The sequence below is a fragment of the Polyodon spathula genome, chromosome 6 (assembly GCF_017654505.1).
Source record: "Polyodon spathula isolate WHYD16114869_AA chromosome 6, ASM1765450v1, whole genome shotgun sequence".
Classification (NCBI taxonomy): domain Eukaryota; kingdom Metazoa; phylum Chordata; class Actinopteri; order Acipenseriformes; family Polyodontidae; genus Polyodon; species Polyodon spathula.
In genome coordinates, this window is record NC_054539.1 from 61,839,119 (window position 1) to 61,911,207 (window position 72,089).

The 72,089-nt window shown below is 38.3% G+C and overlaps 4 protein-coding genes across 4 annotated transcripts; 1 reads left to right on the forward strand and 3 right to left on the reverse strand.

Moving 5' to 3' along the window:
• Positions 1-2,553: 2,553 nt before the first annotated feature.
• Positions 2,554-9,611, reverse strand: LOC121317435 (peptidyl-prolyl cis-trans isomerase FKBP1B-like). The gene is made up of 4 exons (XM_041253368.1): positions 9,432-9,611; positions 8,372-8,419; positions 4,278-4,390; positions 2,554-4,086 (listed from the first exon to the last, which is right to left on the reverse strand). The coding sequence occupies exons 1-4, from the start codon at positions 9,466-9,468 to the stop codon at positions 3,958-3,960; spliced, it is 327 nt and encodes a 108-aa protein (XP_041109302.1). The 5' UTR covers positions 9,469-9,611; the 3' UTR covers positions 2,554-3,957.
• Positions 9,612-16,121: 6,510 nt separating this feature from the next.
• On the forward strand, positions 16,122-22,368 carry LOC121317722 (WD repeat and coiled-coil-containing protein-like). Its single transcript, XM_041253870.1, has 4 exons — positions 16,122-18,893; positions 19,382-19,502; positions 20,864-21,060; positions 22,339-22,368. The coding sequence occupies exons 1-4, from the start codon at positions 17,004-17,006 to the stop codon at positions 22,366-22,368; spliced, it is 2,238 nt and encodes a 745-aa protein (XP_041109804.1). The 5' UTR covers positions 16,122-17,003.
• Positions 22,369-24,240: 1,872 nt separating this feature from the next.
• Positions 24,241-48,290, reverse strand: mfsd2b (major facilitator superfamily domain containing 2B). Its single transcript, XM_041251631.1, has 14 exons — positions 48,219-48,290; positions 44,716-44,841; positions 43,259-43,383; positions 38,987-39,110; positions 35,368-35,446; positions 34,576-34,769; positions 32,196-32,286; positions 29,851-29,972; positions 27,627-27,710; positions 26,958-27,041; positions 26,021-26,130; positions 25,456-25,599; positions 25,003-25,179; positions 24,241-24,379 (listed from the first exon to the last, which is right to left on the reverse strand). Exons 1-14 carry the CDS (start codon positions 48,258-48,260, stop codon positions 24,325-24,327), a joined length of 1,557 nt encoding a protein of 518 aa, XP_041107565.1. The 5' UTR covers positions 48,261-48,290; the 3' UTR covers positions 24,241-24,324.
• Positions 48,291-53,565: 5,275 nt separating this feature from the next.
• ubxn2a (UBX domain protein 2A) lies at positions 53,566-69,647 on the reverse strand. Its single transcript, XM_041253871.1, is given in 6 exon segments — positions 53,566-53,684; positions 53,687-53,717; positions 55,000-55,162; positions 56,639-56,882; positions 58,112-58,226; positions 69,534-69,647. Coding segments are annotated over 6 exon segments (786 nt in total).
• Positions 69,648-72,089: the final 2,442 nt, after the last annotated feature.

The window sequence follows — 72,089 nt, forward strand, 5'->3', positions numbered from 1 at the left end:
GGACGGGACATGGTTTTTAAGTTGCCCTTAAACTGAAAGCAATAAACACGTGAATTGAGCACTAAGCACTTGCTTAATTTATTGCTTCTTAATTATCCGAATCATTGTGATAATACAAATCTTACAAAATAAAAATAAATATCTTGAATAAACCTACACACTTTTATTCAAGATATTTATTTTTATTTTGTACAAAATTATATTTCAGTTCTCAATATTTAAAATATGTTATTTATATCCTATTAATTAGTAATATATAGCCCTAATTTACATCGACTCTCCCAATTAAATAACAACACTGATCCAGTGTTCAGGCTGTCTGGTGTCAGGAATAGTGAACAGCTGCTCAGTTAATGATTTCAGTGGGAGAAGGTGATATACTATTAGAAACTATAAAGAAACTTTAAAATATATATTTTCAAAACTATTAATAAAATAAATAAATATTGATGATGTACTTATTTATTTATTTCATTTGTTAAAAGCTATTATTGTATTGACTCAAGATAATTAATCACCAGAATCAATTTAGCAAAGGTTTAGGGCTCAATTCACATGTTGATTTCCTTCGGTTTAAAGGCAATTTCAAAATCCTGTTCTGTCTCAGTGTTCCAGAATTATGGGGCCAGGTGGCAACCCTAAGTACAATACATCTGAATATCGTTTGTATGAAGGAAGATACAGTTTTTGTTGCTAAAATCTATTAAAAACATATTGTTATTTTTATATATGCTTCTTAGTAAACAGCTTTACTATAAACTACATTAGTATACCTATAGACATAAATGCATTCACCAAATTTAAAGGTTTGTGTCATGTCTAAAAAGTGAAAGGTGGGCCATGCTGGAGATTTCTCAGTTATTACCAAATATTGATAATTATAATGTGGTTTATTTATTTATTTATTTACAATAACCCAAACACAGCACAGTTTAGAGCTGCTTTCAAGAAGATCCTGGCTAGGTGTGGTGGGCTTCCAAATTCAAATGGGAGTGGAGTACAGCTTGATGAAACCACAAATGTTACTCTTGATGAAGATACTCTTATGACAGAGAATGGTGACCTTGTGGGCACAACATGTAGAGTTTTTACACATCTTACCCCTGCAGCATCATGTGCAATATTTGAATCAAGAATCCTCAGTACCTGTAACCATTTGCTAACTTCCTCTTAGCTTCAACAGATTTTAAATATCAGAAGATTTTGCTACAGTGAAAATGTGCCTGCTTTTTGTCTGAAATGTAGAACTTATGATATTACACTGCTAGACATAAAAACATCATAAAGTTTAATTAAATATTGTTAAATGTATGTTATTCTTACTTGCCAAGTAGCTGGGTTCCCAAAAATATGGCGTCACACATGCCTGTGTTGCTATGACTGTTTAAATAACGTACCTGCATATTTTAAATTCATTGTTAACATACCAACAACATGAGCCTCTGTGGTCCAGTGGTTAAAGAAATGAGTTTGTAACAAGGAAGACCCCGGTTCAAATCCCTGTTCAGTCACTGCCTGATTGTGTGATTCTGAGCAAGTCACTTAATCTCTTTGTGCTCAGTCTTTCAGGTGAGACAGTGTTGTAAGTGACTCTCAGCTGATGCATAGTGACTCTCAGCTGATGCATAGTTCACACACCTCCTACCTTGTAAAGCACTTTGTGATGGTGATCCACTGTGAAAGGTGCTATATAAAAATAAAAGGTTACTTATAACTTTATCGCTCTTCCTGCAGTGTTTTAGAGGACAGATCTCAAACCCCAGTGCATGAGAGCGGACATTTTGGAAATACTTTGAAGTTATAAGTGTAAAAAGTTGTCAGAATGTGAACAATGAAAACACAATTTACAGGTACATTATTTAAACAGGTGTAGAAACACAAGGGGATGCATAACACTGTACTCTTTGGAACACCACTGCTTATTCTTTTAAGTACCGGTAATAAAAAATGGTATCTGAAGTGCACTACACTTCAGTTCTGTGATTCTTGGGAACTGCACTGCACAGCAAATCAATGAGGTCATTGCTGGGCTTCCTGAAAACACCATGAATTCGCCAGCTACTAGGAACTGTGGGAGTGGTCAGGAAACCACTTCTAGACAACGCTAGCTTGTAATACATTAATGACACAATGCTGCAGCCAAGGACTTTTTATTTTATTAAAATATGTAAAGCAAATGGAGAAGATCCAAGCGACTGGTGTATTTTTGTAAAATAAAAAGTGGTTTTAATAGAAATACTAAATATAACTTCAATAATAATTTGTCCCATTTTCAGTGACCTAATCTATACATTACTGTTTTAATTATTACTTTTCAGTGTCCTATTTAGTCTATGCTAAATTATACAGTACATTGCTAATGGTCTACATGGGAGTGTTCCACACAAAACCCTTTTTCAAATCTGGGAGTGCTGCTGTCACCATCTCCTGTATGTAAACTGACTCTTGAGGCTGAGAATCACTTGAGTTAGAGGTGCTCAAATTTGAAATTCTAGGGACCTATTCTCAAAGCTGTTTATTTCAAGTCGGTACTCTATTTTTCTTAACAGGGAAAAATCCATGTTAATGTTAAAACTAGAAATAAACTATTCGAGAATGGTCAATAGACCTTAAAATAAGTTAACAGGTTGTTTTATTTATAAAATTAATAGGTATTTTTTCTCTATTACTTTTGAGAATACGACCCCACAATGTGTTATTTAAAAGTTTTGCTATATTTAATCGTATTAAAAAGAAGCTTGCCAATGTTCAGTTGGGTCAGGGCACTCCCCTTTTGCAGTGTCTAACCCTACTTGTATTACCTGTTCTGTCGCTCTCATTTCTTGATCTCACCTACTAGGTATGGGATTTTCTTGCCACTCCCCAACTTAATTGTGAGTCGACGAGGCAGCGCAGGCAGATCTACCCTCTGTTATGTATTATGTTCTGTATATGCTTGCTCACTGTTCTGCAACCTGTTCATGTGTTTATCAATCCACTGTATTCGCTACTTGATTTGTCCTGCCTCTGAATTCAACCAGCAGGTAAAAAGGGTAGCTAGTAGGTGGGGATGTGTATACATAGTGTAACATAAGAATGTGAATGCAGTTATATTTAATGCAGTATTTCTTTATGACCTAAACCACACATTTCTAGAAAGCTTTATTGCTATTTAGTAAAACAAAAATGCTTTCAAAACTATGTAACAAAACAACCACAAATGCTTACGGAAAAGCCTGTATTAGTCCTAGCCACCTACTCGAGATCAAACCCATTACAGGGGGTGTTAAGATTGGATTGATGTCACTGTCCAAAAGAAATGATGAACATCAACAACACAGGAAGGCTGCTTTCAAAGGCAGGGGCTAGCTTCTCTGTTATTATTTATGAGTTGTATTGACCACGTCAGTTCACAAATAGCAATCTGAAATGTCACCATTCTATTTTAACATTTATCACTGTTTTAAAGTTGGCTGTTAAGGCCCAATGAGTACAGAATGCAATACAGTTTTATGCTTTGTTTATGTTTCTCTGAACAGTAAGGCAGTAGTTTGAAGATGCATCCTCCTGTCCCTGTAGTGATTTTAATGGATTTTGGGATTTTCATTTAGAAATTATACACAGCCGTTTTATTTTTTTGTGGTGCCAGAACCGCGCAATGAATGCTATCAAATTATTCATATTAAAACAGGGCCAGGGGAGGATATAATACACAGTATATATTTAATTTTGTTTTTCAGTTGCTTGCATCTTCAACAAAATGTACATCTTCAAAAATTTTTTTTCATTAAACAAAGCTAACAAATTAATACAAAAGAAAAGAATAAAACAGATTTTTTTTCTTTTTCTTTTTAAACAGATCGGCATCTAAAATGACAAGGTTGGCAATGAAGCTGAAGATCAGCTAATGACTGTGAAACATGATTCTCTGAGATGAGTGGCTATATCTGCCTCTTCTTTTGGTTCCTCCTGCCACCTTCACTCCAGTTTAAGAAGTTCCACGTCAAAGATAAGAGTGGCGTTGGGTGGGATGACACCAGGGTGCCCTGCAGCCCCATAAGCCATGTCTGGTGTGCAGGTTAGCTTGGCTCGCTGGCCTAAGCTCATCTGGGGGAAGCGAATAAGAAAAGAGTTCTATTACAGCCTACTGTAGGTGGTACCCATTTAAAGCACTAGGCCTCGCTAAATGAATTCTAAACTATTCTAATCACTAGTAAAAACATAGAACTTTTTTACAGTATAATACAGAATCCTTCATAGTATACTGCAGACAGGACACGGCTGACAGTTCACAGTACCTGTACTACTCCGTCTTCCCAGCCTTTGATTACTTCTTGTCTGCCGATCTTGAACTTGAAAGGCTTGTTTCTGTCTCTGGAGGAGTCAAACTTCTTCCCGTTCTGCAGCATGCCTGCGAAGACAACACAAGACTCCTCTTAATACAATGAGCTATAATTGCATTCATAGTTAACTACAGTACAAGTGCATTAAAGATTTTCTGCGTGCTACTGAGCAGTTTTCAAACTTGCACCTGTGCCACTCGTCTCATCTAACCTTGGTGCAGGTTTGTGTTGGCAGTGCCAGACCTATGATGCAGGCCATCTTTGTGTGTGTACCCACCTCACAAAGGCAGGTCGACTGGCTAGGGGGAACGCTATGAGGATCTGTTCACTCCTCCTTAAAATGACTGAAAATTATTGGTTTGAAGTGTCAAGTTTCCAAGTGAGTAGTCTCAGGTAGGTCTAAGTACGTCTGAGAATGTGTAGTTGATGGCAGCTGGATAATTTCCATCAACTGTCTGGGGAATATGAGGGAGGCTGGGACACCCAATCTGGGTGGTAGGTTGTAGCTTTTGGAGATTTCAGTATAGAGAAGATTAGTCAAGCATCCCGATAACCAAGCACTGAATGGCAGTAGGGTGTTGGAGTAAGCCGTGTCTGTGTACGGTAATAGTTGCAGTCTGCACATTGATTCAAGTGTGCTAAGACAGTATGTTTACCTGTAATACGAAGTACTGTAACTAAGTTTATGGCTGGAGCCTAGATAACCTTAAATTTAAATTTCTGCCACAATAGCAAAAGGTAATTAACGGGAAGCAGGTAAGTTGTTTTTGGTGTGTGATTAATAAAAGCCCAGAATCGCTTCAATGTATCTCTGCCTCGTGTGATTCCTGTTTAACTGACCATGGCTACACTGTCACACGTGATGGCACAATGGGATGAACAGCCTGTTGGGCAGACAGGAGGCAGAGGAGGTGAACAAAGAGGTGAGAGTCTTCTTCATCGAGCTGACTGTGTTATGCTGACTGCATAACAATTCCCCTCATTGATAAAAATCCATTTTTAAACCAGGGTAGGTAGTAAATGTGAAGCCCATTTTATCAGTATTTGGAGTCCATCTTCTTATCTGCTGATTTTGGTACAAGTTATATGATGAGAGATTGCCACTTTTGATGCGACATCTGTTAACCCAGAGTAGCACATTATTAAAAGATGAGAAGGATCGTTCCGGTCCATGCTGTTGACTGCTGCTAAGCATCGGAGAGCAACTATAGCTAGAGCTGGAAATCATCACTGTGACATAATAGTATCCTTAATCATCAGTAGTTCCATTAATAATAAGGTCACCAGGTCCAACATTCACAGTATGTGGAATGACTTATTATAACAAACATTCATGCAAAGTCTCACATTTGAGCAGTTGGTTTTAAACCTTAATTATTCTACGAAATAAAGGAATGCCCCAATTAAGTTGCATTGCTATTGCATGAGATGGTTCTTAATATAAATGGTATATACATCACTGATACCGGTATGCCAAATCTAGTATATCCCTGGCCCCAAGAATAATTTCCCAGCATTGCAGAGAAAAATAATAAACACTGAGCTTCTCCCTCTGTACACTAATGATAGCGAAGTAGTGTAGACACCATTGCTATTTTTACCACCCTGTACAGTAACGGAATTACATTCGTAATGGCACGACTGCATATCACTTTCACTGAGGATTGTATGACATGTGATAATGCACATACAGTATGTCTGCGGACTGTACCACTATAAATTACATTTCACTTTTCACACATCTTCATGTACAGTCTGTTATGTAATACCACAGAGAAACTTGTCCATGTATAAAATTAGGCAAAGCCCTGTCTCCCTTTGCTAAAATTAGTAGTAGAAAAATGCAACTGCAATAGAAACATTAGAAGCTTCAGGCGTGCCAGTTCGAAAGTGTCACGGCAGAACACACTGGAAAATAGTTAGCAAGGACACAGGGATGGACTATGATTAGTATCAGCAATTGCAACTAATTGACAGCCATTTCTAGCTAATTCTGAACCAAAATAAATTTGATCAGTTGATAAACTGTTGTGCACGCTAACCACCCTTCATATAAGTAACCTGTACACGCATGTCTGCCATAGTAATGCTTTGGGGGTTTAAAAAATGTGAATTCAAGCAAAGATTAGTCAGTTGGCAAGTAAAAAGGGAGCACAAGCCAACAGAACTGCTGTCATGGTGTAACTTGGCTTTATTTGGCAACAGACTTACAGTGCTAAATGCAGTTCAGTCTTTCCACACATTTTTAAAGATTATGTGGAATGTCTTCAAAACGTTGATTCTAGTATGAACAGGAATCCATTGGGTGTATGACATTTACAATATGCATCATTTGTTACACTGCATGCCAAAAGAGGAGGCTGTAGGTGGAATTAGGCACAGGCAACCTGCTAACATTTTGCAAATAGGGTAATTGCTACCAAAGTCTTGATATCATAAAAGTCTCAACTATTGCTCAAGACTAAATCAGTCCAGCCTGTGGAAATGATTAATCGATTCACGTTGACTTTTCCATTAAAAAAATTAAACCTACTACAAAAATAATAATAAATACATTTCCCAGTGCTGCTGGGCAATGTCCCGCCTTCCTGACTTGCAATTATCATAGATTCGTTCTGAATACTTTAAACCCGCCACAACTACTGAGTGACAGCACAATCCTACATTTCTATTGGAGACCCCGCTTGCAAGATTTAAAACAAGATTACAATCAGGAATGGAGGCTTGTTAGCGGGATTTAAAGCTGTATTACAGTTAAGATACAGAGGAATTAGAACAGAATTGTGGTGAAATGTACAGAAATGCCTACAAACAAAAACCCCAGAAGAATGTGCCCGTGACCATAGGGATTTCATTGTGGAAGACAGCAAGGGAAAGAAGGTACAACTTAAGTGTGCAAGTACTGTTGAGTTACTACTATACATATTTTGACAGAAAAAAAAAAAAAAAACTCAAGCATTTTGGAAAGTAACCAAAACACTAATTTCATACAGTATATCTAAAACAAAAGCCCTGAAAAAAAAGAACAATTTACATAAAACTGGAAAATAGCTAAAAAATACAATTAATAAAATCTGAAAAACAGATGTATTGTGTATTGCTGCAGGTTTTAGCCATCGCTACACAATTCATTCAATTAGATCTACAACACTTATGTTCGCTCGCTTTGGTGCCAGCGTGGTCCGTTAACAAGCAGAAGAGGGGAAAAAAAAAAAAAAACCTTACCAGGTTAGTAGGGGAAATTAAACCTCTGGGAATCCGTGGCTAGACGGACCGCTCTTCCTCCAGACAGTATTATGGTCACGGAGAGGGTTATACGAAATATCTCACGACAGCATCCAGTCTATTGCCTGGTAATGCCTCTGTGTCAGGTCTTATTGCTTACATAGAAGCTTAGTGATACTGTATATGCTGCCTTCTCTGATCATATTCAAGATAATGTGTGTTTTTACATTTTGCCTAATAAAAAGTATATATTTCAGGCTGGACAGGCCCACATGACCGCATTACAGTTATATCACAGGTTATGTCAAGTGGCATAAGCTCAATGACCAAATGACTTTGAAAACAGTCCTGTTTATTTACATGAGCAGCAGACTGATCAATCCAGTTAGAACTGGGACTATGTCAACCCAAGTTAATGTTACAGCATGGCACAAATTAGTCTCTCCAATTCTTTCCTGTTACACTACCTGAGTGTCCCAATATGAACTGTATTGTATAACGATTTGTGTATGGTGTATATTATATTTAAGGGGATGTTATGTTAGCCAATCTAAATAATCCAAAAAAATACAAAAAGGCTTTCCCAAGCAGAGCTTATGGCAACCAACCAGTATACTCATGTCCGAACCAGTCACCAAATTCCTGTTTACATAATTGTTGGCTTCCTGTTTTAGGTCATTTATTATTTAACTGGGACATTCTTTTCCTGTTATTTCATCACTTACTATAGCAGAAATCCAAAAAACAGCCAGGCAGTTTCATGGCAGGTGTTTTACAGACTCTGCTTATTGTTAAATAAGGAAACGCTTAACTGTGTACCGTACCTGTATAGTGCACAACACAAGTCTGCCCTTTCTTTGGAAATGTTCTTCCTGTAGGAAAAAATAAATGCAAAATGAACATAGTGAAATGACAAAAAGCATTGATGTGGTAAACATGTTTTTTGTTTTACTAAAATCTCAAAACAACAACAACAAAAACACACACACATTCTACATTATGTTTCACTGCATTAATTACAAAAACAAACTGGAAAAATCAGGTGCAATATGTTAATTGGCTCTTAAATGTTGAGTGTACTCCTACACTGCTACCAGCTCCTAGTTTAGATTCTACAATCTGAATATCCTAGAAAATGCCTACATACATGTCTACTTACTTTAAATAAATAAAACAAGATTTTAACAAAAAGATGTTTCGTTTAAAAGAATCTGCTTGATTACAGTTATGGTGGGTCAGGGTTTTTTTTTTTTTTTTTTTTTTTTTTTTTAATATTTTTATTTACAGGACTGATGGCACCCCAAAGCCTAGTTCTTTAAGGGTTACAACTATGCACAGTTACCGTCCTATTATAAGCCATAACATTATCATACAGTTGCTGCTTGCCAGTGGGAGAAACGCGAATACATCATTCAACTCCACTAAATCAAGCATCCGGGTAGCCTGACAAACACGTAGGCTACATGTCATGAGTGTATTTTTATAACAAGTACTGTTCTTTCAATTTGGAAAAGGAGGCTGAGTTAGTCCGGACGCATCGTTACTTAAAACTGTTTATCAATGACCAATTAGTTTCCAGCCTGTGTAAACGTCTATACCGAACAACCTTTCATTTATAAGGACTGACGTGTCCAGCTAATAATAATTCGTTTTCTCCGACGGTGGACATGGTCTTCATCATCAATACCACAGTCCAGAAAAACTTGAGAAGACTTTGTATTTTATTTTGACTTCTGAGATATATATGCGGCTGTCAGTAAGACTAAAATAAAAATCCACAATACTAATTTGCTGCCAACCCCTCTGGACTCTCTGTAACAAAGATCTCACATATTATGTGAAACACAAACAAGAACGGTTTATTAAAATAAAATTATGCCTTACCATCTCCTGGAGAGATTGTCTCAATTTCTACACCCATGGCTTGTTTTAGTTATAACAAATTAGCACTAGAAATATAATATACTATCGTCTCACGATAATATTCGACACTCTCTCTAGCACACAACTTTGTTTCTCCGACCTCCGTTATTTTGCCGAGGAAGGCTTTCTGATAAATATGATTGACGGCTTCTATTCTGCAATTACAGATGGCATTCTCTGCATAAGTGCCGTCGAAACTGTTTGTTGGCTCCAATCATAGTCCCCAAAAAAATACAGAGGCGGGACTTTTGGTTTTGTGGAGGTTGGACTTTGAAGGGCTGGCGCTGCAAGCAGGCTGATGTTGCAAAGGGGAAAAGAGATTTTGAAGCTATGTCTCCAACAGATATAATTTCCATTATAGGGTAAGGAAAGAGTTAAAAAAAAAGAGATCTAGAAATTACATATTGTAATATAATGTGAAATAAAAATTAATTGAAAGCCCTAAATAGAATAATCTCCAGGGGAAAAAAAGAAATGTAAGGAGCAGCTACAGTTTAAGAATAAATGTGTTATGCAGAACAGTTGGGTGTTTTTTTTCATAGCATTACCAATAATAAACAGAACATTTGGTTTATATTAATTAGGAAAAAAGCTTTGGCTCTCTAAAATCCACAGGCCTGGGACATGGCTCTATTATTAATGGGCAATTGAGAATTAGCCACCTAAATGAGACTCCCCAATGCCAGGGCACCTTGCCAGTCTAAAAACATTAACAACAAATACTCAACCTGCCAGAAAATCCTGGAAACATGTCAACAATTTAATTGAGCCTTAAATAATAAGGACCTTTTTAAGGACTTTTAATTTTAATTTAATGTTAATATTTTTACAATTTGACCACTCTTTAAAACTTTTAAATTGCATTCCCTGCCTCAAGATGGCTTCCCATGTACCCGCATGGACCTCTCAGAACCAGATTTGCACATCATCCTCCTGCTCACTTATGTAACTGAGATGGATTTACAAGTGTGAAACACTCTGATTCAACTGAGATGGCTTCTGTTAAGAGTAATTTTTTGCAAGTCTAAAACACATTTGTGTGGGTGTAATTGGAGAGTACAGATGTAGCATACGTATTTGTTCATGTTTTCTATACTTGGTATTAGAGGGGATTATCGTTAATGTTTATGCATGGAACAGATGGATAAAAACGCTAAATGTTAGAATTCATAATATCAGTTTAGCAGTAATCTAAAATTTCTGAAAAACGTTTATGTATCCTTTGTAAATGAGCATGAGCATATAATATATAGTTGTCTTATTATAGCCCTATCTCAATTATCTGTACCCTGGTCAAGTACCCAGGAGAGATTTGTTGATACTCAATTGCATAATTACTGTAGATTAAAGATAAAAACAATCTCAGTCACATTTTCTGAAATCTGTACCTTCTCCACTCAACAGCCACTTCACATCGCGGTCCGAGCCCTGTTGCTATGCGTCCTCTATGTTCTACTTGTTGCAAATTATTTTTAAACCCCGTAATAACCAATCATGTCCACTGAAGTGCTGCAAGAGCTCACGAAAGACAAAAGTGTGCTTCAGAAACCGGTTGAGTTTTCGGTAAAGGAGATTTTTTTCATTACCCGTTAAAATTCTTCATCTGACCAATGAATGTTCGCCCATGTTAAATTACCTGATTTTCCTCAGTGTAATTCTCAAATACACATCCACACAATCACCCAGCAACAAGGGGCTAAAGCATCAAAACATATTTCCAATATACATACAGACCACTGCTGTCTCAGCTCCCATATTGATCCATGTTACAGCCTTTCACAGTTTCACACTGGATGTACACGGCAGCTCTTCATCCTACTGACAGTGTTATAGCAGGTGTTTCCCCTTTTTTTCGCCCATATACCTGTGTATCCAACCAGTATGGATCTACCACAAGTTACATAATATAATTGCTGCTCCACAGTAGTCTGTTGTTTGTTTCTTTGAAAATGTTACAAAACATAAGTTAATTATTAAAAACAGACATTCAATAACTCATGTTAAAGATTGCTGAATAGCACACCACATTTCAGATATAGATTAGTGAAGTACCATTGTGATTATCATAAGAAAATCATTAAAGTGAATGCATTACGAGCAACCAAACTGAAGATCTATTAACAGACTGCAGGCTCACGACAACCACTCCCAAGCACTTCTCTAGATAAGCATTGTGGCTGCTTCCCTTTGAGGGTCCACAGGAAAACTACTTTGAAGAGCCTTATTACACAGGAAGTGAGACATATTCCAATGTACACTGTAAAAAAAACACATGAAATACAGTGCACCAATTTTGTGCGCCTACAAATACAGTGCGCCTCTTTCCATGTTGTCATAAAAGTTATTTTTCCATAGATTTTGTTCAGCCAGGAAATTACCATTATTAAACACTGGTAGGCTTGTGACAAAAACGTTGTTATTTTTTCCCCCGTTTGTGTCGGTGGGTGTTGTTGCAAAATAATTTTGCCCCCATCAGTGATTTTTGCCAAAAGTGGGATCTGGAGGGATTTGTAAGAATTTGGTGGCAAACGATGCATTTTCTATTAAATCTGCATCAAGACAAGCAGAGGTATTTAATAGCTGAAAGTCTGTGGTCTCCACCTCACCTCGATTGAAGGCCATAAAGAGGGGGTCATCCCAGGGGCACACGTCCAGGAGGCGCCCATGCTCCAGACATGCGAGGCACCACAGAGCCCCTTCAGCTTTCATCTGCCACTGGTGGTCATGCCATGTACTCCCCCACTTTTATTTCATAGAGTGTATAAAAGATTTTATTGAAACTGTGGAGGATGGCTAAAAGGATTCCATGGCAATTCTGCAGCGCACAGCTGCATGGAATACACTTGGAAGCAGATTTAATGCTGCCTTCCCTTTGGCAGAGGCTGAAAGTAGAGACACTGGAAAGTCATACTGGAATTATTTCTTGTTTATTTTTAATTTTTTAATTTATTTATTTTTTAAATAAAATAGGCCTAAGTTAAGTTGAATAAAGATTAAACTGGTTTTGTTGCAAATGTTTTCGTGCATTCCCCCCAGAAGATTTTAATCATTTTATATAATTTGTTGTTAGGAACAGTTCAGTTTCATAAAAGTTTTCAAAACATTTTGGGATTATCCATATTTTTTCCAGTTAGTACGATACCACAAGTGTCTGCCAAGTCATTTCAAAAGTTGATTTGTATAAGACTGTACAAGACATATTATATTGTAGCAAATTAGGTTAACGCAGGCAGGCGCTTCACACAGGGCGCAGCAATCCACACAGAGGTGGAGGGTGGGGGCGAACCCAGGCTCTCTTGCACTGAAGCACAGCGCCAATACCGCTGTACAAAAGAGCCGGCTCCTTTGTGATTACATTACCTACCAGCCCTGCTGCTGCCTACCCCCATGCACGCTACACTATATATATATATATATATATATATATATATATATGTGTGTGTGTGTGTGTGTGTGTGTATGTGTATATATATATATATATATATATGTGTGTGTGTGTGTGTGTGTGTGTGTGTGTGTGTGTGTGTATGTGTATATATATATATATATTTATAATATTTAAACACCTATATACAGGAGGCTGTGTGGTGTATTTAATGTAAAGGCCTGGTAACCAGAAGGTCCCTGGTTCAAATCCTGCCTCGCGCATTGTGTGACTCTGAGCAAGTCACTTTAAACCTCCTTGTGCTCCGTCTTTCAGGTGAGAAGTTGTTGTAAGTGACTCTGCAGTTGATGCATAGTTCACACTCTGTAAATCGCCTTGGATAAAAGTGTCTACAGAAATTGCTGGACTAAATTAGTATCCTCTAAGGGCAACAGCAGTTACATTGGCTTCGTTGCAATTGAGACACATTTTAATAAGCAACAGGAAACATCTCGAGGCTATAGTTCGTTGCGATTGGTATTAACTTGCGTACTAACCACGGAATCATCCCCCAGTAAGTATGCTCCTTTTAGTTCGTTGCAATTGATCCTCTGTGTTACATCACTTTTACTAAATAGTATATAACAGCAGGCATCTATATCTGTGGCTATGATGTACATTTCTTTATAGGTAGCGTATTACTTTGGGATACAAACTTTCTAAAAGGCATACTCGTAACAGGCGTTATTGCAAATTATAATTTGTTCTCAAGGGTTTTACTTGATTAAAGAAAATGAATGATTGACTGGTTCGTATTGCAGGTGAACATTTAGTTAAACACATACAACACAAAAAGTTACAATTGCAAATAGTGTAGTTGCTATTTGTTAAAATGGAGAACATCAGAAGTGATTGTGATGTCACAACAGCTTTGGATCTCTAAAATCCACAGGCCTGGGACATGGCTCTATTATTAATGGGCAATTGAGAATTAGCCACCTAAATGAGACTCCCCAATGCCAGGGCACCTAGCCAGTCTAAAAACATTGACAACAAATACTCAACCTGCCAGAAAATCCTGGAAACATGTCAACAATTTAATTGAGCCTTAAATAATAAGGACCTTTTTAAGGACTTTTAATTTTAATTTTATTATTTTTACATTTTGACCACTTTTTAAAACTTTTAAATTGCATTCCCTGCCTCAAGATGGCTTCCCATGTACCCATATGGACCTCTCAGAACTAGATTTGCACATCATCCTCCTGCTCACTTATGTAACTGAGATGGATTTACAAGTGTGAAACACTCTGATTCAACTGAGATGGCTTCTGTTAAGAGCAATCTTTTTAGTTTAGTTAAACACATACAACACAAAAAGTTACAATTGCAAATAGTGTAGTTGCTATTTGTTAAAATGGAGAACAACATCAGAAGTGACTGTGATGTCACAACTAAGTAAAAATAATTGGCAACCCTGGCGCCAGAAAGCACAGAGCCCGCGAAAATTACAGTAAATAAACACAAATGCGCTGATCGTTACATTAACTTTTTTTTTTTTTTAAAGCGAATTCATCTTAATTTTATATGTGCGCGTCAGTTCATGCATTTAACTAGAATATGCAGTTATAATAAAGTAAAACAGGTAAAATGTCTCAGTTTATTCATGTATCTGAGGAATAGAAGCTAAATAATGTAAACAGAAGGGGCGGAAGTTCGTGCATTTGAGGTAAATTCGGAAATAAATTAAAGTCAGGGACCTTAAATATATTTTTCATTACATTTTGACTGTGGAGTTGTTTTAATATCCGACCACAGCAAACTCGCTACATTTTATGTTTCCTGTACTGTCACATCATGCTCTGTGCACCCACAAGCGACCATACTCTGCAAACGCAACTTCAGAACTGAGCTAAAGAACTACACTTCCCAGAGCTCTTAGCCTAAACGGATGTTGATCCTCTTTTATACCCGTCTTGCGGATGAGGGTTTTTTGATAGGAACATTTGGTGTGTTAGTTATGTAAGGTAAGTGTACGTGATGCGTGTGCAGTGTCAATCTATGTGTATGCTGTCTTATATTTTTATGTATGTGCAATTCGCCAGTATCTCATAGCACTGTAGGTGGGAGGCCATAGTGAAGATTATTGTACTCGTGCTGACAAAATGCGTACCCGAGTAGTTGCTGCTGATGAATGACATTCAGCAAAGTTATATTTGTAAATTACAAATGTAAAAACGAAATAAATATACAGCAATACCTTCATCACCAAATCACGCACGCTTTTTTGTAATACAACGGTGTCGTCTTTGCTTGCACAAAACGTTTGTAGTACTGGTGGTTGCTAGGCAGTTATGTTAATCATAACAATACCACATCTTCACCGACACCGCGTAGCATGCGAAAGTGCCTCCCGTGAGAGAGTGCACCCCTTCAGCGCAGCAGTGTGCTTTAACATGTGCACGTCATGCGATGTAAAGAGGAAACGATGGGCAAAAAAACCCCGAGCTTAACATTTTAAAACTAGAAGAAACAAGCACATATTGTAAATGTTCCTCTTTGCAAGCTTTTCCCACATTTTTACTTTTGCTGTAGGTGTGTTTATTCACATAACTTTGTACTCGTATTACAAAATGGACGATAGGTGTATAAAAAACTAGGTGTTATATTCAGTGTTTTATTAAGTGTAGCGCTGTATATCACTAGTAAGTAGCAAAAATTACCGAACAAAAAGGAGCAATGTATTTATTATGTAAGGGGTGCACTGTCTCACCGGCGTGGTGTGGACATCGGATTTGAAGAAGAAAGTTACCCTGACGAGACTGAAGGAAAATCCTATCAGTATGTCATCACCAGGGATCCTAGTTTTCCGCAATAAAATATACGAATAATCTGCCCCATACTTATTGTAGTTTTTACAGGAAGTATTTACTGATACACTTTAAAATTCGAAGGAAGTTACAAGCTCACTCACGTATCGGGATGCTGTAGTTATAGTATAAAATGCACTTAAAATGTGAGCACAACATAACATACAGAAAACAAATATGAATAGATGGTAGATCTGAAAATATACATCAAAATTTAAAAACAGCGGACGTGTTTATTTGTTTATGTACAATTACAATTAATTCAATCAAATGCTTTTTGAAAAAGCAACTATACATATGATGATAATATATATATATATATATATATATATATATATATATATATATATATATATATATATATATATATAGATAGATAGATACATACATACATACATACATACATACACACACACCACACACAGAGTATTTGCTTTATTTATTTACTATGGTTATTATTTTACTGTGCATTTGTTTACTGTAGGCTCTGTTGATGATGTGCTTGGCTAAACAGGGGCAACTCATCTTCAATCTGTCTCCTTGTTATATTAATAAAGACATAAGCGTGCATGTCTGTGTGAACAAATTGTACTGAATTAAGACCTACAAGCTACACAATCTCAAAATATCAGATCCCATATCAGAAAAAACAAAAACAAATAACAGAAATATATGTCCACACCACCAGCTCTTTACAACAAACAACAAACTATTCTACAATCAGCACTCTTTTGGTTTGCAGTGGGACGCAAGGTACGCATTAATGTCATAAAAGGAATATTTCATTTACCATGTAAACACAATATGAAAGGAATAAAAGAATTCCGCCTGCACATATACATAACATTCAGAATATTCTAGTATTCCAAATACTTCATACTTGTGCTATGTAAACGTACTGAGTGATTCTTTTTTCCTTATTTTTTTTAAATACTCAGCTACTCTTAAGCATGTACAAGGCTAAAGGGATTAAATGAAACTGCCCTCTTTCATTTCTAAAATATCAGAAAGGCATGTTTTTAAGAGCCTGAGTTGGGTTATTTCAGCATAATCAGCTCAGACCTTGGTGTGGCACTGTACACATGGCTAGGATTAAACACTTCATTGGAAGAGACAGGTCTAAGAGGCATTTTGTAGTCTCATAAAACTGCATACAGTTTGCATCTTTGATAATGTGCTTCAAGTTTGAAAGTACTGGATGGGATTCTTCTTGAAAATGTGGTCCAGCTTTTGATTCTTTTCATCTGATGATAGTTTTATCTTTTTTCTCCTAGTTTTCTTTTTTCTTTTTAAGGAAGGATGGAACTTGGCGAGGCAAAGCTCTTAAGGAATGGTCTTAATGCTTTAAATCAAGCTATTCACCCTGTTCATGGCATTGCCTGGACGGATGGCAGGCAGGTAGGACTAACAGCCATGTACTTTGTCAATGGGGAGCCTAAGTTTGGTGATGCCAATGTCATTGGGCAATTCGAACACGTTGTTGGACTATTTTGGGGACCTGCCTGCTGCACAGACTCCCCAGCCCTTCTTGCTGTCCAGCACAAGAAGCATGTTATTGTGTGGCAGCTCCAGCTCAGCACTCAGGAGCAGAACAAACTCCTGTGCACGCAGACGTGTGAAATAGGAGAGCCTTTTCCTGTGCTCTCCCAGGGTTGCGTGTGGCACCCCAAAAAGGATGTCCTTGCAGTAGTGACAAAAAGGGATGCATCAGTCTTATTTACTGTCAGGACGGACAATCGCAGGGTGAAAGCAGACATAAAAACTAGTGGACAGATACACTGTGCATGCTGGACAAAAGACGGCACGCGACTGGTAGTTGCTATAGGGAGTGCTCTCCACTCGTACATTTGGAATGATATTCAGAAGAGTCTCAGCGCCTGTTCTTTTTGTCCGATATTTGACGTTGGAGGATACATCTGTGCTATAGAGTCTACAATGGATGCCCAAGTTGTTGTTGCGACCGAGCTACCTTTAGATAAGATTTGTGGTCTCAATGCTGGAATTGCTTTTGATATCCCAACCGGTACAGAAACAGGGTCTTTACCATCTCAGTCTTCAGTACTGGGTGTGGATGAAGACAGATTATTTGATTTAAGAAGACAGTCTATTGACTCTGAAAGATCCCTGGCTGTAAATTCAATAGCTTCCTCTATATCATCTGGCCCTCTGGACATAACTCATATCCTTGCAAACCACAGGAAGTCTGATCCTAATCCGCTCATTCACTTGAAGCGCAGAGACCACGTTACTGGAACTGGCCAGGACTCTTCGCACCTGATCTTGGTGACGTTTGAAAGAAAGGTGACCACCACAAGAAAAGTAAGCATCCCTGGTATTCTGGTCCCTGACATAATCGCCTTTGATTCTAAAGCCCATACTGTGGCAGTGGCCTCCAATATGTGCAACATGGTGCTAGTCTACAGTGTGACCTCCTCTGCCATGCCCAATATACAGCAGATCCAACTTCAGAAAAACGAGAGGCCTAAGGGGGTTTGCTTCTTGAATGACAAAATGCTGTTGCTTCTAGTTGGGAAGCAGAAGTCAAACGACCCTGCTTTCCTCCCATCCTCAAACACAGACAAGTACATCATCAGACTAATGACCAAAGAACTAATTTACGACAAAGAATCTTGTTCCTCGACAGGATCTGCTCAATCTCTACAATCCGTCTTCGACTCAGGGGTCAGCATCCCAGGCATTATGAAGTACTTTGAAAACCTGTCTAAGGAAGATCAGGCGATGGGGAAAGAGCTACTGCTGCCAGGAAATACTGCCATCCAGCCTCCCAGCAGCAGGAGAAAGCTCATCGAAGAAGTCAAGAGTGAGGAGAGCCCAGCGACAGACCTTACAGACAAAATAATCGCCAGTGAACATTTCGATGCAGAGCCTGTAAACCGGTCAACAGGTCTGAATATGATGGGGATGTTTTGCGGGGAACCCAGCAGGCCAAGCTCTCCTCGATTAGAGGCAGAAAGACTCAATTGTGTGCCAACCATCCCAACGAGTAACAGCATGCCAAAGGACAAAAATGTGGAGCAGCTGTCGTACAACCTGGAACGGTTGTTCGTCAGGTTTTTAGAGGTACAGCAGTGCCTCTCGGAAATCACAGACTTCACTCGAAATGGAAAGAAATCCTCTGGAGACTACCCAGCATCTTCTGAGCCCCACTTTATTAACATCACTTGTCATGTAAGTGATGTAACATAAGCTATTAAATAAGAAAGTAGGCTAAATAGTGGGCAGCATTATTATTGGTAAACCTTATAGCTGCTTGGTTCAGTGTAATCTGTTCGACAGTATACTACACTTTTTAATACATTATTTTAGTTAATGTATTATTTTCTCTGTAAATTGACACAGTTGCCCTAGATAGGGTTGTGTATTATTATTATTATTATTATTATTATTATTATTATTATTATTATTATTATTATTATTATTATTTTATTTATTTTTTAAATTATATTTTAGTCAGTAAAGAGTGGCACAGTACTATCACGCCCCTTTCAGTCTCTGAGAACATGCACTTTAGTGACAGGGCACAGGGGAGGGTGTACATTTACAGTAATTGATGACATATCTAACAGTATTGGGAGTGAACAAAGAGACTCAGAGAGATCAGCATCTTCAGAATGACAGTTTGTGCTCATGACTTGCCTTTTTCCCTAAATCTACAGAAGCAGCTTTCTGAAAATGTATTCATCGATGAGAGAAGGCCTGTGCTGCTGTGTGAAGGCAAGCTGTCCCTGCGAGTGGTCCAATTGCTGTTTAATCTCTCAGTTGTGGAAATGTCACATGGTAAGCTGTACACTGTTTCTGTTTTTACCATAGGTTTTAGTTTAAAATGGGGTCTCTGAAAACCTAGAAATTAAAGAATTCATCAGGATCTTCACAGGTGCGGTATACTTGCTGTATATCATATCGGAGTTCGAGTATATTCATCAGAGTTCTAATGCTGTACACAGTACCTGCTGCAGAAGAGAGAGCACAGTTTCAATACAAAGAAAAGTACTCTTTCTTTACAGGCACTGCCATAGCTGCAGCACCTGACCAAGGGTCCCTATCAGTAGGAGCTGGTGCAGCAATCTGAAAAGAATGAAATCACTATGGCAGTTAAAGCCTATTGCACGATTTAACCAGTGAACAATATTGTATTAGTTGGGCAAGTCCTGAACCAGTTCCTGTGTCAATGGAGGATGCTGTAGTTTTGCTGGCAGTTGGCCAAGAGGTAAACATGCTATCCCTGATCCTGAGCTCTCCAGTTGCAGGGGAATCTCCTCAGAGTGATTAAGTAGGGTTGGGGGGTAGTAATTTTCTAGTGTAGCTGATTTTTATGTACTGGTAAAGACCTTTCCGTATGTATTTGTACAATAAACAACACACACACACACACACACGTATTAAGAGACCATATTAAGAGACCATTCAAGGGACAATCTAATAGCGGGCCCATAACTTATGCGTACGGAATCTCTCAAGCACATTACATGTAGTTTGGAAAAGTCGTGTTTTAGAACTGTGTTGTTCTGTAGAGCTTAAGAGAGGCAGCAGAAAATTAAAGATTAAACACAAAGATTAGATGTAGGGTTTAAAATCAAATCCGCTTATGGCACACCGGTCATCCTTTGACTAATTTGGAACTGTGGACTCCTGGTTAGCAAACTACAGTTCAGTGCTGTGTAAAGGCTAACAAAAACAGGATCTGTTTGTAGCTAAACCTACTTTTACCATAGTTGTCAAATGAAAGGTTTACTTGATTAACATACAGTATACAGTGCATTCAGATGTGGATGTCTGATATAGAAGGAAAACTTCACTGACAAACGTTTACAGTGGATTGGTATCATTTTTGTGTTTAAGTCATAAGCCACAATGTATTTGTTTTAACATATCTAATACTTTTATGTACCAGACAAAATATACTATAACACATACAACCTTAGTAGCAAGTTTCATTAGTATAGTCAATTTCACATTAAATATGTATTATATACTGTATTTTCATGCACTATTTAAACATAACTATAAATATAAGCATTACTGATGTCATTAGCCAAGTATCCATACATTCCATACCTCCCTTATACATGTATATAAGTATTCAGTGTATGTTTTTCATTTTGTTTAAGATTATCTGTAATATTTCTATTCCCTTATAGGCGCTCTCTGGATAGTTCTGGTTGCTGATGGTGAAGGCTTTGTTCCGTTAACGTTCAAACCGAAGGATGAAATAACAGTTAGAGATGGGAGGGTGAAAACTGTCTCGCTGCCTTCCTACAGTGCCAAGATGTCACAGTCAGAATCTCCACACTTAAATGTTGTTCAACAGCAACCTTTTTACTACAGAAAAGATGGAGTATTGACTCATAATTTTTTATTGCATAACGTGGCTATATATTTGTTCACTCCCTGACTATAAATTAGATTTTTAATCTAAAAATCTTATTAAATTTTAAATATATATATTGTCACACACCCACACGACACACACACAGCACGATATATATATATTATATATATATATATATATATATATCTTATATCTATCTAATATATATAAAATCAAATTTTTATATATAAAATATATTCTTTTATAAAGATTATATATAAAATCTATTCTTTTATAAAATGCATAAACTTGGGGTTGGTTCCAAGTGCTTTTGGTCAGAATATTAGGGAAAACTAGGTTTTCAGCAACAACCTTGACAAGCATAACTGAACATATTACCTACTTTTGATTCGGTACGGTATAATTTTTTTAATGTTTTTGGCAACTATATTTTGAAGTGGCGTTTTGGTCAAGTTTTTTTCTCAGTTTAATGCAATATGACATTCATCAGGCTGATTCAGAATGGCTGCAATGAAAATTAACCACTGAAGGAAATATTGTTTACCATCATAATGTCTGTTTTTCACTTTGATAAACTGGTTGAAAGGTCATGGAGCACAAAGAATTTATGTGTATTTTGTGATCCACAGGCGAGTAGAAGCTGGGAAAAATATGGATTTTACACTGCTACCGAATTATTAACCAATAGTTTCAGCTTAATCCTATCCTATGAAGGATAAGAAAGCTTACTTCACTCCAAATTGTAATTTATGCCTAATTCAGGTGGTTTGTAGAGAACAAGCCTTGCAAGAACAATATAATAGGTGTGTGAGTGAGAACAAAGTTCTTTCATGAAAGCATTTCCACTAGCAGACACTGGGGAGTGAATCTGCATTAACAGAAGAATTTACTGTGCAGATACGTCGACGGTAGAAATGGATTGGGCTTGAAAACAGTTTTGTATGTTAGTTTTTGTGATGTTAAAAACTTATAGCTGATATGTAAATAACCTGTATATGTAAGGTACTGTATGCATTTCCTATTGCCAAATTAATATCAACTGTGAACTTGTGGTATCGTAGTGTGGTGCATTTTATACTTGCCGCAATACTTTTTTCATGGTTACATACCCCTAGTTTAAAGTATTTGTCTAATTTAATGAACCCATCAATGCCCAGGTTTACTAGACTGTCATCAACATTAGCAGCCTAGATAGTAAAATCTTTTATATTCTTGTCAACTTGTTTTAGTTAGACTTGCATCTGCCCCAGGTTTCTACGGCAAGCTGCTTATTCCTTTATACAGGTGTACAGTGTGCTCACCCGCAGCATGTAAACACAGTAATCCACTCTGCAGTGCTTCTGAATAACTGGATATGACCAGGGCTGATTTATTTATTGCATATGATACTATTTAAACTGATAAATCATTGCTGGTGCTTCACACACAGTTTCTAAAAATAACAAATTACATGCAAATGTTTTCATTTTGATAATAAAAATAAATAAACCGTTATTCTTACTGCAGTGCATTTACTGCAATAAACAAACATGAACTTCTCAGTTATTGAGTTTAATGACACATGACTTTGTCAGCCTAAGACTCTGGGGGGTTTATTCCAGGTTTGGTCCTAATTTAATATTTAAGTGGTGACAGTATTTAGGTCTGCCACTAATTAGACCAAGCATAGAGGTCTGTCATTAGCAATCTCAACTGGTACAAAATGCAGGAAAGAACAGGATACATCATTAGGGTACAACTGGCTAGCATTAGCTAGTTCAGAATCTATAGCAGCTATAAATGACAGCAATGTGATGGTGACTGATTTTAACAATTTTCTGGTGTGTGATATTGGACAATTACTAACTTAATGTATAGAAAAGCTTTGGATACTCTGGATATTGCAATACAAATGACTGCCCCTCTGCTTGTCAAGGAATAATAGGTTAAATTTAGCATGTGATCCTATATGTTAAGCTTTTGATTTCTATCCAATTAGACTTTGATAGGTCTCCAGTTAGGGGGTGTATTTGAAAGACAAGAACCAATTCTATAAAGGTTCAGTGTGTGATTTAATGCCCTTCTACACCTCTTGGATTTACTCTGACAAGACAACAAGATACAGTAACCTGGAAGGTGTATTAAATATATCTGCCACTGGGTCAATTTCGTGCAGTGAAGGAAGGAAGGTCTTGAGGCAGTGGATCAAATTGAAAACATTATTAATGGCATTGCATTGGTATAAGCAAGCATTGTTGATGTCCATGGTAGACTGCCTGCAGTATAATATTATATGTGAGAGAAACAAAGTGAACCCCAAAATAACCAATTTTTTTGTGCAAGTTTCTCATAGACACACTATATATATATATATATATATATATATATATATATATATATATATATATACACACATAATCTTAACTGCTCAAATAGTCCTTTATCTTTTTTTTTTATGTCAGAGGGAGTAAAGTTTAACTAATGGTGTATGGCGTGAATTCAAAGCAGCAAAAAATCTAGTAAAACCTTAATTATTTCAAAGGTTCTTTCATTTATCTAGTGTCCAGTGTAATTGTGTGCTGCAAAGAGAAACACACTAAATGAAAATATTAAAATAAAAACATCTTACTCAAGAACATTTATAAAAACACTTGTTGGAAAGACTTATATTTTTTAAATCATCAAAAGTATTAGATGAACCACCAACTAAAGGTTCAGCACAGTGTTTGCAAGAATGCAAGTTTCATCTTATAAAGGAATGGACGTTTAATCTTATAAAAGAAACACATGTCTTTCAGCAATAAATCAAATCTTCAAAAGATCAATACAACTTGTCATATAGCACATTCCTGATCCATGTAATATACTCCTGTTAGTCTGTCAAATACAGTAAAATACTACGCAACCAAAAGTATGGTCTTTCCATATAAAATTCTCACTGAAATAATCATCAATTTGTTGGGTTGTACTAGTTTTTTTTTTTTTTTAAAACAGCTTAATTTTTTCATATCAATACAATGTAATCATTCCCTGTAATAACTTGGATATATTTTACCTAAATAATAATAAAAAAACAAATAAGAAAATACATTACTTCATTTATATTATAAATCTATAGATATATTTAACTGTTAAACATTTTTTGTTTAAACAGTACATCACTGAAATCTTTAATGATACTGTAATATCAGTTTAATTTGTTTGCAGTGTAATATACACCAAGAATGTAGCATATCCCAGGTAACCTGGAATGAGAGGTTTCAAATATATTCTGTTTGTTATCCCAGGTTGTTATGCAATACTTCTCTCTTTATTTGCTTGACTTCCTGAATTGTCACCATAATTTCTGTATTAAAAAAAAAAAGTTTCAGTATTAAAAGTGTACAGCATTCAGATCAATAAATAAACCACATGGATCATCTCACTACATCAGATCCAAGGCTTATAACCCACTAATTATGGCCCACTAAGCTTAGATGAAAGTTTTTGTCTTTTGTGTTACACTGTCCAATGTTAAGTTTATTTTTAGTACAATATAGAACAGATTCTCAAAGTTATTTAGTCCAAATCATCATCAGCACCATTTTACAGAATAGTGAAAATTCACCCAATTAAAATGACCAAATCCGAAGTAAACAACTCAGAACTTTTTTTTTCTTTCTTTTCATTCAAGAAATGCGCAAATGATAATTTGGAGTAAACAGACTTGAAAATCTAGGCTAGATTTATACTATGACTTACGATTAAGTTTTGTAAACCTACTTTGCAAACCAACTTTTTTTTTTTTTTTTTTTTTTTTTTTTTTGAGGAATCAGCCCCTTGTTAAATATCATAATAAAGCACGTTCCTACCTATACCCCTTTTAACACTAAAATCAATTACTTTTGTCTATAAAATATATATGATAGTTGTTAGATGTTTAATAATATCAATTAGGATGTACAGCATTCTCTACCTGTCAAAGCTTACCTGAGCTCTCTGAGTGATTGCTTGTTCTTTATCCTAACCTCCTCAGTGATAGGGTAGAACAGAAGAACAATTAACCCAGTGACTATAAACACTACAGGAACTGCTCCAATCAGGAGCTTCAGGACGTAAGCCACACCAGGTGGCTGTTTACAAGCTCCTGTGTCATAGCCAGCAAACCTGGAACAACAGGGTGCACAGTTAACAGAAATAAAGAGAATCTGCACATCTCGAATGTAAGCATGCTGTGTTTCCACATCGCTGACATAGCCAAAGGCCAGACCAGTAGTTGGATGTGAGACCTTCAGTGAACACCAGGGGGTCCAGTGTATACCTATATTTGCATACCTTATTTTAAGCTATCCTCAGATGGGATGTCACTTATGGCTTTAAGGCATCAGTAGTTTGACATCAAGTCGGCCAGTGTTAAATTTATAAAAAAGAAAATGCACTTACTCGAGACAAAGTGTGGAAATTCCCAGTGAAATACCAGTAGCAAATTTAGTGAAGAATACATAGAATGAATAGAAGATAGCTTCATGTCCCTTTGAGTGTGGATTTATTAATCTGAAGTCATCGACTACATCTGGCAACATTGACCTAAAAAGAAAAACATGTTTTTTTTTTGTAGGAGATATAGAATCCTAAGGATTTTTATTATTATTATTATTTTTTTTTTTTTTTTGGAAGACTGTTAGGTCTCTTAAGTTAAAACCACTGGGTCGAAAAATGGGAATAAACTAATAAACCCTCTCTAAAACAGTCGAAAAAGGGTTTTATGAAATCAAAATGAGATTTAAAAAAAAAAAAAAAAGTTCTTAACAACAGCCCTTAAAACAGTACTTAATGTTTTCTGAACAGGGCCCATAATCCTCTTGGCTCAGACCTTGTCACAATTCTCTTACCCTGGGTGATTTAGCCAGTCTGAGGTTTTCAAAGGTGTCAAGGTTGGAAGAACCATTACAGCTACCTCACCCCAAAAGAGAAAAAGAGACATTCAAGGTTCTTCTGATGTTCCTACCATGGCAACAACAGAGAGGCAGCAACACTAAGTCCAGATGAGACAGCCACCACATAGGCCACAATGAGATTCGGGAAGCAAATCAGCGTAACTGTAAATGGTATTATCCACTGCCGAGAAAAAACAAAACAAAAGAATTTACTAGCATTATGAGAAACCATAATTTCAAATGACAGTACCAGACCATAGGATAGTGAAGTTTGTATACCTTTGTGGCCTGTTATCTTACATGTGTTTTACATGCTGTGCTAAACTTACACATCAAACTGTATTCTTCTTATGTGTGACAGAGTGACATGGTTAGGGCCCAGGCTTTCCTGATTTTATTAAATATACACCCACCGTAGACACTGCGATAAACTAGCCAGCTTCCTCGGTGCTACTACCTCTCCTCTATAAACTACTGTTAATCTGAAAACACAAATTCTTTGTCAGCATAAGAGTAAATCAAAAAAAATATTTCTTAATTGTCTTTTGTAGGTTTCACAAAAAATATAAACACCAGACAGCTGGATTTATATATTAATAATACAGTACAATAACCAGTTTGGAATTAAAGAACAAAATAAGAAATGTCCAGAAGAGGGTGCTATGATCACGAAGTATTGTACACATTCAATACTGTTGTCTCAACTCCTTTCCACCTTTTGTAGGTGAAATATTTCTGTAGAGAATTATTGATATGGTACACAACATTTTTGCAAATGACCTTTAGCGCCTTTACGGTACATAATCTGATGAAAGAGCCCCTTATTTATAATGTCAAGACCACAAACCCAGCGTTCCGCTATTATCCCCAGCCACACATTGTAATAAAAGGCTGCTAGCTAGCCTGCTAATTCTACGTTTTGTATCAGAGATACTGAAAAAATGGAAAGCCTTGTAAATAAGGGTGGAGTGCACTTGAGAATGAAAACAGCAAAGAAAAAAAGCTTACTGAAATGCCACAGTAGGCTGCTGTCTTCTTGCCAAACCTCTGCAGAAACCACTGCCATAGTGGTATACTTATAGCAGCAGACATCTGTATTGTGGGAAAAAAATGAATTTAGCATTATACTGAATTACAGTACTGGACTTGTTTCTTTTTTTATTTGCACTCCTTCTGCTCTGTACTGTTGGTTTGTTGTTAATGTTTTGTCCAAGGTCTTCTTCCACAAGTTAAGATATGTATTACTATAAAATTTGTACAAAATCATACATAAATAATGTTCTTGGGAATTTGATTTATAGTAGCCGTTTACAAGGTGGCGCTAGCTCTGATCACTCTGCATGCTCTTCTGTTGATCTACCTTTATAAAATCTCCATGGTAGCAACCAGTAACAAGGTAACAAAACAGAAACTGGTACTCAGCTCAAAGCACCTCACACAGGCTAAATTAAAATGATTACATTATTTTACATCATAAAACAATAAAGGGGTAGTAACACACTTTTAACTACAATGTTTAATTATTACAAGGCTTCAAAACTATTTCTTCTTTCCCTCGAAGATGTTGTGTTTTACTCTTATCTGCTTGTATTACTAGTGAAGATTATGTGACTCAAATGAACTGTTACGACTAGATTACTGTTTTTATTATTTCATTTTGAACAGGAATATATTTACCAGGAGTGTCAACACAATGTTCTGAAAGTGATCACGGAGGTCCACAGCGTAGGTACAAAATAGGACAAAGTTGCTCTGCACCAGCTGTCAAGAGAAACAAGAATAGCTGATCATGCATCCTGTGTAAAAGGCCTGGGCGGAGGTACCCCTTTTGATTTCATAGCACAGAAGCACTTTTACAAGTAAAAATAATTCTACCCATAAACCAACAACCTTTAATAAAACCTACGTGAAAGTCATAATTTGATGTAACCAGGAGTGAGTATTTCAATTATTAGCCTGTAAATATGTGTATGTAGTAATTTCCTTCTTCAGCCTCCTGTACTGTAATCACTAGCGATGTGGGGATAATAATGCTTTATCTTTATTGAAATGATGGATTAGAATTCTAGGCAGCAGAATCTGTTGCTGTGCACTGTGAGCCAAGTTTTAAAAAAACAGCTCAAAATGTTTAGAGAAGAGAAATATCATCAGCTGGTTCATACACTTAGTCGAAAGCATTAAAAACATACAATTGGTTTCATGTGTTCACTGTACCTCATGGTAAACACAGGCCGATTAACCTAGAAACCATTGTGGTCACTTAAGAATAAAGAGGGTGTGACACTTATGTGGCTAAATCATTACCGTGTGGTGACATTACTCTTCCATTCATAAAAATAAAGATATATTATAAAAATAAATACAAATAAAAGGGAGATCACTTGTAATTTAAATTTCTTAACCCACAGATGTCCGGGGGCAATATGGGAAAAAAAGGCCTAACATTTCTGTGAGTCTGAGATAATCCCAGTTTCCTCAAGTGCTTGAAAAGAAAACCCCACCACTGTTCAGGCATTATACTGAAAACCTATAAGAGCTCTGTATTTATTGTAGCGATGAGAGGCCTAGCACAGCCATGCTGGCACAGGCATGTTGTTGTTTTTTTAATCAGCCATGGGACTCTTCACTGAAGTAACACTGTGATAATGTTGCTTTGCTGACATTTCTTCTTGGTAATACACTGGGACTCTTGATTGAAGTAACACTGTGATAATGTTGTGCTTTGCTGAGGTTTCTTCTTGGTAATACACTGGGACTCTTGATTGAAGTAACAGTGATAATGTTATGCTTTGCTGAGGTTTCTTCTTGGTAATACACTGGGACTCTTGATTGAAGTAACACTGTGATAATGTTATGCTTTGCTGAGGTTTCTTCTTGGTAATACACTGGGACTCTTGATTGAAGTAACACTGTGATAATGTTATGCTTTGCTGAGGTTTCTTCTTGGTAATACACAGGGACTCTTTAAATGTTAACCTTTTTGGGTGGTTTGGGGGGGCGGTACTAGGCCCGTACGCCCTATCATCTTCTTCTACTAATTAAATCTATTCCATTTAAACCTTAGTCACCTCCTCCTAGTTGTCTTGTTTTCTGGTTTCCTCCTCCTCTAGAATTTCAAACCGCCTTTGCAACGGTCACCTCTGAGAGGTTTGTGATCCCACTTTCTCCAACCTTTTGTTAAGCATCGCTTCATTTACCTCATAGAGGAGGACCCTCCGTGAGTCCGAGAACCCCTCCTTTAGCATGCATGACCCCTTGTCTTCTTTTCTTTCAGTTACTGATGCCTCTATTTATGTAAGGGCCCCAAGCGGTGGAACCCCTCTTGTTCGTCGGGTCTCCTCAAAGTCGGTGACCCCTCTCCTGTTTGTCGGGTCTCCTCAGCAATGGAACCATCCTCTATTATGTTGGGTTTTGAAGAGGCGGAACACCCCATTCTATATGTTCTAACATCTACTAACTTTGTTTTCTTTCCGGTTCACAAGACTCTTCACATGTCGGGTAACCTCAAAGACAGTGGCCCCCCTCCTGTATGTCGGGTATCCTCAGCAACGGAACCCTCCTACTGCATATGTTGGGCCATTGAAGAGTCAGAACCTCTTTTATGTGTTAATATTACTAATCAATGTTTTTCTTTCTGGTTCGCAAGCCTCTTTCTATGTCGGGTCATCTCAGAGACAGTGACCCCCATCCTGTTTGTCAGGTTTCCTCAATGATGGATCCCCTCTTTATATGCGTAGGGCCTTTGAAGGATGGAGCCTCTCTTTATATGTTATACTTTACTAAATTTATGTCTTAAAACAGTGGCCTTGTTCTGCCCTGTGAATGAAATAACACTGTGATAATGTTGTGTTATGCTAAGGTTTTTTCTTGATAATACCCTGGTGTTAAAACCTAGAGTTACCTGTATTGCAACTGATATGAAGAGAAATGATGCAGTCAGTTTAATGTAAGGTCTGTGCTGCATCACCAGTTTAAAGCCTTTGAGAAATTGAATGGGCTTGTCTGTCTTCAATGCATAGGGATCTAGGCAAAGCAGAAGAAATATAATCAATATTTATAACGGTACTTCCATTTTCTTCTCAGAGATTTCCAGGTCTCCTTCCTCCCTTAAGGAAAATTTTTAATATATGGTAGAAAAGTATGATCCTTATATTTTTCATATACAGAAATATTTATATTTTAAATAGATTTTAGTCTGTAATCCATATATTTTTAATATGTTGATAATATATGGTGCACCATATATTTTCATTAGTCTGTAATCCATATAAAATAAATATATGGATTACAGACTAAAATATATTTTAAATATATCCCATATATTTTAAGTACATAAAAAGGGGCCAATTTCTATATATAAAAAGTATAAGGATCATACTTTTCTACCATATATTAAAAGTATATGTTTGTTCCATAAGGGCTGTGCTTGCTGTAGAAGCAACAAGTTATATGTGAAAATACAAAAATAAATAACCTTCCAGTAACAGTAATAGACAGAGGAGGAAGATTACCATTTAGCACAAAAGGCTGTTTTCTATTTTTGTAATTCAACTGTTTTGTAATACAATTTTCGGATTACCTTTGTCTTTGTCTGATTCATTAGGAAAGGAAGAATAATTAAATGACCCAAACATATATTTTCCTTTTTTAGCTTATTAAGAAAACACAGAGTTAAATACTTGTAGGAGGGTACTGCATTTCCAGTGGATAAATATTAGTATACAGCTACTATATGGCCAAAAGTTTTGCATTACCCTGTAGAATTAACTAATTTTTCTTCATCAAGTCGATTGAATATGATAAAGATAAAGAAGTAAAGCAGTATGTATTAACATTTTTAAATGTTGAAAATGTGTATTAAAACTTTAGACAGCACTATGTCTTTGGAGGGAAAACAACATGACTGCAATTCAAGAATGGCATGTGAGGCTGCAGTGTCCTATGCTGGTGAAATACAAAATTCACAGATAATATGGATTATGATATGTGAAGACAACAGCTCTGGCTGCTAGTAATAGAGTATATATGGCATAAAAAAGATTTCCTTATCATTTAAAACTGCCTTATGGTTTGGGATTTGTGCGTAAAATACTCCTCCTACACCATGAGGTGGGATTTCTGAATGCAATACAGATTTAATATCGGTATGTAAATATGATAAACAATCATTATATTGACTCTTAATCGTTTAAAATACGCAATAGACATGGAGAAACATTGAGTTCAATTGTGACCCAGTTGTCTCAAAAGCATTATGTCTTTATCTGGAAACCAAGAAGTCACATGATCAGTTGAATTACAGCTAAAGCAGGATATCAGCACCCTTAACAGGAAGGCTGGATTATAGTTAGGGCTTCTTATTTTTGGTTTTAACTGATAAACACAGATAAAACACCCCGATACAAAAAATCCAATAAACACTGGAAATACACTGGAAATGGTTACTCAATTTACAATAACATCACCCCTTTCCCAGTGCAGTTAGTTACAGTGCAATGACCCTCTTTCCTGACTTACATCTAGCATAAATTCATTCTGAATACTTTAAACCCATCCCAACTACCGAGTGGCAGCAAATTCCTACATTTTTATTGGAGACTCCGCAGACAGGGACGACTGTACACGCTTGCGAGATTTAAAACGAGATTACAATTAGACACAGGTAATTGTTCTTGTTCACAGGATTTAAAGCTACATTACAGGTATATAGGTAATATTTACAAGCTCGTGGGATTTAAAACAATAATCTCATACAGTATATACAAAGCGAAAGCCCCCCTCCCAAAATCAATTTCAGGGTGTGTATGTGTATATATATATGTCATATATATAGAATATATATCTATATATATATATAGCATATATAATATATAATATATTATATTATATTAAATTAATAAACACAAAAAATAGAAGCCCTAATTATAGTACACAGAGTCAGATGGTCTGGTGAAATCATACTGCTCTTGTTTTGGATATGGCTCTGTTGAGTGCTTCAAAAATGTACCAGAAAGTTGTCAGAGTAGAACTTGAGTGGTCCCAAGTTAAACAACAGTGAACCTTAAGCACTTCGGTGGGTTACTCACCTCTTTTGGCCAGGTGTATTACTAACTGTTAAATACCCAGTAAAATTTTGTAGTAAAAAAAACTTAGCAGAGGCTTGGGAACAAGCCACGGAATACTGCTTGATTAGAAGGCACAGCTATTAACTGCAGTATGTATGTGTAACACAGAAGGACTGCTCACCATCTTTTTCCTTTACTCCCAAGAACAGAACCACTGTGCACAGTAGGAACACCACTCCTATCACACCAGCAGCAATCATGTAGACTTCTTTCTGAAAAGAAAAAACAGGGCTTTTGTGTGTCCAACACAAAATATTACATGTCTAGAAAAGATAAGTGAAGTACCCAGGTGTGCAAATGTAACAGAGTATAAGCTACCTCACAACCCTGAAGCAAGCAGATGTCAGCCTGTCAGAAATGCACTGGGTCGTGAGCAGGTGGGAACCAATCGATTTACCATTGTATGCATATCTATTTTTGTTTCTGTTTCGATCATTATTTTCCTTGCTGACATACTGACCACTGCAGCTTTAGGCTAATAATTTTTTTTTTTTTTTAATACATAGAGATGCACTGAAACGTTAAAAAGGGTAAAAAAAAAAAAAAGTTATTTTTGTAAATATCTGTTTTTTTTCCTTTTCAAGAACACCCGAAACTAAAACCATTATTTTCAAGTCCTCAGCAAATTTCAAGGAAGAGAATACTGCAGATCAGTTAAAAATATTAACCTTGGACTGACAAAAATAAAAATGTTTACCCTCATTTTTTCATAAACCACAGTAAAGCAGTTTGTGAAAAGCTTTGCATTCTTTCAACCAAGTTTGAAACGTAAGCCTGTCATTTCCTAACCATTGGTTGAGCTCCCTGTAAGCCAGCATCAACCTTGCTCTGTCTTTAAGGGGCCACAAAGGAATGTATCACAAAAATTACAATGTTAGTTTCTGATATTATGTTTTTTTTTTTTATTGTCTTAATAGTGTTTTTAGAGAGTAGAGAAGCAAATACTGCTCCCACTATTTGGATGAACGGACGACCTCTGTTCCTGCTGTCCAACCAACATACTGGGGAAGTACAGAAGTAAACAGGGTTCTACACATTCGCTGTCAGCCGCCACATGCCATTAACTTTCAACATGATGTCTGACAGGATAGTTTCCAAGGTTGAATTTTATGAAACATATTTAAAAATAGCACCAGATACAGTGCTTCACTCCAGACTGTAATCATAAACTTGATTGAATCCTTATTTCACATTCCCCAAAGATGCAGAGACAAGAAAAATTATATTTACATACGTCACCCTTGGCAACAGGTCTTTAAAGAAGAAAGTGAAGGCAGTGGTTTCCTAGTGTATAATACAAAAAAATAAGCCACGAGTAAAGTGAGCCCCTCACCAGAGCAACAGAAATAAACACTGCAGCATGTTTGTTATCTAATTTCCATCCACTTCGCTTTGGCTGTTTCTGTTCACATCTAAAACGTTGTTATGACAAGGATATTTTGTGGTTTATTTCAACCACAAACCCTTGAAAATATGCTGAAACTAGCTAAAGATGTTGAAACAGCCAAGAAGCTAAACATGATAAACATGTTACCACAACAAAGCAGCTTTCCTCCATTTGAAACCTTTTCTATAAAAGCACAATCCAGGTAGAAGTGCTGGATAAATCTAGCTACTTTTAGTTGTTTTTTTCCAATTGTATTTTTAGGCTCAGCTCACTGCTACCACCCCAGCACTGACTCGGGAGCTGCGAAGACAAAAACATGCTGTCCTCCAAAGCGTGTGCTGTCAGCCAACTGCTTCTTTTCACTCTGCCGGCCCGCCATGCAGCCAACCCAGAGCTACAGTGTTGGAGGACAACGCAGCTCTGGGCAGTTTACAGGCAAGCCTGCAGGAGCACGGGCAGTCTACAAGGGTTGCTGGTGCACGGTGCGCTGAGGACACCCTGGCTGACCTAAGCCCTTCTCCCCTGGGTGGCGCTCAGCCAATTGCGTGCTGCCCCCTGGGAGCTCCCGTGCAAGGTTGGCAGTGGAATAGCCTGGATTCGAACCAGCAGCCTCCAGGCTATAGGGCACATCCTGCACTCCAAGCAGAGCACCTTTACCAGATGCGCTACTCGGGGGCCTCGTAACTGCTACTTGTACTGCTAGTAAAGGGTCCGTCAATACCTGTATCCCTGTTCAATCCAATACAGTAACCCTGTCTTAATATTTAACAGGATGTTTATTCTACAGCGGATACTGTTTAGCCTAATAGGGTTTTAGAATCAACTGTCTAAAAGCAGTCTAATGCAATCATCCACCATGTCTTTGCCTCTGTCTTTGGGCAGTTACCTTGCAGGTAATATATTCTGCATCTGGTATTAACATTAAATTAGCTATTATGTATTTCATGCCCAATAGATTAATTTAGTGTGCATACAATACTTATGGTTGTTTCTGGGTGCAACTCTCTGCACTTCTGTTTGATCTTTTGGTTTAGTGGTTAGAGTGAACTGACTCTAAACTACCGGATTAAATGTGGGGAGCTCTGCACATCTGTAATCAAGGTACAGTACTTACTGCATGAGAGAGGAATTCTTGAGTTAAGGCAGGGTTGATGGTGCTGTGCACATTGTGTGATTCTTCACTGCCGTTTCCAGGTGCTTCTGTAGACACATTGTAGAGGCGACAGTGTTTTGAGGCATGAGCGCTGGCTACTATCTGTCCCTGGATCGCAGCTCCAATCAGTGTGCCGAACACCTCCATGGTCATTCCTGCATGGAAAAGCAAAATGACACAGCAAGGACCGATCCTTGTAAACGTTTACCATAGTAAAAACATAGCAGAGTGTAATAAAGCATAGTGAAGCAAAGCTAGGGCAACAAAAAATAAATGCGGCAAACCATTGTACGCTATGGTAAATGCATGGTACAAAAATGTGAATAGCAAAATTACAAAATTACAGTGAAAATTTTACTGTGGAAAACTTTTATAAGAAAAGGGTCTCAATTTACCCGTATATATTTTCAAACCAGATCCTCCTTTTGGCTTACTTAAGAGATGGCTGTATTTGATACACTTCAGTTATATTTTCAAAAAAGTGCTTTACCAAATCTGTAATTGTAGATTCTGTTTGTTTAGGCAAACTCAACTCAACTCTGATGTGACATTATGAAAAATTATTTTTCAAAAGCCTTGAAGAACACAGCTCCTGTTACGTTGAGAAGTTGACTACATATGTATGTATGTAGTCATGTGTGTGCATGACCCCAGGTAGGAAAAGTCATAAAATGAGACAGTGAGACAATAGTTTGCTATTGAAGACTTTAAGTAAATGTTGTCAATAGACGAGACTGGAAAGGGTAAACTTACTGTAGGCAGTAGCTGAGTCCCTCTCCTTCTGATCTGTACTGAGGAACATGGTGAGGGCCGAGTAAGGCACGTGAAAACACTAATGGAATTCAACAGATACAATGAAGTGGGGTCAGAGGACAATAACATCTAAAGAAGATACTATTCTAATGTGCAAGGTTCAATGCTAGATCAGATCACAGCAGTGGGGAATAAAACATGCATGCTGGAAAGTAAAACCGTGGATAAAACTCATTAGGGAATGCCTGCCCATTTTAAATCTGAGTAAATTCACCAAACATTAGTTAAGTGTGTAGCCACAGCCACATCTAAACATGACTAATATTCTGGGACAGCGCGATACCACTGAATTAGTAAAGTCAATCTTTTTTTTTCTTAGTGTTAGTTTGCTGTTCCATCCAGGTGTAAATACAAATGTAATAGCCCCACAAAAGAGACTACCACAAGAAATGTGTTTAATATGATACTACTGTAATGACTACAATACGTATAAAATAACTTTTAAAACTGATGGGGCTACGACACAAGATTATGAAGCATTTACAGGTTTGTTTTTTTTAAATCTTTTTTGTATATAAACACTGTAAGAATCACTATATTGTATGTAGATCTGTAATATGCTCTTTAAAAAAAAACAGATGAACAAAAAGGCATTTAGTGATTGCAGCAACATTTTTTGTTACCTTCTTTTTTTTCAGCTTGGTGAAATGGTCATCTTGAATAAGTAAAACAGTATCTCTAAAGTCTTAATCACCAAATATAATTGTGAAACATAAAATGTACAGATCGTATCAGAGCAGTGCGCAAAAAGGGAAATGAATAAAAACATGGCATGGACTAAATGTTACTTATCCATAAAAGGCTTTTGGAATTCTTTGTTCTTCCCATAATGATGAAACATGTCATTTGCAAATTCACAAATTCTATATATAGAACTTTAGAGTTGAATTCTCTTTTTGGAAGTCTGCATGATTATTAAACAACAAATCTGACCCACCGGCTATAAATTCATAACATACATGACAAGAACAGTATCCGAACTTGTAAAAATACATTTTTTAGCCATATTTTCATTTTCTATCTGGTTTGCTTTTTTTAAGCTAAATAAAACTGCACAGCAATTACTGAAGTAGTCATTAGGCCTTCCGCAGACAATGAATAACTCTAAAACTAGTAACTGGCATTTACACGCTCCTGAGGGTTTGGCTATATAAGCTATCAATTAGCTTAGTATGACATATCATTATCCAGGAGCACAGTCCATGGCTCCTGTGTGCGCTATACAACACATGTTACACAGGATAATGAGAGAACACAAAGGATGATCCTTGGCTGGCTCTTGGGTAAAGTCAATAATAAATAAACAATATAAACAAAGAGGGCATTAAACCCTCCACTGATATATGTGGTGGAACCAGAGATAAAGTTAAGATAATCACAGAGCAATGGGTTGTGGAATACTCTCAACCCTTCATCCATACCTTCTAGAACCCTCAGTCATAGATTTGTGTTACACTAGGCAATTATTTGTTGTTTTCTGTTCTACACTGGACAACTTCTAAAGGCTATTGTCATCTACTGTATTGTGGTGTAATAAGAAAATAAATATAGAACCAGGAGATATAAGATCTAAATATACAATAAGAAAGGCACAGAAAAAAAAAAAAAAAAAAAACATTTAGTACACCACTATTAACGCACCAATCATAACAATGAATGATATTTACATCAAACTCTCATATGGGCCAGTCAATACTAATTAATATGACAATGCTACCAAAAAAACTCCACAGAAATGGTGATACCATAGCTTCAAATTGCTTCTAAATGTGAGAATTTAAATACATTAGATATAAAATACATTTGGTTGGAATTGCTATGGATTCACAAATATGTGGTACCTTCTACTGGTTAGCTTTTCTTTAAAACAAAATAAACCTCACCCCTAAACCATTAACAAGGCACTGATACAGATGCTGTACAACCGATAATGGCTCAATGGTTTATTACATTGAATTTTTTGTTGTATTAATATAATTTGAAGATGATCAATTCTAAATCATCACACTGACAAAGACTTTCAACAATTACGGAATTTAACAACAAAGGGTTGTTCGCTCTTTTACAATTTTGGTGAATATTTCGACACAGCATTTCAAAACTATAGCACGCTGGTACAAAAATTCAATTTCATAACGCTGTTTTGGAACAGCCTCCTGGAATGCTGTTTTGGCACTTGTGCATCCCAGGCTTGGTCAGCTCATATGGGGTGTGGTCACTGTGGCTGGGCTGTTTAACTTTGCAGGGCAAGCGATATAGGCCTGTGCTGCTGGATTTAGCTTTTTTCTCTGCTGATCATCTAAACAACTTAATCAGAGTATTGTTTTTTATGTTTAAAATTAAGATGTGTGTTCTAATGTACAATCTCATATTCCACTAAAGCCACTTTTACTTCTAGTACCACCTGTAAATACTCCTTATAAAAATAGTCATACAAGGTTCATAGTGTCACAAGAGTACAAGAATAAAATAATATACTGTATGTACTATCCAAAACACCAGTTAACCTACAGCCCACCCTAATAGTGTAAGCTAAGAGTACTGTATGTTATTTTAGTGCTCTAGTGATGTAATATTACATTACACAGCTTTGTTTACTAAGAAGGTCAAGGTGACCCTAAGCAATGTTGCCCTCTAGACCAGGAAGATAAGAAGGACGAGGCATATGTGTGCACTGGGGGGTAAATAAACCGTTTGCATTTCACCTGTCTGCAGTGTCTGCTGCTCCAGGTGCCAGGTGCTGTGCTGCTTTTAGTTTATTTGACATGTAAATTCTGTAATTTGTTATGCTTTTGTTACATGCAGCTGGTACATTTCTGGCTTCTTTGCTGTCCAACACTGTACAAATTGCACCCATTACTCGTTATTTCCCGGTGAATTAATTGCTGATCATAATTGACAGCAAATTGAATATGCTTAACTAGGGGGTGGTTTCAGTGGTTCAAGTGGACCCAACCATCCCATTCGTTTTTCTGTAATGCCACTGTGTATCTCAGACCAGCTGTGTATAGAAGATTATGAAACTGCATCCCTGTCTTTGCCTTGGAACCTGGACCTGCTGCACAGTTTAGTAAAAACAATGCTCTGTGTTGGAGCTGCAATAGGATGAGATTCAGAATCTCTTTCTGGATTCTTTGTTGAATGGGAAGATGGTTTGGATGGTGTTGTGCATGCTCTTCGTTGGAGCTGCAATGGGATGAGATTCAGAATCTTTTTCTGGATTCTTTGTCAAATGGGAAGATGGTTTGGATGTTGTCGTGCATGCTCTTGCTATTCATTGCCCTATTTTTCCAGTGCGCCATGTTTACTTTTACTGCAGGAAAAATGTTGTGGTGAATGTAAACGTAAGTCATTTGACAAAATTATACTGTAGGGCATAAAAATATGAAATTACACCCACCCCACCCCCCCCAACTCCAGTGTAGTAAGAACCTTCTTCAAAAAGCTGGAGACCCCCATGAATTGTGTAATTGCCCCTCACTAATTCACCACCTCCAATATTTTAGGGGGCTCTGTAGATCATTATCAAGTGAAAGTAAAATGTAAGTAAAGTACTTACTGTTATCATGGTTTGGTAAAGACAATAGAATCCCAGGTACCACATGAACTTCCCTGAATGGAACGGAGGAACATACCACAGATAGAAATAGGAGACCACCACGAAAGGAGTGCAGCCCACCATCCTGTAAAGATACAGTTAATGTACAATATTATACAACAACAACAACAGTTTATGCTGGTTGGACAGATTTCGTTCATAATGTTTTTTGTTGTTGTTGTTATATTAAAAAGGAACTATAAACAATGTCAGTCACTATTTATATCACTTTGTATCTTTAACCAGAAGTGTTTGTATAAAATTAAACAATTCCAGAGCACATCTTTTATAAAAGTTATACTTTCTTACCACAGTATTTTTGCACAATATGCTTCAGTTTTACCATGCTTTTCAGTTATACTATGCATTTACCATAGCTTACCCTGGTTTGCCATGTTTATTAATATTCTTTACAAAATAATTGAATCATAGGCAGTCAATGTATCAAACCTTATAACAGTAATTTCCTTAAAACAAGCTAAAAGAATGGAAACATAAACCAGGTCTTGCTAGAATGCTCCAGTCCAAACCTGATCAACCTCTCCTTTTACACTGTTTCCATATATTTAACTCATTGCCTCGTTTCCACATTCCTTAGAAACAAGTACCACAGGCCTTACTCAGTGGAACCTGCAGTCAACGCATATGTTGTTTTCATTTTCCTAACATGGGTGTCAGTGTGGTTCTAAACTTTTATTTTAATACAAGTGTGTCTGATTTGGTGGAAATAGTAACTTCAGTGCTCTCTCAAAATGTAAAATATCCCTGCGTTATATCTCCCCTCCCACTTTGCATCACCCTAATTTTCAGACCCCTTTTTTTTTTTTTGAGTGGAAGCTGCATAATTCTTGTAGCTTCTCAGAACGCCCATGTCACCTTCACGTTAGATTTAATCTTCCCCACAGTCTTCACACTTAAAAAAGCAGTTTGCTACAGTTCATTCACTTCGTGTTGATTAAAAAATGGACTTGTGTATTTTGAAATTCGTTTGGAACAACAAAATGGTAGTTCAGCCCATTGAAATGTAGCAGTCTGTTGTGAAAGGATAAACACTGGAAAGCTGAAATAAAACTGTCTGCACTACTTGCCATGACCTTTTGACCTTGTCCTGTTAGTTTTAACTGAATGAAAGCAGCAAATTCTGGCACTGTCTATTTTTTTCTATTCCACAGTCCTGAACCCAGTCACATAGACCACTGTTTTACAAATCAATTGTTTTGTTTTACAAACAGAGGATTCTATCACTCGTGCTGTTGTATAGTTTGGTTGTATTGAACGGCTACTCTGTGGTGGAATATTCTGTAAGGTGATTTCAGGAACTCCGATTGAAATCCTCTTTGCAAACACAATTTCCCTTTGGAAAAAAACAAACAAAAAAAAACAACTTATAGACCAACTAACCCGCTCATCAAGTCTGTTTCTGGAATTTAATAGGACTTTCACAATTACTCATTTGAGCAGACATATTACACTAACCTGTGTAATATGCCTAAATGTGATCATGGGTTCTAAAATATATATTTTAAGGTTATTAGAGTAGATTTTAATGAAAAATGCCCATTATTTAAAGTCAAGGCTGTTTAAGGGAACCCAGATATTGTTACAGCAGCAAGTACTGGAGCCACATTCTGTGAAGATCTGATTGGGATGAAGAATATCTTTTTATAATCATCATTCAGTGTGCTTACATGGCCCAGGAAATCCATTTCCAGTCTGATTATGTAAACTGTGTAGGGTGACCTGAGCTCCTGGTTTGACAGAGACTGTCCCGGTCTCCCAACAATTTTCCCCAAAACTTCAAAAAAGTCCTGGTTTGCAACGGTGCCAGACAGTACTCCATATGCCATACAATCCTTAAGCATATTAAAAGATAGTTCCAGAATAATATTTTTCTTATGGGTTACTATACTAAGAGTATGTGATTATAATTAATATTAAACATGTAGTTAAACGTGGCCCCTAATTTGAAACAAAAGGTGCAGTGATTGTGCAGCAGTCAGAGGTTGGTTTGTGTTAGTTTAATGTGAAAACAGCACTAGTAATAAGAGGGCTGTATTCAAGTAAGAATCACATTTGAAAAAAAAAAGGGGATTTAGGAATCTGACGACCTGGTTACATCCAAGTCATTGACTGATTGACTGGCAATTACTAGCATGCAAGTGACAGTGTTGTATATTGAACCCAGAGCTACAGCGTCGCAGGACAACGCAGCTCCGGGAACGCAGGCACCTGGCCAGACCACAGGGGTTGCTGATGCACGGTGAGCTGAGGACACCCTGGCCGACCTAAGCCCCCGCTCCCACTCTGCCTCCCCAGGTGAATGTTCGGCCAATTGTGCAGCCTACATTGCACACTAGGCGATTGGATCATTGGCTTAGGTTAGTTTATAGAACCCTGATTGGGAAAACCCCACTATACCTGCGCAACCTATCTCTGCTCCAGTTTACAATTTAAGATCAGATTCCCTTATTAGACTGGTTCTTCCCAGTGTCCACTGTTTTTGGGTTTAATTCATTTCAGTTTGCAGCTGCTTATGACTGGAATGAATTTTAAATCAAATTAAATGTATAGAGTTCTGTTTCGGAGGATGAATTCACCATTGTCCGACTTGTTAATGTGTTATTTATTTATTTATTTATTTATTATGTTGTATTTGTTTGCTTTGTTCTGCTGTGATGTTTGCCTCTTGACCAGGACATCTTTGTAAATAAGAATTTGTTCTCAATCTTCTATCTGCTAAAACAAAAGTTAAATGAAAAATGAAAATTTAAAGTATAAGTAACACAAATACAAAAAAAAAAAAAAACTTATTACTATTGTATGCTTTTATTAATTTGTTTATTTATTTATTTTACTGCCTCCCTCTGACTGACGGTCAAGTTGAGCAAGTTTTAAGGGAAGCATCATATTTTACAAGACACATGCCAATTGCAGGTGTTTTTTCTACACGTAGCCATGAAAACAGACATCTAACACCATAATGTGTTTTTAATTTAAGCCAGTTACTCATGCATGGGTCAAAAGATAAACAATCAGCACAACTGAATTCCCTGTAGAACTTTCTGCAAATGTTTTACTAATGTGCAGGACCCAAGATAACTTGACTGTTTGCAGGTCACTTAAGATAACCTGATTGACTTCATGCAGACAGCAGGATTGCATCCTGTCTATGGCCATGACTCCTTGTAGATTCTAGGAGCCAAATAGAAGACAGGATTGTGTATACAAAGCATTAAGGGGTAGGTGTACTAAAGTGTCTGTCTCAATAGTTGTAAACTAGTTGCAAACGAGTCGGAAGTCTTGGGTGAAATGTACTAGACAGGTGGAATGCTACTTGTGACTTTTTAAGGAATTCTTTGTGGCAACAGTCTTTCTTTGGTTCAACCACAGATGAATATGCAATTATGGGTGTTTCTGCATAAATTCACAAAAAGATCAGGGTTCTCAAATATTACAATGAGATGTAATTGCAACACTTACAATTGCATCACTGTTTAACAACTTTTAAAAGCACGTTTTAACAGTTGCAATAGTTGCTGGCATTTCCCAGTCCACCATTTGTCGTACATTGCCAGTTGTGCTCAATGCATTTTTGAGGCGAACAGCAAAATACTTCTTGCAGCAATAGACTGCAGATATGTGCCGCTCACCCCTCCAGCTCATTCTGAGCATCTGTATAGGAATAGGAAACACACTTATTCTATTAATGTGTAGGTGGTTTGTAATTGTGCACAATTTAGGACTGCACCACTGACTAACTTAAATAAAAATGGACTGTATACATTTGGCTTATGGCTACTCATGATAATATGAATTAATGCAAAATATGTTGCTGGTCCCTTGAAATTCGTATTATTGAGAATTGACTGTCCTCCTGTAAGTATCATAACTTGTCAAGGCGGCATCATTAACTATTTTGTGTTAATTAGTATTAATTTTTAATATCTTATTTAACATTAACATTGATTTTCAATACAGTATTTTGATAGTGGTGTACAATACACCAATAAACCAAACTTGATGATTACAATTCAAAAGAATAGTGTGAGAATTTTTGTTTAATAAAAAATAAAAGTTATTTTCACTTAACGAGTTACTTAGTCTTTTAAAGACATATATTGGCGAAATAATTAATAATCAAAAACATTAAAATGAACAGTAAACCAGACGAAAAATTAACAGTATCTTCATTTAAAATAAGTAAATAAAAAATAAAAATAATGTTCTACTCACCAGGGCATAAGTCTCCCGATCTTAGTCCATTTACTTTTACTGATAAAAAAGCCTATGACAGGATCAGTTACCGCCCCGCATGCCTTTCCAATAAACAGCACCAAGGAAGCTTGGAATGGGCTAATCTGAGGAGAACACAACACACCAAAAGAAAAGGGAATAATTTATCCACAAAAGTTTCTCCAAGATGTATTTATTTATTTACTTTTTTAAAAAATATTTATTTCTTTTCTTGAGACAAATATAGACCCCATTGCAGTAAAGCAGTTCATCACAACCTAAGTGCATTGATTTTTACGGTACCATCTCTGGGTATTGAACGCTTGCACTGCCTGTCAGGCATGGATTCAAACCTTGTTCCAGGCTTTAGTGGCAATTCACAATTATGGCATTCTGATGGCTGCTTGCTGTTTGGAAGCTGGCAAAGTGTGCTTGGGCAGTGACTGTAAGGATTCTCAGTTACTTCTGCCCCCTATCACACAGGAGTCACACGGTGAAGCACCAAGGAATGTACAGATATACTATCAGAATACCCAATACATGTTTCACAGTACAGTTTGAAAAGTGGACTATGAAATTACTTTGGGAGCAATCCCTCAGAGCATTTGGAATTTGCAGCAATTGGTAGAGCAACAGTAAGTGGTTACAACGTTATCCATGACCCGATCTAAATGACGTACAGTCCTCCCTCATCACCCCACCAATAACGGGACAGTTCCAAGCTGCCACACGATAGCAAGCGTGGCAGTATGAAGAAGGACATTTACAATCCAATAAACCACAATAACCACTCAGTGTGTTGCATTTAGCGGTACACCAACTTATCCTGTATATTGTAGTAAACAACGTGAAGGATATCATGTCACAGCAGCTCTTGTCTGTTTAATCATCTATGAGCATTTTGCTGGGGTGATGCAGACTGTAATGCATTTCTGTACAGTCGTTTGGCTACTGTAGGTGCATTGGTAGATAATGGACAGCGAGGAAGGCAGTTCAGGGGGAATAGTTGGAGGGGGGGGTGTGTAACAGTGGAGGTCTGTAACAGACAATTAATCTAAATCAGCAATAATTAAAAGAAGGTCCCTTTGTGACAAATACTGTATCATCTGTAACAGTACCTATAAGCACTGTGTTTAGCTTCTCTTTGTAATAATTGAATCCACAACAGTGTCTAGAGAATAGGTTAATTTGATACTATCACGGTATGTGACAGTACCATCACTGGTATCTATAATCAGTGAGGTCTGTTCTCAGCTGTCAAAACAGATCAGCCCTGCAGACCTTTAACACACTTATTGGGGTTCTTCCATGTGGGGTAATTTACTCACATCACTAAATACAATAAAGTACTGGAAAGCGGTCAGGAAAGACCACGTTTACCAGTCTGGAGAACAGAAACATCAAGAAAGCAGAACCACGCCTTACAGTATTAAGAAGTGTGAGCTGATTTTACTCACTCGTGCCACGTCAAGCAAATAGATCTGAAGGAAAAAACCAGTGGCGCTTCCGGTCACCTGGTTTGGAGCTCCTCCAATTGCAAAACATAACTTGTTACATACAGAAAGTCTACTGTCTTGATGAATCTGAAAAAAAAGAACAAAAATAAAAATATATAGCAGCATAAAACAGTAGTCATTAATCTCCCAGGCTTAGTTTTAAACACACCCGTGTGCAAAATTTGCTTATTGACCACAGGTTGCTAAAAATATTAAATGTATCTGTTTTGAAAGCAAGCTGACTAGGCCTTGTTAACAAATATTTGTTTGAGTTATGAATTTACAGTACATCCCAAGATAGCAACTCATTCAGGGCCAAAAGACAACATTGAATTAAATATACTAGCAGCAAGACAGTCATGTTCAACAGTCCTTTCAAATTCCCCGTTGTGTCTGTTCCAAACATCCCAGTCTGCCAATGGTTTTGCTGGTTTTCATTTATAAAAGGAAACCCCTAACACAACCCCATAGCAAACCAGACACTCCTTCAAAGGCACTGTAATTATCTTGATGGCTTTTTTGCTCAGGAAAACATCATGGTCTCCTTAATTGTAATTACTGTAGGTTCTTTGGCAATTATTAAACAGCAGAGAGTGGTTACAGACTGGGTCAAGAGAGTAAACACAAATCAGTAGAACAGTACAGCAACCTAGTTCCTGTACTACAGCTATATGGAAAATAAGAAAAAATATCATAAATGATACTTATAAATAATAATAATTTTCACCTCTGTTAGAAATAGTTTTCTAAAATGTGGTATTTAGACAGAACTGAAGTTCTCTATATTAATATAATGTAATAATGTAGTATGAAATATGGTTTGTTTTTTGAAAGTGTATACTTGTGTCACCTTAATGAGTTACAAAGTACATAATGGGATTATAATTATGGTGGTACATTAATTAATGAATGGACTAATGATAACTCAGATGCTTAGCTCCCAACAATAGTTTAAAGTAATAAATAGAGTATTGGTCAGTTTTGTGTACTTTGCGTGACCTCAACAACCCCATATAAAGTATATATATATTTAAGGTCAATAAAGTCTTTGCATTTTCCTGTGATTTAAGACCTAATCTACATGACTATTAAATGCTATATGACCAGACTTCTAACAATAAACTTCTACAGACTTCTAAAAAAATAAACAGTAATGAGTGGGCCAACCAAACAGCAGATCAAAGAGCAGAAAGACTGCAGTTTTGTGTGTATTTACATGTTATTTAACCTGATTAAACACAGACGAGCCTTGTAGTACTAGGACATTTGGGTAAATAAATGTGTGTGTGTGTATGTCTGTAAGCACTGCTGGCTGGTTCTGTTCTACTGAGAATGTCAGCTCAAAAGAGGGTTACATATAATTAAAAAGATAGCAAGCATTCCTGAATAACTACTATTTGGAATCGGCCACTTTTTTTTTTTTTTAACAATTTGTCTCTCAAACAAACTGCTTTTTTTTTTTTTTTTAACCCTGCTAATGCATGAGTAGTGTTATTTTAAAGAATTATATAGGAAATACACTTTAAAGTATGGCTCAATTACTATGAATAGTCAGATTGTTTCAATCAGGTGTCAGTAACATAACAAAACAGGTCACCAGGGTGACATACAGTAAAGTCAGTGTATGTTGAATAATGTCATTGAACAAATGTCTAAGAAAAGAATTTCATCAAATTATCCTAAAATCTCAATCTTAGAAATGCCCTTCAGCATTCCCAACAGAAAGCTGCTCCACTATACCCACAGAGGAAAGCATATCCCTACCACCGAGGGTGATAAAGGCCAGTTGGCATATACCTGTAAGCAAGTGATGTGTCATTTCAAAGATAAAGGGTTGAAGATGCTGCCTCGCATTATACTTTTCTTAGTTTTAGGCTGGCGAGTCTTCAAACATTAAATTACTGCTAAGAAGATATCAGTGTGAAACCTCTGAAGTCAACAAAAAAAAAAAGGAAAAAAAAAAGATTTTGGTTTACTGAGGATTTACAAATATAGCACGCAAACAGGCAGCGCTACAACTTGGGGTTCTCATAATGTGGCCTGCTGGCCACCACCATATCCAGGTAAACTGTACACTTGCTGTAATTCCCCCAAGTTTACCATAGCAGTGTCCACTTTTACACAAATTCAGAGAACGTTTCAGTTTATTTGCAGTATCCTGCCAAAAACTAAAAAGGATTATGTGTGCTCACTGTAACAGCATGAAAAACCAGTTATATTTTTCTACACTTCTTACTTCTCTTCTTTCTACTGTGGAAGCCTGGGTATCTTGGAGCCCACAGAAAAATGTACCAAGACTAAACTCACTACAGCACAGTACACAGTTAAACATATTTTAGAAACATTAACTAAACTAAATGGGGGCCATGTAGTATTTATGTTTCTAATTAATTATCGATGACTCCTAAATAAATAAACTTTTTAAAGTGTATTAGGGTAGCCCAGTATCACTATAACACAACTTCCTGCTGTCCTGTCATTTCAGCAGTTACATTTTTTAATTATAACACTAATTACTTAATGACTAGTTCATTAAAATTCCCAGCCAGTAGTGTCCACTAACAAATACAAAGTGTGGCTGTGAAATGATATTTGTGCCTTCTCAAACAGTTGTGTTAAAATATAATGCATCGTTCAACTACCGGTATATAAGACATAGCTAACTAAATGTATTTTAATAATAGGCATGCTGCTATTTACATACCAGTCTCAGTTTTAAACCACAGTAGGAATTACACTGCCTATTAACATTTGGTTAAGCCATCCTAAACAATGGTTACTTACTGCATACTAACAGAGACTTTGTACCTTGCACCAAAAATAGGGGGAAACTTCATTGACTCTGCAGTACCAGACCCAAACTTACAGAAAGTGCTGTACTCTTTTTGACTACAGGAATAGCAGACTGACTCAAATGGCTAACATTTCCACTACCTTCCACAAATTAGCCCATGATTACAGTTTGTGTTTATTGAATCCAAATTCACACTGTGGCACACTTGCTTATTTACAACACTAACAAATATCCTGTGTAGTTCAAAAGTTAATGTTAACTAAATGAATTAAAAAAATAAAAAATAAGAATAATAAGAGTTATGACATAGTAACTGAAGTTGTGCACAAGTTGTTTGTTTTTATCCTCAGATTTATTTGCAGCTCACTTATCTGAATCACAATTTGGTCAGCTTTGGTTTAAATGTTGCCTCTCACTGCATGCAGTATATCTTGTAAGGAGTATGTACTTTTGGCATCCTCAGAGGGCTCAGAATAGTTTGTGATAGTTACCTGCATCTTTAAAAGTTTCTACAATATATTGCATCGTTAAAAGTTTCTACAACATATCAAAACATAGATAACTTGATCTCACTCATCAATCCCATACATAAACTAGAAAAAAAAAAAAAAAAAACATTAAACCAAGTTCTGACACCAAGAACGAATGAAAGAGGCAAGAGGTTTCATACCTGGTGTGTGTTTTTGCTAAGCTGCACATCTGGGGGTTTCATCAGTTTGTCAGATGAACACTCTGTGGCTCCCTTTCCTTTACCCATCTCTCTCAATGACTCTGCAGTCACTAGTTTATATTACAGTTAGTCAGATGCTGGGATGCTTTTTTGACCACTTGCCAGAAAGGGTGGGACTGCAGTTCATAGAACACTCCCACAACTAACAAATAGACTGGCCCATATCCGTACTTAAAATGTCCAGGACTGAGGTGTTTTTTTATTTTTATTTTTTTTATTGAGATACGTACTTCCAGCTGGATTTTCAATATCTGTATGTGGGAACATATTAACAGCGTATACCTTTTCGCTTGGTAAATGCAAAGTTTGTACTAGTTTAATTAAATAATAAAATATAATATATATATATATATATATATATATATATATATATATATATATATATATATATATATATTATATATATAATATAAATCTCTAATTACTGAGATTTTAGAGAGGTTTTGTTGTGTTAATAAAAAGAGAAAGAAACACAGGTTTGCAAGTTTGCAATACTTTTTAAATATGAGTAAATTGGAGGTGGCTTGGCATAGGGAGAAGACACCTGAGAGCCTAAGGCATCTAGGCTGGTTCCGAGACTTCAAGTTTAACCTGGAAAACAAGTAATACTTTGTCATACACCTGCAAACCTTGTAAGGACCAGGGACATTGGTTATAGAATACATAGACATTGATAGTCTGGAATCATTGGCAGTCTGGAATAATGGCAGTCTACTCACTGATAAAGCTTGTATTCACGTGAGGCAAGCTCCCCTAGCATTATATTTCTTATAACATTAAGAAAATGAAGGAGATGCTCTAGCATACAGCTGAGGCTGAGGTTGTGATGAACACTAAACTTGTCATACTCAGCTGAGACTAGCATGGGAATGCGGAAAATACTGGTCATGAATCATACTTCAGAATCTATTTTAACGATCTTAAGACTAAGATAGCACATTACAGACTCTCTTTACTGTCAAAACATCCAGTCAAGCTTAGCAATAGCATTTTAAAAGATGTGTTTGGCATGAATACTTTTGAACAAAAAAGGGTAAATAAATTAATTTAATTAATTAATTAAATAGGTATTTTATTGCTTTTTCTTACCGAAAAAAAACAAAAAACAACTTTATATAATATGTAAGGGGCTGATTAAGTTTGAACCACACGTTTTATTGTGTTGCTTGTCCCGGACCCCCTTGTAAACAAGACCTCAGTTTCATGTGCTGACTTTGAAAATCTACCCTCTAGCTTCTTATGAGAAACAGGATCACGACACCAGACAAAGGCTGGACACAAGCTAGTTGTTCCCAAGTGATCTTCCAAACCACTCTGTAAGAATGAACACACTTGCATGAAGACAATGGCAAACACAAGCATTGTTTAAAGGTATGTTTTATCATTGGTTTATGAACACCATTAAAAAAAACACATTTTATATTGTACAATCTACTTCCGTCTTGCCAATACATATAATCTAAGTTTATAATGCATGTTTAAAGATTTCTAAACCTCTGTGTGTGTGTGTGTGTGTGTGTGAAAGGAAAGGGAACGCTAGCAAGCACATACAGTAAGTAACACTGTAGTCTCATAAATCTCGAATAGCATTGTGTTGCTTCCAGCGTGCATTAGAAAATACTTAGAAAGGCACATTATTGTTTAAAAGGTCACACCAACATTAATGGCCTTTTAAGGACCACCAGTAGGCCTGAATTTATAATACAGGTATATATATATATATATATATATATATATATATATATATATATATATATATATATATATATATATATATAGAGAGAGAGAGAGAGAGAGAGAGAGAGAGAGAGAGAGAGAGAGAGAGAGAGAGAGAGAGACTCGTAGTTGCAGTTTAACGCTTACCGATGCACTAGTAGCTGTTCAAATATAGTTTGTATATTATAGAACTGAGATTTGTTATAGTAGTTACCATGGAGACAAAGGCTCAGACTGGGAAGTTTCCACTGGGACATGCTGGGGACCTGACCAGTCGTGGTCACTGAAACCTGATTAAACATTTCTGCTGCTTCCCTTATTGACTGACATTCTTTCAACCAGCAAGTTGACTTTACCCCAAAGACACGGTTGAGATGAAATGACCAAATACTTGAAGTGATCATTTTGTCTAACAGATTTACTGAGCTTGGAAACTGAGCGCTTTCTTTAATGCAGACAGGTACCATGTTTTAAAATGAAAATGCATTACTTCAAATTAACGCCTCAATCGGATCAGTTTTTTAATAAACGCCGCCCTCAATAAAGAAACCTAAACTATTTTTTTTTCTACCCCTGATAAAAAATAACAAGCGACTGCAGCCTCAATCCACCATGTAATACAAACTAATGTACACACACCTTAGTAAGGTAATTGTATTTTATGGTAAGGTCCCGACAGACAACCCAAGTGAACTACTAACAGCACAGCAGTCTTAACGTCAGCCAACCCAGCAGGGGATAAAACAAGGGCTAAAAACTTAAACTCACTGTCAGGAACTTAGAGAGCTTTGCCGGTGAAGCGCTATCTGAAAGCTGGCCGAAGATATCTTCTTGTAGAGGGTTTACGTGTTTTGTTTTTTTATTCAATTGGAATTTTATTCAGTCCTGTACAATTATATAGAATAAAAAAAAAAAAAACGTGCTTACTATCTATGAGAAGATTTAGTTTCGGTTTCTCTTACAGATAAATTACAAACAAGCAGGTAAATTACAGTGAGAAAAAAATAATAACCGGGTATGATTAGTTTAACAGAAATCAAACCGATATTCAGAGCTAACATTTTTCGTTACGAAAAACAACTACATCACACGCAACTACCGTTCTCTGTCCTCTTCTTGTCCCGCCCCATAGCAACCAATACACACTCCTGATTCGCTGGTACAGTACTTCCCTGACATCCCAACTCCCATCTAATAGACTCTCGTTAACTGTTAGTAAATGTACTGTATACAAGCCCCAAAACACAAGAGTACGGTGCTGCAGCTCGGAGGCCCACACTCGCCGCTTCTAAAATGCCTTAAATCACCTAATAAAACATTGCAGCGTTTGTAAAGCATAGTATTATTAATAAAGGCCGCCCTCGTTTAAGGGCCGCAGTAATTTTGATCAATTTAAAATAAACGCTGCGGCTCCAAATTGAAATAATACGGTATTTGTTATATATAGCAGGTGTTTATTTCCATTTGAAACCTGTGACACTCATGGAAGTACAAGACAGGCATCAGTTAGCTATAATCACTTTAAAACAACCCTTAAGTTTTGTGAATAGTGTCCAATAAATCAAGTGGCTGGTCTCAACCTGAAAAGTCATGACTTCAATATGGCAGCTGAAACCAAAGTGAAGGGTGCCATTAGAGTTTCCCAAAATTCAAAGATCTTTCTCTATGTGTATGCTTAATAACAGCTCTCTTTTCATGTTGCACAGAGTGGAAATATGTTTCGTTACTCTCCTAAATGTTATTGAATCTGCATTCATGAAACTTTTTTATTGTTATTTTGGAGTTGCTGTCAGAACACATGCACCTAACTACATAGCAACTACTCCACACTACTACTAGGACAGGCCCTGGTACTCTCCCACCTAGACTACTGCAACTCCGTCCTGACCGGCCTCCCTGCCCCCGCCACCCATCCACTCCAGCTTATCCAGAACTCCGCTGCTCACATGGTGTTCTCTCTCCCTTGCTTCTTCCACGCTATTCCACTACTCCGCTCACTCCACCTGCTCCCGATCACCGGTCACATCCAGTTCAAGACTCTTGTACTTTCCTACCGATGCCTTGACCAGACTGCATCCATACCTCCATCTCCCTACACCCCCACCCGATCTCTCCACTCCACCTGCACTAGAAGACTGGCTGTACCTCCTCTATGCTCCCCTGTCTCAAGGGCCTGCTCATTCTCCACCCTCGCCCCGCTGTGGTGATATTCCTATGTATGTCAGGATTGCCCAGTCCCTGACCACCTTCTGCTGCCTCCTCAAGACACACCTCTTTAGACAACACCTGTAAAACTCAACTCTTCACCTCTGAACTATATAGCACTCTGCCTTTAATGCACTTTTTAACTTGTACTCATCTGCTCCCTATTTTACTGTATTTACACTTGTATCTAACCCTGATGTAACTATCAACACTGTTAACTGCTCCTGAACTGCCCCGATATCAAATCGTACTGTGTTTTGTATTTGCACGTCTTACTGAAGTCTTTGTATTTTGTATCTTGATCTTAATTGTACTGTAATTCTTGATTTCTTGATGTTTTTTTGTATACAACTGTAAGTTGCCCTGGGTAAGGGCGTCTGCTAAGAAATAAATAATAATAGTGCCGTATGTACCCACTTGCCAAGTTATCACTTTTTATAATTAACCGACTGTTTTATGTGTTTGTTTTTACAGCTGCAAACCGATGCAACAACCATAAATAACTGTTTTTCTAAAACCTCCAAATCCATTTCCCCTTAGTAGTACAAGAAAAGATCCCTTTGTGGTAAACTACCCCATTGTAGCAACTGAACATTTTCTGAATTATCATTTTTATATTGCACCCCAAAGCCAGTCTGCCTCATGTAGAAACATTTCTTAGTGTGGAAGCAGTCTGGCTGTAAAAGTGTAATATTCAGCAGTTTTGAATATACGTTCTGCAATGAGGCACCTTAACTCAACCTTGTCTTTTGTACTTTTACTATTTCATGGCTAGTGTAATGTTATTTATCATTAAAGTACCTGCTGTTGAAACAGCAGACATGCAAGCCGGAAGACAAGTCGTTCGCTTCACTGAAAGTGTAAAGTTGCAGTTTGACTGAAATGGTTCAGAAACCTTCATTTCCCACCATAACTTGTGCATATGTACAAACTTTTGGTTTCTTTTAAATCTATGTTTTTTCTAACCATGTAGCTCTCTGTGGATCTATTTAAAAGTAATACCTGCTCCATTATATAGTTATAATTTAAAGATCTTCCCTTAATCCCATTTTTCTCTCAACAACAGAACTTCAGAGCCTATTTAAAAAAAAAGATGTCTAGAAACAGATACATTTGTGAATTAAAATGATCAAACATTGAGCGATATTTAAATGTGACTGTACTGCCACATTGTCAGTGATGTATTAAATTACATTTCAATAATATTTGTTTCAATTAAAGTTAACTGAATGTGGTCCATGACCTACTTTATTAGGATGCAATATAAAAAAGAAAAGACATGCTATCATTGCATTAACGTATGCTACTGGAGAACAGTATAGTCTTGCTGCACAGGCAGATGCTGCTGGCTCTTCATTCCAGCAGCTCATTCATAGGAACACAGTGGGTCCGTTTTCACAGGTCTCTGCACAATATCTGTGTTCTGCAGGCTGCCCTCCTGTAGGCTGAGTTTCTCCTCCTTCAGTTCTCGAAAGGGGCGGGCATTGTGAGGATGAAAGGTGTGCTGGGTGTGGATCCCTGACATTAAGTTGTGTACATCAGTAATCCTGCACAGGGAGGAACACATTCTGTGTCATCTTACTGCCTAACAAGTTTAACAAGGTGGTATATGGTCCATCCAGATCTCACTCTAGTCAATTCTATACTGAAGACACTGAATGTGCCTTTATTGAGCAACCTGGAATCATTCTTGTGGCAGGGTGAAAACCCTTAATGTAAAGTGTGTGGGTGTTGGGAATATACGTTTGGCAGGGATGGGGTTAGTTTGTATCTCTGCCAGCAGTCGCAGGTGTGGCCTTTCTCCAGTTAGTGCTAAATAGTGCTAATTAGGGGGTGGCCACCTATATATTAAGCAACCAGAAATTATTTGTCTGGGAGAGGGAGCAGGTGCGTGTTTGTTGGGGGGTAGCGATGTTGTTTAAATATTATTTATTATTAAAGCTGTGTGTTGCTGTTTAGTTTGCAAAGTTCAATGAAGGCTCTGCCCAACCTAAACAGTTTTTGTTGTCTTTTGTTTGAAGTTTTTGTTTTGGCCCTTGTGTCTATTATTTTGTTATTTGTGTTTGTTATTAAAAGTGAGCTGAAGCGCTAAATTGCAGCTCTAAGCCTCTGAGTCATACTGTCGCTACCCTGCTAGTTCTGCTGTATCTAAAATTCAACATTAGATCATTGTTTTACTGCTTAAATGCCAAAGTCTATGCCTGGAGTTACTTCCTTTTCTAGGCTCTAATACCTTCAGCAACCAGGTGAAGTCTCCACCAACACAGGTCACAACAATATGGAAAATCTTGAGTTGTTTTATTTTATGTTCAGGTATTTTTGCTTCCAGGAAACACGGAGTGAGCTATTTGCTGCTTACATGGCTTTCCTTGCCACTCTAAGTTATCTTAAATACATACAATCAAACTAACTGGGGTTTTCCTGGGAAGCTTCGTCTTGTATGTTGTATAGAAATCGTGGTAATCAAAATGGAAGCTCAGAGTCTTACTAAAGACAGAGGTCCTAAAAGATCTTATTCTAACCAAACTAAGCAGGGTGCTCATTTGCATAGGACAGATGACAATTAACTCCTTTTTACCTCTGGAAATGCTATGTGCAAAAATCTTTAATGCAAATTTAACTGCTATAAATGAATACCGTGGTTAAATGCATGAAGCCTGTGTGTGTATGTGTTGCTGATTAACTGTATTTTATTGTTGTTGATTGGTCCTGGGCAGATAACTGTCTGTCTTAAACTGTTCTGGGAGTTGACAAGTTAATGCCACCCTGCTGAAAGGTGGTGCTCCCTCCTACCACACACCCATCTGTGAGAGAGATTACATTTCTGCACCAGTCTCCTTCCATCTACAAGCCAGATCTGAATGCATGCGATGGGCTGTGAGTTACTGAGCTTGACAGCTGGGCACAAAGCTTCTTCAATCCCTTCACCTCCCTGGGGTTCAGTTATTACTACGGGAGCAGCACTAGGGACAGGAGAGAGCAGGACAGCTTGAACATACAATGCACTAATACCAGATGTACACAGACACAACATGCTCCGGACAGACAAATTGCAGCATTTTGGACTCCTAAATAAAGTGGAAGAAAAAGAGACCTCTAGTGGCGTAACTATATGTAGTCAGAATTATTAAACGAAAGCTTCAGGGTTTTGTATACTTACAATGCCTGTTATAGCCCGACATTTGACCTTTGACCTTTTTTGGTCTCAGAATGCATATAAAATGACCTATCTGTTAGCTATTTTTAAACCCTTTCCTTAGCCCTACCTTAACTGTCTAAGTTAGTGGTACGCAGTGGTGCAGAGGTGTCAACTATTCGGGTGATGATATTATGTTTCTGAAAGCTATAGGAAAGCACACTAAGCTGATCAAAAGGATAACAAGCTGGAAGTCCAGAGATTCTTTTTTTGCTGGTGGGAATTTTAAATAAATTGTGCGTTCAGTATGCAGATTACAGGGAGAAAAAGACAGCGTGACATTAAATAACTCACACATTCAAACAACCAGGAGCACAAAGAAACCCGGACCAGTAAGGTACCTTGCCCCCCCAAATTAATAATGTGGACGCCCATGTATCTAACTAACAATGTAAAGAACAAAGAACCCTCAGAAAAGACAACAATATTTGTAGCTATATAAAATGAACATGAAACTAATCAGAATTATTGCTACTTTTATAATGATACAATTGTTTTATCCCTTTGCACTTGCTTCATGACAGGGCCTATACTGTAGCCAATAACTGTAAACAAAGTCAGCACAGGGATGAAAATAAGATACCTATTACATAGCAGTTTCACCCATGCCAGATTTTAATATGTGCTTGAATAGCCTAGGTAACAAGCTCAGGCGTGTGATTAAATTCTTAATAAAAGCAGGAACTGCTCAAACTGCTATGCAATGGTGTGTGAAGGCCAAAGTCCTGTGTGAACCTTAGTGTATTCTTGAAACTTGCAGATGTGTGTAAAACAAGTGTTTTTGTTGATAGATGGCTTAGCTATCCAGTGCATTATTCTAGTATTCTATATATATATTTTCAACACTGCTTTTTCCATCCAGCTGAAGGACTTGCAGTCTGAATTGTCCTGATATATATATATATATATATATATATATATATATATATATATATATTATATAATATTATTAGTATGTCCTATATATATATTGCAATTATTCACATTTATGTGTACCTTTTTATTATTTCTATATACTGTATTATATATTTATTATTTTCAATTTTTTTGTGAATTGTAGTATTACTCCTTGCCTTCATTTTAAAGCTTGATGTACTGTAGGCTATACTGTGATATTAAGGTTAGCACTTTATTTTTATTTTTATATTGGGGCCCATCCCTAGCGGTGGTGGAAACACATAGTCTTGTGCAGGGCTGCTTGATTTAATGTATAATATATATACTTTTTTTTTTTTTTTCCTACTCCAGGGCCCCCTTGGGGGCGTTTGGCCCCCAAGGAAATGTCCCCGTCCTCTCGATGGGCCTGCCTATTGCACCACATATCTTAAAGAACCATGAACCATGTCCTCTCCTTCCCAGTTTGTAGCCTCAACCTGTCAAAGGATTAAACTCCCTTCATGTTGGCATGTACACTTCATCCTTACTGTCCTCTACCTTTACCTCCATCCTCATCTGTGAATGCTTTGTCCAGTTCCAGCGACTGCTCCCTTTTTAAAGGAAACGAAACAAATACAATAAAAGAAGAAGACTCTCTTAAGGAGCCATGAATAAGTGATGCAGAAAAAAAAGCTTACTGCTGTACGAAGCCCAAAGAATGAGAATGAAATATTTATCATGTTTTCGAATGACTGGTACTGAGGACCAGCAACAAATACCTTTACAGAGAAGTTTGAGAAATACCATGAAGAATTACCCTGAAAAAACCTTAGCATAATAATCGGTAGCGATGGCAGGATTTGAAAAAAAATGAAAATCAATCAATTTATAAATAAAATAAATAAAAACAATGCAGTTACAAAACAGTGATTTATTTATTGTACAGTGATATTGTTATTATACAGGATAAAGGCTTGATATACTAAAACATTTTTTAGCTGGTGACACTAAAATAAATGATTTCAATTAGCGATGTATTAATGCTAGCCAACCCAGTGGCACTTCTATTGCAGGGTTCACATTGTGCCTTCTGAAGCTTTGGACAAGCTATTTTTGTACAGAAATGATACTGTTAGACATGCGTAAGAATTTCACACTGGCATTTTAATCAGAGACGCAGCATGACCACATTCATTAGGATAGGGCCACATGTCCTCAACTTCTTGGCTTTTAAACAGCAACAAACACAGTGCTGATTTTTTACTGATTGTCACCAAAACTTTCACGAGGCACAGAAGATAATGTCTGGTGCCTGATTAAAATGCTAGTTTGGATGTTTGACCCAGCATTACACAAAGCATCCCTCAAAAAAAATAAAAATAAAAATGCACGCAGTCCCCCATGGTGATGAGAATTATCAGTAGACAAGGTATGGTAACCCTTTGAGGGTATGAGCAGCAAGGATCTGAATGGCAGGTCCCAAAGACCTCTATCCATAGAATGTGAAAATACGTGTTTTTATCAACGTGGTGTCGAAGTGTGAAAAAGTGTCAGTGTGATCTATTCATACTGTATGGAATAACTTTATAACGAATGTCCAGCAAAATGCCATTAAATGGACAGGCTGTCATGATGCAGCAAGCTATAATTCATGCAAAAGATTCAAGAATGGCCAAGTTTCATCACAGTCAGATGACGAATTCTTAAGATATAGGTAACAAAGTATTTATGGGTGCCTCCACTATATACAGCATCAGTCTTCTGAGGTAGTCTTCCCTAACGGTGGTGATAAATTCATATATTACGTATTATTCATATTGGTGGTCATCATGAAAAATACAATGTATTTGCCCTCTCTTTATTGACTCCAAGAAGTGCTGATCTGCAGCATCTGTGTAGCTCCGGAGACCTCCATTATTCACTGTGAATCCATTCCTCCAGTTCCACAGCAACCTCTACCCGAAGAACAACCCCTCCACTATCTGTACAAAGATGACGTGTCCTACTAACAACACAGTAAAACATGTATCTGTGAAGAAGCAAGCACAGTACATGTCCTTTCTTCCTGGATCACCGTATTAGGATATTTAAGTGTGAATTAACTATTCTGTTTCAATTTAATCTGCAATGTTTTTTTGTTTTTTTTTATTGTGCAACACACACGTGGTATAAAGTATCCAGAGTATCTTTGAATAGCAGCTAGCCTTTAATTCTATTATAGCAATTTATATTATTGCCCTGTAACCTCTTTATGGATGTAGCTTGTTACTTTTATTGGTTCTTACTGCAGTTACTCAAACAGTGAGTTTAATTCACTATACTGAGGCCAAAGCACCATTAACAGAGGTGCAAAGAACAGCCAATTTCCTGATGGAATATCAGACAGGTAATGACTTACAATAATAAATGCATCAAGCACACTTTAGAATTAAAAAGCAAATACAATGTGCAAGGCTCTTCACAAAACTGAAAACATGCAAGTGAATAGAACTATACTTAGAAATATAACATATGCATTGAGAAAAGCTCATTATTTAAAAAGAAAGAAGATTTTGACATATGTTTCTGGGTAGCTTTCTATGTGAGGCTCCAAAAGGGTGCCAGGGCCAAAATTCATTATTTAATGTTTAATTGAGGCCCGTAAAATAAAAGTCATGCTGATCAATTAGCAATGTACTTAAATAAACTAAACTTAAAGGAGAAAAGTTTGGACGACAAGTCTTTTTCATGTCCTCAAATTGAATATTAGTTTATTTTAGTGTTTCTAAATTCAGCACTATTAACTGTATAGTATTAGCTAGGTATTGTAACTTGCACTGTTCTATTGAACTTCCCTTATAAGAGAGTATCATACTAAATTTGCACAAAACTTTTGATATTTACTGTGCTTTTGTATTTGCATTTACAATGGCTGACAGTTTTAGAATGCTTTACTACACTCTTCCAAGGTGTGTTAACCAAGGACTTACAGCATATAAAACACAGTCATACAAATGGCTTTAGTATTTGGTGGTAGGCAGTAACCTTATCAATGTCTAGCACTGCATCCTTAGTTTCTTACAGTAGATAGCCATATTATGTGAACAGTAGCTTCATGTTTTAATCTTTTAATTTTGGGTGGAGTGCCGGCAGTACTATTAGCGGTTTGGGGATAACTGAATTGACAATCTTGTTAAATACGAATATGTACAGTAAGCCTAACATACTAAATGTAAACAGCCCCGATTATGTACATGACATTCAAAACCAGTAAATATTAAAACCAGTAAACAGGTCCATTATTGACACTTTGAATTTGACTGTAGGTCAAGAACAACGTTTTTACAATGGACAACACACAGCACAAATTGAAGTTAGATATTCAGTAAAATAATTATTATTGTTACCAGTGGCCTTTTTTCTACAACAGCAATGGGCTCCCGAGGAAGTTTCTAGCTGACTGCATCTCCACTTGAAAATCATCCTGCTGCTGCTCACACTGACATCAGTGCTGCCAGCAGAGAAAGAGGGGATATGTTTCACACCGACTTGCACACACTGGACAAATGTCATACTGCAGGTCTGTAGAAGAGACAACAAAATAAATAAATAAATAAATAAATCATACTGTGCACAGTGTAGAAGACAATTTGCACACAGTCAAAGAAGCCTCGCATCACAAATGGGCTATATTTCAGGACATACATTTTCACTACTGCTCTACTGAACAATGTGTCCTTACACTTGAAAGTGGTCTAAATCATTTTTTACAGTTTTGAGAAAATTAAGGACAAAGTTTAATGACTCCTGAAAAATCAGAACAGACCTTCAAGATCGATTGTTAAAATGAAAATAATTAAACATTTATATATTTTTTGGCCACAAATAACATAGTCCACTTTTATTCTAATCATTTTTTTATTCCCATGTAATATAAAGAATGGTTTATGATCAAACATTCCAAAGAAATTCTGAATAATAATAATATTCTAACAGTTTCATTTTAGTAAATATCTCAAATGCAACCAAAACATATTTAAGTAAAGATAAAAATCACAACAGCTCTCTTACTCAACAGTTTAGTCTAAAAAGTCCATTTCTACTGTAAAACAAAAAAAAATCCCTCTTTTGGGGTTTGCTTTAAAACAAGTATTTCCAGTCTTTCAATTTTACTTCCAATTTGTTTCTTTAAACTAACGATATTTATCTATTAATAGATCTTGCACCAGAATGGATTCATTTACAGCCTTTAGAATATCACTATCTGAAATTTTAATTCAAACGTCCCACTCTAGGGCTCATCATTGAAATTGCATTCTTCTGACTCATTTGGTGCATAATCTGGATGAAATTCCTGGCTGCAACCATTACCATCTACTGGTAGAACTTGAGATACACTGGCGGGTGAAGGAGTCCAAGAAGATCTGGTTTCTTCAGTGCTTTGTTTGGTCACCCAGATCGGTACAGCTTCTCCATGGCTGGTTTTGTTGAGCTAGACCTTCCTCTTGTTTTTCCTGTTTTAGGGTACACTTGAATTCCATAGTTATGGGATTTCCACTCTTAAACTGTAGCCGCTGGATTTCTAGCTATTTAACTCTCATTCCTTCTGCATTTTTCTTCCTGTGGACTGCTTTACAGTGAGCCCAATCTTGCAAACTAACAAACTGCGCAAATTTGTCCTGCCCTGGTCATCATGCAGCATATGACATAGATAATTCAGCATGTCTCGGTCGAGACAATACCTGGACACAATTTGTTCTTTGCTTAGCTCCTCGTATGTGTGCCAGGTCCAGTATATCCTTTCAGCATACCTTCGCCTATGTCTGGGTTAATGTTGCTGGGTGTACTGTGCATCATCATTATCCAGATGTCGACAGACACACTGCATGCTGCCCAGCCCACGTTGCCCATTTTATTTTATTTTTGAGTACTGGAATGATGATGTGCATGATGAGTTAACTCGTTCCTTTTATAGTCTTAATTTTTGCCTAGTCACAAAACTGGTTTTGTGCTTGGCACATACTTTCGAATCTCAGAAGTGTCAGAAGTGTGGACGTTGTAATATAGAAATGCTTTGTGATATGTTTTGGTGTGTAGACATTACAATACAGTACTCAGAACAGGAGTTGAAAACGACTGTCAATACTGCTGTACTGTATACAATTTCTGAGGCTTGTTAATTGGTTGATCATGGAGCGAGACGTGATCAGATGTCGGTCAAGCAGTATTCGATATGCACACCTTATGATAAAATGCACACCTTATGATAAAATGCACATTGTGCTTTTAAGAAACAAGGCCATAATGTTCATGTTAAGAAGCACTATGTCTTCCGGGGTCACGGGCTACATATTTGTGAGGTTGCATGGTTGGATATTTCGTATTAAGCCCCACAGTCCATTGTGCTGCTAGGAACTGTAACCAAACTATTTTAATTGTGTTTAATATTTTAAGCCTGATTAAACATGAAATGGTCCTTTAGTGTGGACACTTTGAGCTAGATTAAACTGTTTTTGTGTATGTTCGAGTTCGGGTTATGTAGAGTGGACAGGGCATCAGTCTTGTATGGTGTGTTACTTTGCATTACATTTAAGCTGTTTTAATATTAAAATAAAATTCACAAGTCTAATTATCTGTCTAATTTGGTCTAACTTTAAATGAATGTTATTTGTCCTATTTGTTCAACTTCATTCTTTTCACTGTATTAATCTGCCTTTATTTTGCGCAGTCTGTCTCTTTCTCCCTAGGCTGTTGAATATACCATACAGTATATTTGTATTATCTACCTATCTATCTATATATATTGTGGGCGGGTAGGTGCACACGAAGACAACAGACAGTAGTTTCCAAAACAAAGCAAGTCTTTATTCCAGTATTCTATGCAGCTGGCTCTTATATTGCAATGTCCAAAAGAAAATAAACAGTTCAAACAAGGTTTCAAACAAAAACCAAACCACCAAAGCAAAATTGCTGATGTAAACCAACCGGACCAATAACCCCATCCAGTTGGTGAATAGGTAATTCCACCTGGGTTTTGGGTTTCTTCTTTAGGAACCCTTCTCCTACCCTTATTCCGCAGTCCAGTCCCTTTGCGAATCTCAGCAGGGGACAGGCCGTTCCTCATAGCCCCTGCAGAGAACAGGGAATTGCAGATGCAAAGGACCACCACGTTATCCCGTTCCGATCTTATTGTAGATAATCCTCAGAAGTTCTCAGGCAGGCAAACAAAACAAACAACCCAACAGACTAGCGGCACATGCTCCCTTTTACCAGCCAGGCATTTGGCCGTTACAGGCTACAGGTGTGGGCCAATTAAGGCCAATGATAGTCTAACAATAGTCAAACCCTAATTGCCTACCTAACCACACCTGCAGCCTGTCGGTCCGTTAACTCCTTGACATCATGGCAGGCATGTATGCTGCCCACAGGTCCATCTGATCATTCCTGGCAACCTCTGTGGGCTCATACCAAGCCTGCCATGAATGACTCCTGGTGGTAAACTTGTGAGCTGGCTCACAATATATATATATATATATATATATATATATATATATATATATATATATATAGATATATAATTATATATTAGAACATACTATCGGTGTCCGAAAGCCAGCCAGGCCAGGCTTTTTTTTTTCTAGGTGTTTTTAAATTACTATTTTTTTACTGTTTGTTTGTAGGTGATCAGTCCTTTATTAGGTCTATATAAATTATCTGCTGTTTCTTGAAAAAAAAAAAGAAACTACTCCATTGTTAATTACAGTGTTTTTTTTGTTTTTTGGGTTTTTTTGGGGGCTTTTATTTAAGACTTCAGGCCTTATTTTTTCCTGTTCTTGGTCTTTGGACTTGGGATTGATTTAGATTCTGGGACAACTTAAACTTAAATAAATACACATTTACATTTGGTGTGTTTTTTTTTTGGTATATTTTAAGTTAATCAAAAAAAGAAGACAGTATCATTTTTTTGCTTGCTAATAGTTTTGCTACAGTGGAGGAAGTGCAGAAACTGCAGATCAAAAGGTTGGGACCCAGCAGACCTCTAATAAAATGAGTGCAGGTGAATAGTGACAGAGGACGGGCACACACTCGAACCTTTAGTCGTGCTATAAGCTTCGGCCATGGGGTTGTGCAAGTGAAAACAGCAATGCACTGTTTTACTTTCCTTTTTGCTAAGGCTCGGGTGACACTGATGCAGCATGGTCAAGAACTGGAATTACAGACCTGTCTCTCCTCTAAATAAAAAAAACATGAGAACTCAAGAGTTCATAAGACATGTGAAATGCGTTTAGGTGTGTTAGGGAGAGTGAATATTGCTGTCTAGCTTAGCACTGCTTACCAAAATGCCATAAAGAAGCAATATGAAGACGTGTCTAAAAACCGACAAATACTTAAATGCATCATAAACTTCTGTGAAGCTTTTGAATTGGCTTTACGAGGGCATGATGAATCATCAATATTTTCCAATCCTGGTGTGTTTCTTGAGATTTAGTTTCAAAGCTTGATCCAGCAATGGAAACACAGTTGAGGAAGGCTACAGACGTTAAAGGCACCTCTGAGACAGTTCAAAATTGACTTCTAGGCTGCATGTTAGCGGTCTGCATGGAAAATATTGTGAAAGAACTGAAACAGACTGATTGTCGTTATTCAAGTTGATGAAACCAAAGTGTACTAGTTTTTAGGTACATTGTTCCCAAAACTGGATGTTTTGTTGAGCAATTTTTTGGAGTTGCAACATAGAAATGCTGAAGCTTTTTTCACTGCCATTATGCAACAGATAGATGCCATATTCACAGAAAAGTGAATAGCCTAAAATGGCTCTAGTGTAATGCGTTGCGTAAGACTGGTGGGGTCCAGAAGTTTGTAAGGGAAAAATAGCCAAATGCACAATATGTCCATTGCTATGGCCATGAACTAAATATAACAATGGGACAAGCAGTGAGTCAAGTTTCAGGGGCTCAAAGTTTCAGACCCTCTCTGTTTTTTCAACTTTTTTCTCTTGCTTGCCAAAGAAAACTGCTGTTTTGGATCAAGTTGTAAAGAAAAGACTACCAATTGATCCTCAAACAAAGTGGAATTTTGGTAGTGGAGCAGTGAGGACAGTGTTTAAACAAAGCAATCACTTGTGTTTTCAAACAATTAGTGATTCAGGAGACTTTGACAGTGTCACAGTTAGAGAGGTTTATGGTTTTGCCATAGCCTCAAGAGTGTTTCTGTACTTTGTGTAATTGTTCCTAAAGGTAATGATGAAGGCTGATATTTTATGAGACACTCCAGGCAAGGAATATTACATCTGTTGATGGAAATGAAGCGGTAACTCAATTTGTTCAATACTTGTTCCTAAAGATAATGATGAAGGTGGATATTTTATATGAGAACCTCCAGGCAAGGAATATTACATCTGTTGATGCAAATGAAGCGGTAACTCAATTTGTTCAAAGCATTCAGGACATCCGAGCATCTGTTAGAACACAAGAATCCAGCCTCCCTGAGAACCTGCCTCCAATGCCAACAAGACGATGGGGCCCAAATATCACAGATTATGACAAAGCTGACTGGCAAATTTGTGACATCATCATCTCTCACACAAAGGAATGATTTGCCTTCAGAAAGCACCTTGTCTCTGCAAAATTGCTGCAGAGTGACCGTTTTGATGACTATCAGGTAGCTTTCCTGGACAGATGTACTAGAACAGGGGTTTTCACTCTTTTTTTAAAGTGTACCCCTTCTGTCAGGTTTCAGCTAAAGTGCCCTTTACAATTTCCGCTCACTGTACCAGTTGCAATAAAAGGTAGAATAATCACATTAACACATTTCCTTTTTTCTCCACGTTTATTTAATATATAATTGATCACAACGGTCTGAGACTGACAAACTGCTGGTTTAAATACCAACCAGGAGGCTTCATTCTTAAAACTTAATTACATGTCTTTGGATGCACAGAATGAAACCACAGTATTTAGGAATCTTTTTAGAAACACTTATTTGCTTTATATTTTGGCAGTCATTATAAATAACAAAAAAATAGTCATGTTTAGTCAAGTTTGCTGGAATCATGTCCTGTAAAAGTTTATCACGTTACCATTTACTTCCACCTAAGCATGTGTGCCACTTAAAATGTTTTCAGTATCAAAAACATCAAACTCAAGATAAAACTGTAATAACTAACAATGACTTTTTAAATGCCAGCATAAAAATGATCCAAATGTACTCTGTATAACTTTGTCACTTTGCACTTCCTGTAGACTTGTGTTTTTTTTTCCTTCGTTTTTCTTTTGCAAGTAAGAAACGTATCCATTTCAAACCCCAAAAACATATACACCGACCTATATTGCTGTTACTAAAATGTAGCCGCGGTAATAAATAAAACAAAAACCGTCAGACTGTGAGAATTGTTGTGATTATCATTTATGTTTATCGGAGCATTTATACTTATAAAAAATTCAGAAACACAGCGCTTTACTGACACAAGTTGAAAACAGCAATGATCACAAGCAGCACTGAACGCTCTCAATAGGCATAATCGACAGACGCCTGCTTCACCTCTCCATCAGAGTGGAAAGCCACGCAATCGAAATCGCGCATGCGTACACGTGGAAAATATGGACGTCATAGATTCTGTGTTTTTTCATCCGCAGTTCACTTTGAGCTTCTACAAAGATTAAATAATTATACACAGTGGTTTAGAGAATATATAATACCATGAAATCAATTCAAGATCATTATTTACTTTTACTTTCATTTTTATGTGTGTATTTCTGAGTCGTCCGGCGTACTACGAGCATAACCCAATGCCACTGTACACATACGCCCGGTTCCCTGAAAAGAGAAAGACAACCATTACCGAATGGGAAGAGCCTCTATGACCGTCAATCTCTGAACAAATCTACAAAAGCTGCCCTATCAGGGCCCTGGTGTGAGGTGGGAAGTCCCGCCCACCTCCTGTGGAAGAGGGTTTTCCTCACAGTAGCACATGGCCATTTTCTTTCGAAAACAGAGGTCAGCTGGGGACACGACCTCAAAGGGTAATGGTTGTCATTCTCTTTTCAGGGAATCAGGGTTATGGTAATAACCTAATGTTCCCTTTCAATTCGAATGATAACCATTGCCGAATGGGAAAGCTGTACCAAAGCTGTCGTGGCTCCAGATTACTGACAGTACAGCCCACGGCGATAGCAACTGAGCCCACATGACGCCTAAGGGCATGTCGCCTGCAAAACTCTAGAGCCCAGAGAGGGTCTCGTTTGGTTTGTCACATCAAGGTGGTAAAAACGCACAAATGTCTGACTACCTGTCCATGTAGCAGCATTGCATAACTCATCTAAGGAGGCGCCATGAAGGAAAGCCCACGAAGTTGCCTGGCCCTTGGTAGAATGGGCCATAATGTCCCCTGGTAACGGGGAGTCCGTCTGTTCATACACCAAGCGTATCGCATCTGTCACCCAGTGCGCTAGACGATTTTTCTATAGGGCCTGACCTCTAGAGCGGGACCCGTAGCAGACAAGCAGCTGGTTGGACTGTCTTGTGGGGGAGGTCTGAATGTTTCCAAAACCACTGATTGGTTAATATGGAATGAGGATACCACCTTTCGCAAAAAGGATGGATTTGTTCTTAATGTTACCCACGGGTCACTTCCAGTGAAAGCCATACATGTGTCATCGATGGACAGTGCATGAAGCTCACTTACTCATCTGGCAGACGTAATGGCTATTAAAAATATCACTTTTAATGAAACAGGGCGTAGTTCTGCTGACGCCATGGGCTCAAATGGGGGACTCATAAGGGCCCGCAGTACCAGTTCTAGATCCCACTTGGGGACCACACTTTTCATGGGAGGACGAAGCCTCCAAGCCCCTTTAAGAAACTGCACTGCCAGGAAATGTGCCCCAGGGGACACCGAGTCAATTTTGTCATGGCACACTGATATTGCTGCCAGTAATACCTTAAAAGTGGACGCTGATTTTCCTGCGTCAGACAGGTGTTGTAAGAAGGTAATCTCGTCTCAATCGGGCAAGTCACTGGATCGTGACCTTTGGCAAGGCACCAGTCTTGGAAAACTTTCCATTTATATGAGTACTGGACTCTATTGCTCGGCGCCCTAGCAGACTGTAGTGTTTATACTACTGCATCTGGCAATCCTCATCTGAATAAACGGCTCCGTTCAATGACCAGACCCAGAGTTGGAGCTGGGCTGGGTTCGGGTGCCATAATAGCCCCTCTGCTTGGCTGAGGAGGTCCTTGCGCAGCGGGAGCTGCCACGGCTGATCCGACAACATGTCGGAGAGGAGAGCAAACCAGGGATATCTCAGCCATCTGGATGCAACCAGCAGAACCTGTGCTCTCTCCACCCTGATCCTCTCTTGTGTCAGGGGTATTAATGGTAGCGGAGGGAACGCATACAAGAGCCCCTGTGGCCAGGGGTGACCTAGCGCGTCTACTCCCAGGGGGCCCCCATCTCTCTCCATGCAGAACCATAGGGGGCAATGAGTGGACTCGGCTGTGGCAAAGAGGTTGACTCGTGCAGGTTGAAACCTCTCCCAAATCTGTTCCACCACTTGAGGATGCAGCCTCCACTCCGAGCTGTCTGGAGCTCCTCTGGACAGGAGGTCTGCTGCCTTGTTGTCCACACCGGGGAGGTGAACTGCCCTGATGGAACACAAGTTTCTGTGCATCCAGGACAGGAGTCTGTGTGCTACGTGGTGAAAGCCCGGTGAGCACAGGCTACCTTGGTGATTTATGTAGGCTACCACTGTGGCATTGTCTGTCCGGACCAGCACATGTTTGTGCGCTAATTGCTGGCGAAAATGTGATAACACCAGGCTCACTGATTGCAGCTCTTGCTTTATGTGCGCTTACTGCCAATGTCCCTTCCACTAACCTTTCTGTGAGGGGATCCGAGGGGAGATCCGAGGCGCAGATTGCCGGGACGGAGCCACCACTCCAGTGTCTTCTGGCATTGTCTGGACACACGCACCAGCCGGTACCAATCTCGGACCGGGTGCACCTTGAACGTATTCACCCAGGCTTGAAGCAGGCGTATTCTCAGCAGCCCTAGTGGAAGGATTCTCGAGGCAGCCATCAGCCCCAACAACATTTGATAGAGTTTGACCTGTAGTAGAGCATCCTTTCTGAATAGGGAGAGTGTGGTCTCCAATGACCAAATCCTGTCTGTCGACAGTGAGGCAAGCATGCTCACAGAGTTCAGTTTTATCCCCAGGAACACTGTGGACTGAGACGGTACGAAGTTGCTCTTCTGTTGATGTATTGAGAGCCCTAACTTCGCCACATGATCTATTACCTGTTTTGTGTGCTTTTGACTGCACGCAAACTAACCAGTCATCCAGATCCAGTTTTCTGAATACCCCACAGCCTGGATCCAGTGCTGTATCCATGCACTTTGAAAATGTGCGGGGTGCCAGCGAGAGGCCAAATGGCAGCACGCAGAATTCATACGCATTGCCTTGAAAGGCGAAGCACAAATATTTTCTGTGCGCGGGACGGATTGGAACGTGAAAATAGACTCTTGCAGGTCGATCAATGTGAACCAGTCGCCCGTTTGGATGAACTGGAGGATATGCTGTGCTGTCAACATGTTGAACTTCCTCTGTTTGAGGAACAAGTTGAGGACCCTGAGGTCCATAATTGGTCTGAAACCGCCATCCCTTTTGGGCACCAGGAAGTACCTGGAGTAAAAGCTGCATAGGGCATCGCTTGGACTTACCAAGCATACAGCGTTCTTCCTTCGAGGATTGGCAATCTTCTGTTCAAGGAGTATTGACCTCGCTGGTTCGACGGTGGTGAGGAGCACACCCTTAAAGGGTGGCAGACCTATGTGGAATTGTAGAGTGTATCCGTGTCTCATAGTTGATAGCACCCAGGAGTCCTGGGTGCAGCCTTGCCATGGGTCATTGCCGTTGGTCAGTCTGGTTGTGGGTGGGTTTGGTGGCAGCCAGGGCCCCTCAGGGGCAGTCTCCCTTGGGCTTGGGAGGGGGCGGTCTTTCTTAAGCCCTGGCTTTGGTCTCCAGCCAGAGAAGCGGTTACCTCTGGCCTGTGGTGGTCCCCTGCCGCTGGCCCTGCCTCTGCCTCTGCCTGTTTGTCTACTCTGGGGTGGAGGGCGATGATCAGACCCTTTTACCCCAGCAGATTGTGCATGCCATCTGACTGTAAGCTGGAAGGCGCGAAAACTTTGAGGCAACCTCCGTGGCCTTGTGGGACCTCTCAAGGCTCACATCAATGTTCACCCCGAAAGTCTGCCCCAGTGTAATGGGGGCATCCAGCAGCGCCACCTTCTCGGTCTCTACAACCTTGGCTTGAGTCAGCCACAAATGCCGGCAAGCGGCCCCCATCACCGCCAGAGACTTCTCTGATGCCTGAACTAACTCCCCTATTAGGTTAGTCATCGCCTTAGCCACCGCCTGAAGCTCCCCTGTGTCTGCCTCCGTGGCTCTGTCGTGCAGCCTCTCCACCAACTGGCTCTGGTAGAGTACCAGTATAGCCATCGCGTTCGTTGTTCTGCAAGGCTTTGACGGGCAGATTGGGTCCTTATCCCCCTTGGTAAAGGTGGAACCTTGCACCAGCACCGTGGCCATGTCCCTGATGGTGGGGAATACACCTAGGCCTGCTTCTTGGGCTCCTGCAATGTGCAGCAGAGACTCTGCTGTTCTCGAGGCTGAGGGTGCAGATGCTGGGTTGCCCCAGGAGGAGTGCACCAAATCGAGGAAGTCCTGGCATAAGGGGAGGGCGTGCTGTGGATGCCCTCTCTACTGGAGGAAGCAGTTCCCCTTTCCCTCCTGTTCCGCTGGCCATGGGACGTCCGTGGCTGCAGCTGCCTGGGACACGTGTGGCAAGGGCGGCAGGGTGCTTCCCACTGTGGCCTGCCCGACATGTCCGACCTGGATGCCCTGGAGGACAGCTCGTCTGGGCTAGGTGGTCTAACAAGACTGTGGGGGCTGGGGCTACCCGGTGGTAGGAGGCAGCCTGCCGTGGGATTTTAATAGGGTCTCCAGCATAGTTTGCTGAGCCCTTACAATCTCTGCCAGCTCGGCGAAGTGCCGCTCGGCCAAGCTTGGGCGCCTTCGAAGCGACTGCGATGGCGAATGTCTGCGCCTGTGTGGGAAAGGGGAGTGGTGCCTGCATGGCGACCTCCTGTCCCCTGGTGAGTCGATCGGCGCCGAGGTCGATGCCGACATGTAGCGTGGTCGGTGCCGGGCTGTAGATGGCCTCGAAGCTATTCCCTGGTGCCGAATCAATCAGTACCGGGATTGGCGTCGAGAAAAGCACTGTCGGTGCCGAGTGGGCAGTGCTGAGTCAATCGGCACCGAGGTTGGTGCCGCTGTGTACCGTGGTCAGTGCCAGGCTGTAGACAGCTCCGAAGATGGTCCCAGGTGCCGAGTTAATCGGTGCCAGTATCGGCATCAAGAGAACGAGCTGTCAGTGCTGAACAGTTGATGCTGGGTGGACCTGTTCCAAGGCCGGTGGCGATGGTAGGCATAGTTGGGGCCGAGCTGTAGGCGGTGCCGAAGATATCCACGGCGGCTCTGGGTCAATCGGGGCTGGGTGGGTGCTGTTTCTCTCAGCCTCGCAAATCGGCGGGAAAACCGTGGTCGTGCCGAGGTATGCAGCCGATTCAATCGGTGTGGTCGTCGAGGACAAGCACAGCCATGCTAGGAGAGCCCGAGGCTTGAGAAGGGCGCTAGGCCCGAGCTGTTTTTTTTTTGTTGGTTCGCTGTGACCGATTAAATTGGCGCAGAGGACGATGCCGCGAGCCCGCTGAGTCTCCTTACAGCTGTATCAACTACACGAAGCCTTGTGTAGTGAGAGTAATGGCCGCTCGCTAATCCCTGAAGAGGGGTCGAAACCAGCTCTAGCCAGAAAATTGACTCGAGAATATAGTGAGAGCAGTGTTACCAACACTCGAGAGCGTGATTACCGTGGATAGAAAAGTTATTTGGGATGAAAACCAAACAAATCAGCCAAATTTGGTGCGTAAAAAGCAGAAGCAATATACAACCAATCTCAGAGAGATGAGAGAGAAAATGGCGATGTGCTACGGTGAGGATGTCTCTCTTCAACAGGAGATGGGCGGGACTTCCCCCCTCACAGCAGGGCCATGATAGGGCAGGTTTAATATATTTGCTCAGAGACTGATGGTCAGAGAGGCTCTTCCCATTCGGTAATGGTTGTCATTCGATTTGAAAGGGAACCCCTGTATTAGAGAAAACAGTCCAGGCATATCCAATGTTAAGACTTCCTTATGCATTGACTTACAAACAGGGTATGAAACAGAAGAATGTAAAAATGCTGAAAATGCATTAAATATGCTTGAACTGATGATACATAACAACTGGGGCAGAACATTTCTGAAGATTACGAAACTAAAGATAGGTATTACTACATCGATGACTACAGCAGAGGCAGAAAGGTGTTTCTCAACACTGAAGCAGATAAAAACCTTCTTGAGAAAAAGTATGTAAACCGAACGATTAAATGCTACAGCGATGTTATCAATTGAAAAAGACATGATGGCTGACATTCCTGACTTTTTAATATTAAAGTAATCGAAAAATTTGCCACAATAATAAGACATTGCAGAGCAAACTTTTTGTATTGCTTCCACAAGAAACAGATTCACTGGACTTCTACCATTGAGGTTAGACCCCTTGACCCCACCCTGCATCTGAGGGGTGAATGTGAATACCCAAAAAACGTCTGTCCTTACAAAGGTACCACCGAATATTCCTGTCAGGGCACTGCACTCTGAATGGTTGTCATATGGTTAATAAAACAGTGAATAATCCTCTCCCAACACCGAAACCCTAAACCTCAGGTCAGTATCCTATACC

Excerpts from the sequence above, each read along its gene's own strand:
- LOC121317722 (XM_041253870.1), top strand. The coding sequence starts at position 17,004 with ATGGAACTTGGCGAGGCAAAGCTCTTAAGGAATGGTCTTAATGCTTTA. Across the intron at positions 18,894-19,381 it reads TTATTAACATCACTTGTCAT|AAGCAGCTTTCTGAAAATGT; the intron begins GTAAGTGATGTA and ends CTAAATCTACAG. Across the intron at positions 19,503-20,863 it reads AGTTGTGGAAATGTCACATG|GCGCTCTCTGGATAGTTCTG; the intron begins GTAAGCTGTACA and ends ATTCCCTTATAG.
- mfsd2b (XM_041251631.1), bottom strand. The coding sequence starts at position 48,260 with ATGAAACCCCCAGATGTGCAGCTTAGCAAAAACACACACCAG. Across the intron at positions 35,447-38,986 it reads TTTACCAAACCATGATAACA|TGTTTTCACGTGCCTTACTC; the intron begins GTAAGTACTTTA and ends GAATTCCATTAG. Across the intron at positions 29,973-32,195 it reads GGGAGTAAAGGAAAAAGATG|ATCCCTATGCATTGAAGACA; the intron begins GTGAGCAGTCCT and ends TGCTTTGCCTAG.
- LOC121317435 (XM_041253368.1), bottom strand. The coding sequence starts at position 9,468 with ATGGGTGTAGAAATTGAGACAATCTCTCCAGGAGATG. Across the intron at positions 4,391-8,371 it reads TTGTGTTGTGCACTATACAG|GCATGCTGCAGAACGGGAAG; the intron begins GTACGGTACACA and ends TTGTCTTCGCAG. Across the intron at positions 4,087-4,277 it reads GGGAAGACGGAGTAGTACAG|ATGAGCTTAGGCCAGCGAGC; the intron begins GTACTGTGAACT and ends CGCTTCCCCCAG.